The following is a 72089-nucleotide window of genomic DNA, read 5'->3' on the forward strand; positions in this document are numbered from 1 at the left end:
TATTAGGATTAGTCATATGCAGATGGAAACAATTGCTTTAAATAAGAGATAGCACTTTGAACGTATAGTTTGGTTAAAAGTGCTTTACTTTAGAACTTATAACATTAAGTACAAGGTAACCAACACCATTGGCGATAACTATTAGCAGGACTGTGAGCGATGTGAATTAGCGTGTTGGAGAGACAGATACATTTTGCGTACATAATAATAATGAGTATGAATATTTGACTTTGGCACCTAGAAGATTATGCAACCGACAAGTTATAAATGTTTTGAGGATTGCATATAATATTTACAGACAGTTTGATACGATTTTGTATTTTATTTGAAGTGTGATGAATGTTTGTTGAACTAAAAAAGGGTATTTTATTTATAGGTCTTGTTTGTAAGTTAGAAAAACAAGAAAATATTCTTGTAATGGTGTTACGACCGCCAGAAACGAAATAATAGCTAACATGTCCTTTTTACAGTTGAAATAGATTTCTGTCAATTTAAACTTTAATAAAAACTAGTCTGAATTTCGACAATTTTAAACTTTGTTGTAATTGTTACAATTGCATAAGAAAATAGTATTTTAATGTTTTAGTTGTCTGCTTATACAGCGCAGATATATTTGTGAGTGAATACATGACATACAGTTTGCAGTTTTCACTTATTGAGTTAAATTTGGTAATTTAAGACGAACTGTGGTTTTGCTTTTTACCCACTGCAGTTGTATTGGATTGAAATACTGAACTTACTATATCTGGATTTTTAGTTACTGTTTTACTGTTTTACTGGTTCTGTATGGTTGCGAAACATGGTCACTTACTCTGAGGGAATAACATAGACTGAAAGTATTTGAGAACAGGATCCTGAGAAGAATATTCGGACCCAAGAGGAACGGGAATGAGGAATTGCGGGAACTTTATAACGAGGAACTACATAGTTTATACGGTTTACCCAACATTGTTAGAGTCGTCAAGTCTAGGAGGCTTAGGGGGCAGGTCATGTAGCTAGAATGGAAGAAAGTAGAAACGCTTTCAAAGTCTTGACTGGAAGACCCATAGGAAAACGACCATTAGGAAGACGTAGGCGCAGATGGGAGGATAATATTAAGATGGATCTCGCAGAGATTTGACTACTGTTTGGATTATTTTTAATTTATGTTTTATATAACAATAAGGTTATAAAGAACAATATAACAGTAATATGGGTTTTTGAACCACAATAGGGATAACTTTAATGCAGTTGCTGTGTACATGAACTGTTATGGAACATTAATCACTTAGTATATAGCATTTTTATATTATTGTAACTGCAAGAGAACTGTATTATAAGACTACCTAACACATGTAAATAATAGTTAGAGCTAAAATACTGAGTTACTGGCAACTGAATTGTCAGTGAGAGTAATGTATTTTAAAGAAATAAACTGATATTAGAAAAAATAATCTTAGTTGTTTGTATGCTATATGAAGAAACTAGTGTTTAAGAAACATTGCATTAAAAGAAAAAATAATTGTTTTCGAAGAATATGGTAGGAAACTGAAAATATTTAATACTTTGTTTTAGATTTTAGAGACATTACCAACGTAAGTAAATGATGAACTATTGTCGATTGAACGGGAATTACTGAGGTTGATACCTTGTGTTTAGTTTATGATATGAAGACTTTAACATTCTTGTTTACAGTTACTTTTAAATGAAAACAACATATAATCTTGTATGCAGAATGGATTGAATTAAGGGCATACTTACGCGAGGGATTCATTGGATGCGGACCACATTTAAAACTTTATAACCCAACAAACATTTCAACACTTTCTTAAGAGAATTATGGTTGCAGTAGGAGAGAAATGTGTGATATACTGTAGAAAATTTGATGTTACAGTACCCTTGTACTCTTTATGTCTTATAAAAAGAAGTTAGTGTACTCTTTTGCTGAGGACAATATTGTAAAATTACGTGTCGTTTTATTGCAACTAGAATAATGTTACTTTAATAATGCTTAAACGCAGTCACTGTTAGTGCAGAATCCACCCTCCAACAATTTTCAGGATGTGCAGACCCTTACTTGGTATATGATTTTAAAAAGAATAAACATTGTACGGTAACCTCTTGAAACTTGTAGACCCACAGTGAAGTATAGTCGGATATGGGGGAGGGCACGGTGACTTAGTGGTAGAAGAGATTTTGATGTTTGTGATTTAAAAACCGAGCAAGTGAACTTTGTGGTGGACAACATTTCTTTTCTCCTGGTACTTCCCATTTCCTACATTTATTTATTGGCTTAAATAGCTTATCCGACCTTTCTCTCTTGTAATAGAATCATTGCAAGGCTATGATCATACCTTATAATTATTATTAAATATTCCTTATTGAAGGTTTAATTTACTTCATGATTTCTTTGGAACAATAAAAATTTTTTGCTTGAGATGGATTGTTTTCTCAGGGAGGAAATGTTAGAATCATGAGAACTTGCTTACATGCTGTGTGCCAAACATAATAAGCCCTTGGCGGGCTAAGATCGAACCATGGACCCATCACGCGTCAGAGGTGAACGATTTGAAGGCGATGAAGAATATTTTATAATCACACAGTAGTATTAATAATTGTTTGAGATTCTTAGTATACTATGTGATACACAGGTTACACGAATTTTATTTTGTTCTTTTTTAACTAATGTTTAAGAGGACCAGAAGGATAGATTTCAAGAACCACCTATGGTTCAAGGATTACAGTTTTAATTTTACAGCTTTATACACATGCATTCAAAATTATATGGCCATTAGATGGTTGTATAAGATTCTTGTTGGACTTGATTTGATTTGAGTTTAACGTCTCTTTTCATCAGCGAAGCTATATGGGACGTGGACCTACTGATTAACGTGGAATCCGAACCACATGAGCTCCCGCCGGGAATCGAACCTGGGTAGACTTTTGTTGGAATAAATGTTTTCGCTGGAACCTTTTTTAAAATTTAATGTAAAACTTTAAACATAATGAAGAAAATAAGAACATACTGAGGTGAAATAAACTTGAAAACTCCCACCGTGCAAAAGAATTAAGGAAAACAGCCTCTGTTTTCAAGCTGAGACTATCCATGGTTGAGATTGACCACCAAATATAACGATTATTTCTCTCAGATGATGAGTTTGTATGCTTATGCCAGTAGCTAAAACTGGAAAAGTGAACCAGGTAGTGTTTGCAAAATGTATCTCCTCACGTCCAAGTCTATCAATTCGCTGACGACACAGCATTTCTAACAACGGCTCGTACTATCCAACGTATTAACAGACTAATGCAGCCAGCCATCAACACATTTGTCCACTGGTGTGACTTAATCTCAGAACATGTGCAATTGTGATGGACAAAAATTCCATGGGTAGTGGGGCTGGTGGACAACAACTACTTCACGAAACATCTGTTGGTATTAAAATTAACGATACATGAACTTTCAAAAGACGAAATGTTTCTTTATCTGGACTGTTAATACTTTTTTGAAATTTCATCGGAACAAGCATTCAACTTAAACTATAATAAACGAACGAACTATCTAGTTGCATTATAGGAGGGCGATACAGGTGTGGATGAAAAGTTTATGTATTGATTTTTGAATACGAGTTGTGTGCGAGTAATTCAATTTTATTTAACTTTTAATATTAGAGATTATTTTATACGACCATTTAATATTTTATTATTTCTTATACATATTCGCTTTCATCATTTGTCCATTGTAATGTTAGTAGAAAAAATGTTTTATTTAACAACATGAGCACGAAAACCTACAAGAAAAATATTAGACAACATTCATAATTATCACTGTACGGAATACTTCTTTAAATGGAAACAGTTTGATCCATTGGTAGAGTGCACCCATCTGGCACGAAGACCCCTTAGTTCAATCCCAAGACCGTGACAATTTGTGATGGACAACACCCTGTGGATATTCTCGGGGTTCTCCATTTCCTATCACTTTCTTCATATTCAACATTTTTACAATCATTAACCATTCAACGTTGCCTACTTGTAAAATGTCTCGAGTAGATGAGTATATAAGACTCATGCCAGAACAAAATGTTTTCTCTTTGCTCTCAAGCCAGAAAAAACCAGAAACTCATATCTACTTGCCAGAAAAAGTGTATTCGATTTGCTCTCAAGCCAGAAAAGAAGAAACTCGTATCCACGAAGTGAAATTTCTCGAGTTGCTACTCGCCAAATTTCACAAGTTTTCGTGGATACGAGTTTCTTCTTTTCTGGCTTGAGAGCAAATCGAATACACTTTTTCTGGCAAGTAGATATGAGTTTCTGGTTTTTTCTGGCTTGAGAGCAAAGAGAAAACATTTTGTTCTGGCATGAGTCTTATATACTCATCTACTCGAGACATTTTACAAGTAGGCAACGTTGAATGGTTAATGATTGTAAAAATGTTGAATATGAAGAAAGTGGTAGGAAATGGAGAACCCCGAGAATATCCACAGGGTGTTGTCCATCACAAATTGTCACGGTCTTGGGATTGAACTAAGGGGTCTTCGTGCCAGATGGGTGCACTCTACCAATGGATCAAACTGTTTCCAATTAAAGAAGTATTCCGTACAGTGATAATTATGAATGTTGTCTAATATTTTTCTTGTAGGTTTTCGTGCTCATGTTGTTAAATAAAACATTTTTTCTACTAACATTACAATGGACAAATGATGAAAGCGAATATGTATAAGAAATAATAAAATATTAAATGGTCGTATAAAATAATCTCTAATATTAAAAGTTAAATAAAATTGAATTACTCGCACACAACTCGTATTCAAAAATCAATACATAAACTTTTCATCCACACCTGTATCGCCCTCCTATAATGCAACTAGATAGTTCGTTCGTTTATTATAGTTTAAGTTGAATGCTTGTTCCGATGAAATTTCAAAAAAGTATTAACAGTCCAGATAAAGAAACATTTCGTCTTTTGAAAGTTCATGTATCGTTAATTTTAATACCAACAGATGTTTCGTGAAGTTGTTGTTGTCCACCAGCCCCACTACCCATGGAATTTTTGTCCATCACAATTGCACATGTTCTGAGATTAAGTCACACCAGTGGACAAATGTGTTGATGGCTGGCTGCATTAGTCTGTTAATACGTTGGATAGTACGAGCCGTTGTTAGAAATGCTGTGTCGTCAGCGAATTGATAGACTTGGACGTGAGGAGATACATTTTGCAAACACTACCTGGTTCACTTTTCCAGTTTTAGCTACTGGCATAAGCATACAAACTCATCATCTGAGAGAAATAATCGTTATATTTGGTGGTCAATCTCAACCATGGATAGTCTCAGCTTGAAAACAGAGGCTGTTTTCCTTAATTCTTTTGCACGGTGGGAGTTTTCAAGTTTATTTCACCTCAGTATGTTCTTATTTTCTTCATTATGTTTAAAGTTTTACATTAAATTTTAAAAAAGGTTCCAGCGAAAACATTTATTCCAACAAAAGTCTACCCAGGTTCGATTCCCGGCGGGAGCTCATGTGGTTCGGATTCCACGTTAATCAGTAGGTCCACGTCCCATATAGCTTCGCTGATGAAAAGAGACGTTAAACTCAAATCAAATCAAGTCCAACAAGAATCTTATACAACCATCTAATGGCCATATAATTTTGAATGCATGTGTATAAAGCTGTAAAATTAAAACTGTAATCCTTGAACCATAGGTGGTTCTTGAAATCTATCCTTCTGGTCCTCTTAAACATTAGTTAAAAAAGAACAAAATAAAATTCGTGTAACCTGTGTATCACATAGTATACTAAGAATCTCAAACAATTATTAATACTACTGTGTGATTATAAAATATTCTTCATCGCCTTCAAATCGTTCACCTCTGACGCGTGATGGGTCCATGGTTCGATCTTAGCCCGCCAAGGGCTTATTATGTTTGGCACACAGCATGTAAGCAAGTTCTCATGATTCTAACATTTCCTCCCTGAGAAAACAATCCATCTCAAGCAAAAAATTTTTATTGTTCCAAAGAAATCATGAAGTAAATTAAACCTTCAATAAGGAATATTTAATAATAATTATAAGGTATGATCATAGCCTTGCAATGATTCTATTACAAGAGAGAAAGGTCGGATAAGCTATTTAAGCCAATAAATAAATGTAGGAAATGGGAAGTACCAGGAGAAAAGAAATGTTGTCCACCACAAAGTTCACTTGCTCGGTTTTTAAATCACAAACATCAAAATCTCTTCTACCACTAAGTCACCGTGCCCTCCCCCATATCCGACTATACTTCACTGTGGGTCTACAAGTTTCAAGAGGTTACCGTACAATGTTTATTCTTTTTAAAATCATATACCAAGTAAGGGTCTGCACATCCTGAAAATTGTTGGAGGGTGGATTCTGCACTAACAGTGACTGCGTTTAAGCATTATTAAAGTAACATTATTCTAGTTGCAATAAAACGACACGTAATTTTACAATATTGTCCTCAGCAAAAGAGTACACTAACTTCTTTTTATAAGACATAAAGAGTACAAGGGTACTGTAACATCAAATTTTCTACAGTATATCACACATTTCTCTCCTACTGCAACCATAATTCTCTTAAGAAAGTGTTGAAATGTTTGTTGGGTTATAAAGTTTTAAATGTGGTCCGCATCCAATGAATCCCTCGCGTAAGTATGCCCTTAATTCAATCCATTCTGCATACAAGATTATATGTTGTTTTCATTTAAAAGTAACTGTAAACAAGAATGTTAAAGTCTTCATATCATAAACTAAACACAAGGTATCAACCTCAGTAATTCCCGTTCAATCGACAATAGTTCATCATTTACTTACGTTGGTAATGTCTCTAAAATCTAAAACAAAGTATTAAATATTTTCAGTTTCCTACCATATTCTTCGAAAACAATTATTTTTTCTTTTAATGCAATGTTTCTTAAACACTAGTTTCTTCATATAGCATACAAACAACTAAGATTATTTTTTCTAATATCAGTTTATTTCTTTAAAATACATTACTCTCACTGACAATTCAGTTGCCAGTAACTCAGTATTTTAGCTCTAACTATTATTTACATGTGTTAGGTAGTCTTATAATACAGTTCTCTTGCAGTTACAATAATATAAAAATGCTATATACTAAGTGATTAATGTTCCATAACAGTTCATGTACACAGCAACTGCATTAAAGTTATCCCTATTGTGGTTCAAAAACCCATATTACTGTTATATTGTTCTTTATAACCTTATTGTTATATAAAACATAAATTAAAAATAATCCAAACAGTAGTCAAATCTCTGCGAGATCCATCTTAATATTATCCTCCCATCTGCGCCTACGTCTTCCTAATGGTCGTTTTCCTATGGGTCTTCCAGTCAAGACTTTGAAAGCGTTTCTACTTTCTTCCATTCTAGCTACATGACCTGCCCCCTAAGCCTCCTAGACTTGACGACTCTAACAATGTTGGGTAAACCGTATAAACTATGTAGTTCCTCGTTATAAAGTTCCCGCAATTCCTCATTCCCGTTCCTCTTGGGTCCGAATATTCTTCTCAGGATCCTGTTCTCAAATACTTTCAGTCTATGTTATTCCCTCAGAGTAAGTGACCATGTTTCGCAACCATACAGAACCAGTAAAACAGTAAAACAGTAACTAAAAATCCAGATATAGTAAGTTCAGTATTTCAATCCAATACAACTGCAGTGGGTAAAAAGCAAAACCACAGTTCGTCTTAAATTACCAAATTTAACTCAATAAGTGAAAACTGCAAACTGTATGTCATGTATTCACTCACAAATATATCTGCGCTGTATAAGCAGACAACTAAAACATTAAAATACTATTTTCTTATGCAATTGTAACAATTACAACAAAGTTTAAAATTGTCGAAATTCAGACTAGTTTTTATTAAAGTTTAAATTGACAGAAATCTATTTCAACTGTAAAAAGGACATGTTAGCTATTATTTCGTTTCTGGCGGTCGTAACACCATTACAAGAATATTTTCTTGTTTTTCTAACTTACAAACAAGACCTATAAATAAAATACCCTTTTTTAGTTCAACAAACATTCATCACACTTCAAATAAAATACAAAATCGTATCAAACTGTCTGTAAATATTATATGCAATCCTCAAAACATTTATAACTTGTCGGTTGCATAATCTTCTAGGTGCCAAAGTCAAATATTCATACTCATTATTATTATGTACGCAAAATGTATCTGTCTCTCCAACACGCTAATTCACATCGCTCACAGTCCTGCTAATAGTTATCGCCAATGGTGTTGGTTACCTTGTACTTAATGTTATAAGTTCTAAAGTAAAGCACTTTTAACCAAACTATACGTTCAAAGTGCTATCTCTTATTTAAAGCAATTGTTTCCATCTGCATATGACTAATCCTAATAAACCAAGCACACCATTACTATCACAATCTGCGCTGTCAAATAATTGTCCGTCTCTTGTATTGCCTTAAGAGTCGTTACCTACACTGTTTAAATAATGTCAAAATCGTCCTTAATGTACATCATATATCTTCTTTACTAGTATGTATGAAGTTATATAAACACATAATTTTGTATAAAGAGTTTCAAAGTATAATTCTCCAATAACTGCTACAGTTTCTTTCCTCGTTCATAAACATTAAATAGCGCTGATCATAAAAAAGTCACTTCTAAAACAAAATGCTTTCCCTCAATCAAAGTGTATTTTCTAGTTTAAACATTGTGTGTGAAGTTCTCCTGTTTCCACCTACATTCTCGTTCCACCAACTTATACATGCGTACTTTTATTCATCCAAATATAATACATAGAAAAAGCTATGGTGGGTACGCAATACAGTGTTCACCTCTGGTGCATGGGGTCCTTGGTTCGATCCCAGCTTGTTTCAAGTTAGCTTTTTAGTGCACAAACACTATGTGCGTGGGTTTTTGTCGTGGTTCTCCTGCTTCTTCCCACTTTCTTCATTCCACCATATTCATTCATTACTCATCATCACCGTCTCATTTAGTCTAGCCAGTATATTCGTTGGATGTAGAAACTTATAATAACTTTTATGCCGATATTTCAGTATTCAATATTCATATCACACATTATCCAATATTTTCGATATTTCATACAACTAAGATCCAACGGTTTCAGTAAATCCATATTTTAAGACCAATCTATAACTCCTTTTCACTACAAAAACTCCGCTATATTTCAACAACAAACAATTCAGGAAAATAATGTTTGTTCTCCAGTGTTTCTATTAAGATTTTTATTTCCTTCACCACCTAAAAAACAATAAAAGAATTAAAATTTAATTATTTGCTGTATTACGATTTCCAATTACAAAATATAAGTTTAAAGTTTCGCTTTTAACTTCACTACTACATTTCATCCTGGGTAATATGTTCAAACAATCTCGGGTCTCTTTTGCCTTAGCTTTCAACATGAAAAACCCTTAAGTTCAATCTACGGTAACGTTAAACGTTCTGTCGCCATATAACCTCATTGTTACACTAGCGTTTATGAAAACAAAACACAACAGTTTACAATAATAATAATAATAATTCTTACCATATACTTTCTAAATACCAGTTATACGTCTTACACAATTCATAGCTACATATAAGTAACAACATCTGCTAAGCAAAATGTTTGTCGTACGGCTTTTCACGTGGAAAAGCCTTGGTTCGATTCCCGGGGGCGCATTCTGCTAACTTTCTGTACAATATAATTTATATATACCTGTTATGTCTTACACAATTCATAGCTACATATAAGTAACAACATCTGCTAAGCAAAATGTTTGTCGTACGGCTTTTCACGTGGAAGAGTCCTGGTTCGATTCCCGGGGGCGCATTCTGCTAACTTTCTGTACAATATAATTTATATATACCTGTTATGTCTTACACAATTCATAGCTACATATAAGTAAGAACATCTGCTAAGCAAAATGTTTGTCGTACGGCTTTTCACGTGGAAGAGTCCTGGTTCGATTCCCGGAAGCGCATTCTGCTAACTTTCTGTACAATATAATTTATATATACCTGTTATGTCATACACAATTCATAGCTACATATAAGTAACAAGTTCGCACTGCAAGCATAAAATTTAGCGTACGGTTCTCCACGTGGGAGAGCTCTGGTTCGATTCCCGGGGCGCATTCCGCTAACTTTCTGTACAATATAATTTATATATACCTGTTATGTCTTACACAATTCATAGCTACATATAAGTAACAACATCTGCTAAGCAAAATGTTTAGCGTATGGTTCTCCACGTGGGAAAATACTAATTCGAGTCCCGGGGGCGCATTCTGCTAACTTCCTGTACAATATAATTTATATATACCTGTTATGTCATACACAATTCATAGCTCTATATATGTAACATGTTCGCACTGCAAGCAAAATATTTAGCGTACGGTTCTCCACATGGGAGAATACTCATTCGACTCCCGGTGCAATCATTAATGTTGATTCCCTCCATATTACACTACACTATATCTTAGTCATGTTATAATTCCATAAAAGTACACCAAGTCATATCACTTTCAATGCCGGAAAATCCGCAATCAATTCCCGATTAAAACCAAGCAGTTCCGTCCCCTTATACTTCCAACAATTACAATATGTCCCTTTCCCATATAAAAAAGTAAACAAGTATACTACAAGAAATCTTTCCAGAAGTTTCGAGTGTGTTCTTTCCCCTATTCCAACAATAATAAGCTTAGAAAAAGAACTGGAAGTTTCCAGTTCTTTCTTTCACTCATTCCGACGATCAAAATTTCTAGAATGTTCTCCAGCAGCAGCTGTCGCGTTACATGTGCTGAATATTAATGAATTACCTTGTTCTACGTGTGTGATCTGCATATTTTATTTCCGAAAGGTTTTTTCTGTATTCTGCTTGTCCCATTAACATTTCTTTTAACCGGAAACATTTATTATATGTCATGTTACCTCCGGATGCACCTGCATACATTATGTGTCATTAATATGCGGGGAAAAAGGGTGTATCCATTTTTTTAAAACGTGCATTAGGAAGTGCTAAAATGTCAGAAAAGTACACACTCATGAATATTCATGAATGTCGATAACTGTATACGAATCTACTTAAGTGTCAACTTTGATAAATAAAAAAAGGCGTAATACTTTGCATGAAAATGCACAACCACATGTTTCACTTATGACCATACAGATACCGAAAGAGTTGAAGTTTGAGGATCTGCATCATACACCATACTTTCAAGGCTTGTTTCCTACTGACTACCACCTCTCTAAATATTTGAATGCTTTTTTGGTGAACATACGCTTTGTCAATCAGGAAAGTATCGAAATAGCCTGTAAAGAATGCATTGACTCAAAGAGTAAGGCGTTCTTTGAAACTAGCGTAAAAGCACTTTGTCGTCAATGGGAGAGGGTATGATATATATGGAACATACTTTAATTAAATATTTTCAAAGATTTAAATATTTAAGGACTAGTACGTTTATAATATAATTAAAACGTATGTGCCAACACGGTCATTCCACATGGAACAACCTGATAATACAATAAGAATTCTGGCCGTAAGTGTACATTGAAACGAAATACTACATTACATAGAAATGCATAGGGTACATAAAAATACTTATTAGTAGAATGTATGAAACATATAGAAATGAAATAAAATACTACAATTTGGTCCCAGAAAACGTATAGTAGTCCTTTTGGTAGGGAAAGATATGAGTGGCTTATCTGGGGTATTCCTACTTTATTCCACCAATTCTTTCATTATTTGTATTTATCATCATTTCCTTTAGGCTATACGACATATTTGAAAGCCACCCCAACACTCTAGTGCAGTGGTTCTCAATCTTTTTAGACTAACGACACATTTTACTGAACCTTCAGGATATCGCAACATGTTTGTTTGATATTTTTATTATAAATAATATGACAATATCTATTATAAAATGAAACCTATTAGTTTTTATGACGACTCTATATAGCACTGAGCACTATTGCTACCGCTGGAGGTATTGAATGGTATAGTCTTCCTCGATTCTTAAATTCTTCATGATCTTTAAATTCTAAAATTTCGCGACACACCTTAGGAGACTGCGTGACACACGAGTGTGTTGCGACACATTGGTTGAGAACCACTAGCCTAGTGGCTAATTCAGTGGGCCAGGTTCGCATTCCACTTGGGGGTTACTGAACTCATTACGGTAGTTGGGGCTGAAAAGGGACGCCAACCCTGAACGAACAAAGTAACGATATATTTGAAGGATTTTTTTTTTTTTTTTTTTTTTTTACCAAACGAGTTCCAACAGTTCAGTAATTTTTAATTACAATTAGTTGTTGGCCTAATCCTTCGGACCAGAGACGGAGTGGGTTAGTGGTCGGGGGTCAAGATTTGTGAGTAAGTCAGTGGGTCAACACAACGTGATCCACCGATCCACTCTGCTCAGTGTATTGTAGGCAGCATCTTCTGAGCACTGGTAAATTTGTCTACGTTTTACTTTCAAGGCCTTTATTTTTCTTCCTTTTTCACTTGTTTCTAATTACTTACCTCAGATGAGTATATCTAAGTGGAAAAAAGAATAGGCACTTTTGGATATTGATATTTTTAATTGTAATAATAACAATAGGATTTACTACTTGGTTTTCGAGACACAGTTCGAATTTTACGTTTTTCTTTCTGTTTTCCTTTACCCAGACCCGTATTTAGGTAAGTGCTATTCTGTGCTCGAGCACAGGGCGTCAGAATTTAGGGGGCGGCAAAATTTTGGAATTATTTTAAGATTCAAATTAAGTAATATTTAAAACTAACAACCCGCAGTCCCGAGCAAGCGCGAGAAAATATGTTAATGTGTTTAATTCGCCCTAATTACAATTAGCTAGCTTATCTGATTACTTTTAAAAAAGTAATCTTCTCCCACCCCCACCCTAAGGAGTGAGGATGAACTTGAACATCATGAAAACTGATACCGTTAAACTCAGCGACCTCGAAAACTATGAATTCAACAATAATATCTGTCGTTTTCGATTATTTTTAAAATCTCACCCCTTTCCTGAGGAGTATCTCAGCGACCCCAAAAACTATGAATTCAACTCTAATATAGGTCGTTTTCTGTTGAGGGGAGGGGCAAATTTTGTGCGGGAGCGGCAAATTATTTAGAGCACAGGGGCGCACAATATACAAATGGGGGCCTGCCTTTATCTTGGCCTACTTTACCTTGATTTGAGGCTCTCAAATTTTATTATATGTTTTCACTGAAAATTTTCTCTATATGATAATTAAACTGAAAATCATCGTAATTTAACCCATGACAAACATTTTACTGTAAAGGTTAATCCACTGGTGGTTACACAAATATTAACGCTGAAATCTGAATGATTACGACCGTTGCCAAAACACGTTAATGCTCAGCATTATTCCAATCGATTTTCAAACAATTAAACTAAACAATACTGTTCAAGTTGCAATTAAATCATCGCAATAACATAAATATCAATGGTGAAATCAAAGTATGACGACCCTTGATCCATTTAGAAATAGGGCCTACTTAAATTCGAACGGTGCAGTCTTTAGGTTGCAATCAAATCACCAAAATCAGGAACGTACGCAGGAATTAATTTCGGGAGAAGTATAAAGATTTTTCTGTGAGGTCCAAATTCAATGTGAGAATAAATTATATTAAAATTTGTATAATCACTCCTAGAGGTAGATAATTTTACCCCAAAATTGGGATTTTGGAGGGATTCGGACCTCCAGAACCCACTTCCTGACCACAATATTTTCCCGTAGTCTAGTGGTTAGAACGTCGTTGGACTCAGTTCCGCGTAGTCCCTGGTTCGATTCCCGGCCGGCATACCCATCCAGAGTGATGAGGCAAACTAGGGAGTCACGAGAATAAAAAAACGTGATTACCATTGGTCCCAAAAAGTTCCTGATACGCCTGTTAGAGCAGAGCAGCGCAAAACTATGGCCATGCTTTTGTCGCTAGATTGGGCGCAGTTCAAACAGTCGCTAACAGATGGCACTGGAACCAACTATACCGGATTCAACCCGCTGGTAGTTTGAAACTATTTGAAAATTCCTCTCCCGAATCTTGAGGTCAAAACATTGAAAGTTGGAGGAAAAGGTTAATTCGAACACCAATAATAATAATAATAATAATAATAATAATAATAATAATAATAATAATAATAATAATAATAATAATAATAATAATAATAATAATAATAATAATAATAATAATAATAATCCCCCTTGTGAAAGCCCTGACACTAACTTACTCATTGTTGTATTACAAAGTAAATTCAAGGATTTATTTCTAGATTGTATCGTTCCTTTTATAGTTTTTTTTTTTAAATATAAACTGTTCTTATTTATTTTATTTTTAACTAGCTGAAATGCTATTCTTCGTAGAATAAGATTTGGATACCGTGGAAAATATTTGAAAGGTAAATTTGAACTCCCTTCCCACTAGTGTTGCCCACGAGTGTGAATCTCATCTCGATAACAAGACGAGAGTTGAGACGAAAAGTGTCTTTTTTCAATTCGAGACGAGATTTAAATTCGAGACACAATGGAGAACGTTTATCAACGTTTAAAGATATGCAAGTCATTATAGGCAATATCCTCCAATAGTAAATATGTGCATGGGGTCGCTGGTTCAATCCCAGCTGGCGCCAACGAAACTTGTGGTTTACAAACACCGTGTGCATGGGTTTTCTCGGGCTTCTTCCGTTTCCCCCACTTCATTTATTCCACCATTGCATTGATTTCTCATCATCATCATCTCCTTTAGCCTAGCCGGCATAAATGTGGGACGTAAAACTGGAAGATTTCATTTTTTTTTCAATAATAAACATAGTTCAAATGTTATTTCACACCCCTTGTGGACCTTGCGTGACGCAGAGTGGTTCTGGTAACCTCTAAATGAAATTAAGAAAAAAAAAAATGACAACTTTAGTACATAAATGTACAAAATGAGTTGAGACAAAACTCGAGACAAGAATAAATCAAATCTTTAAAAAGAATCTCTTGTTATGTACAAAATTTCATTCAAAAATTTATTTTAAATAGTTCAACCGATTTTCCACGATGATGTAAGAGACAAGGTTGATTCCATTTTTTATTTCTATAAATTTCAGAATTTCTATAAATTTCTAATACATCTTGGAATAGATTTTATCTAAAAATACCGTACAGTTTGTATTTCAATTACATAAAGTAACATCGTATTTATATAATATCCTTTTCCTACTTACCCTTCTGATCATTAGCGCCCGAAGAAAATTTTCTAGGGGAGTCATCTCCCTGGTTACTATATGACATTTGGTATTTTTATTTGTATTAAGAAAATCTTAAGAACTTTAAGTTGTTGTTATATACATTTTCGTGAGCAGGGTGGCGGGCCCCCCTTCGTTCTCCCATGCTTCTGGTATCATATATGTTAAATGTGCTTAATTTAAATACTTCGAGAATTGAGGCAGCTCCAAGTGCTCAAATATTCGAAATAGAAATGCTTGTGATATGAAAAGATTTATAGTAAGTATATCGCCCACGCCTCTTTTGAATTTGATTCATGTTTAGCTATTGCTGAACATGACAGTGTTTCTCTTACGCATTAACTTTTATTGCAAAATTGTTTCACAGCAAGGGTAAAATAAGAGAAGATCATGCGTAATAATTTTAGTCAGAAAAGCAATAATCTGGAGAATAAAACATGTTAAAAAGTTGAAGAAAGAAAAGAAAAAAAACTCTTCTAATATTCAAATTGTAGTCGTTAATTTATGCAGCCATTTTATTTTTCTCTTCCTATATATTAATATGAAACATTTCCATGAGATGCAAGACGACACAGATAAACGTCTCGCATTAGAAGAACAATGTAACTCGTGAAAGATCGGCTACACACAGAGTCTGTAAATCTTCACTTTTTTTGGGTTGCTCATGTTGGTTTATGTTGTTCTCCTTGCTCGATGGTCGCAAGAGTCATTACATATATATATATATATATATATATATATATATATATATATATATATATATATATATATATATATATATATATATATATATAATCTTTTTGTTTGCTCTGTGAGAAGGAGAGAAAGGGGCAAAGCGGAGTAGGGGAGTAGTCTGTCAATGGTAAAAGTGACCATCACGACCTCTACAGGAACTGTCGGCAATTCGTGGTTTTTTGGACTGAAGAGAACCGCAGCTATTTTTACGACCCCTGCACATGATAAACCACCCAGCAATCCACCTGAGACTGACACAGTAGTCACAAGGGTTGCACCATACTATGCAATACATACATATATGAGGAAACACAAAGATAACGTAAAAATAAAAATAAAAATATTTTTTGGTGTTGTTATAAAGCGAGCTGAGCCATGTATTCTGCTGCCACCCACCTGCAACCCACACATTCACATGGAGGTTCTCAATGTCACATTCCTGGACCCCTTCGGACTTTCTCTTCTATGTTCTGCTCCTTCGGAATCGGAACCCCCTTAAAACTTGTACCTACCTTTTTTTTCCCTCAAAACTTTTATTTCGAGCTGGTAAACTTTTCCTTCTCACTGGACAGCTAGAGCTCAAGCTTCGCTTTTTTTTTTCTTTCTTCAGCTCTAGCGAAAGGAAGAATGGACGGCAGTAGCCCAGCTGGATGGATGGGGTTGTACTACAATTTAGTTATCTGTGTGACCGGAAAGGAATTCTTTCCTTCTCTTTATTACCCCATCTCCATTCAGCTTTTTTTTTTTTAAAAAAATACAATAAAACTGTCTGAGCGTTATTGTCTTGTTTTGTGAATTAGTGTGGAAGACCTAAAGGAATAGTTTTTGTTGTTGTTGTTGTTAAAAGTTTTATTTTTATGATTCAATCTTACTGCATTTCGGGTTCTTGTTTACCTTTCACCCATTCGTTCTCATATCTGAAATTAAAGAAATAATTAAGAAAAAAGTTCAATATAGTGAAAGTGCTATTCCAGTATTTGCAATTGGACGCCACATAGGGTTGCCAACTGGCCGGTTTTTCACCGGCCTGGCCGAAAATGTTGCTGTTATTTTGATTAAAGCCGGTGACCGGTACAAACTTCTCATCAACACCTTTATGACTTTTTTTCAAATTTGTATCTAGCTAGAAGCAATTTCATCTAATTCGAAGTATAGATTCAAAAAGTAACTTTCATTCTGTAAATCCAAAACTGTCACCTTTCACCATCTATCAACGATTAGTATATTTTGTTCATCTGTTTAGATAATTTTTGAAGAGATGACAGGGACTGTATCAGGGAAAATTTGAATTTTACTTGTGAGGAATTTTATACATTCATTGAGAGTGAAAAAGGACTTCTTAAAGCAATTTCCTGTAGTTGAAGTATAAGTTAAAATATTAAAGTTCATTTTTCAAATCCAAAATTGTCACGTAAAGATTAATATACTTTTGTTCAACTGTTCCGATAATTTTAAAGAAGTGGCAGTTACTGGTAAATACACTAAAATGATCAATACCGATTTCAGTCTCTCACTTATAGCACAACGCATGTATTAAGCTTATTAGTGAATGTACAAAGGATATGCAGAGTACAGGTGCTAATGCACTTTTGTTCACGATAGTACATTCCTTCCCATGGATTGGTCCGAACAGAGATAATTCACACTTTGATCTACAGGTATATCATAGGGAATATAGAGGGGTGCCGGTTTTATTATTATTATTTTCCAGAGTTGGCAATCGTAACACCACAGCAACAATGGGCTATCATAAGTAGTCTGCCGTTATTACGAACTTCAATTCTTGCGAACTGATGAACTTCTACACCTTCCACTCTCTGTTCTCGAATAATCTAACGGTTGAGATTTTCAAAAATAATTGAAATGTGATTACAAGTGAACTTTTCATCCTGTGAAATGTGGCCCCGTGTTGCGTAGTTATTGCGAGTGGCGCCGGGTTCGATTCTCGGTGGGGACACTCGGTCAAAAAGACGTAACAGCTTTTTATAGGTCAGTTACCCTGAGTTAAGTTTTTCCTGGGTTTTTCTCATTCACAGCAGGCCAATGCCCGGATGGTATCTAACAAAACAGTCCCAGGTAACTTCCTTCATTCCTCATTCTCTTCTTCCTTCCTTTTTCTCGAATAGTGTGATCTCCCAGGAACGTCATCTCTCATATGTATGGTGGGCTAACATGGCCATAGATGCCAAAAGCCCAGAAATCTAATTTCTAATTCTAATCCTAATCATTCTCAGAAATATGATGAAGACAGTATATTAACGGTACCGGTACTGAATACCAGGGTCAACTTTTTAGACCCTATTTTTTATATGAAAAACTATTTTTTTTTCTGTTTTCTATGAAATGAGCTTAAATTTTAATCGTTGGTTTGACTGATTTCTTATTAAAAACTGTTTAGAGTCTTGCTTCATGAAAATTAAAATCATTACGTATAATTTAAGCATTAAAATTAAATTTATGTATAATGTAAATTGATTAAAAAGACAAAGAAATTTTAAATATATTTGAAGAAGAAACCAATAAAATCACATAATTAAAATTCTAGTTAAGATGGCGTGTATACTAAGCATTGTTGAGAAAGTGTCAAGAAGCAAATATACTCAAAATGGGGAAATATGAATAAAAGTTTTAGTTTTATTTTACGGACTAAATCTGGTGACAATATAATCAGTAAATGACGCACTTGAGAAAGGTTCTGAGACAAATGACAGTCCACTGAATAAATATTTGCGTCAATTGGAAAATAATAATTTGTTCTCTTGTATTTTAATTAGTACGTATTTTTATGTAGTAGCAATACTAAATATGTTGATAGAATTACGTACCGTACTTCACTTAGACACATTTAGATATGTCATATTTTTTTAGTTTCGTCCTTTGATTTTTTCTCTCTGAAGATCAAGGGCGGCATAAATCGTACGAGTTCACCCCATTGGGATCGAACTTGGCACGGTGCTAGACTTTGTCCTGCTATACAGGGTATTTCAAAATGAATATCGAGGTTTTAAGACTTTGTGGTATCTATTACAATTATAACAGCAACTCAAACATGGGCATGCACTGTTTCCTCTGTTTGCCGGTAGAAAGCGTTGGTGTAGAAGGCCGATGTCCTTCTCCATCATCTGCATATCGAAATGCAGATGAGGGGCACATTTGCATATGGATATGTAAATATAATGGATTTTGTGGTATAATTAATTGCTTAACATTAGCATATTCTGTGCATATTATTTCAATCTTATTGGTAATAAAGTGTAAAACACCTAGCATAGTACGTAAATATTAATACAATATTGTATTATATTGTATTTATTCCATTTTTTGTTTATCTCATTTATAGGCATTATATAGTGTATTAATGGGTTGCATATAATCACTGCGTCGTTGCATAATGTATAGCTTACAGGGGATGATGGAAGAAATGATATTAAAAGTATATATGGAGGATTAATTAACTAGGAAATGAGCAGATTCTATAAGAATCATACATGATTTTCAGAACGCTGGAAGAGAGCGAACGCTGAGAGAAGTTTTTTTTTCTTTCCCGACTTGCTGTCGCCTAGACTACATGATGTGAGGTCTCTCACGACTCACCATGGGAAGAAATCACCAGAATAGGAACTAAATAAGCATCGTTATATACAGGAAGTAGCCTACGGACTTCCTTGGTGAAACTACACTGAGTTTGATACAGTGTGTTGAAACACAGAGTTTGTATTGTTTCAAATGCCATAAACTTTTTCGCTTCTACATGCGAAATTTTAGTTTTCTTTAGGTGTGATTTCCAATGCAGTGAGCCCAAGCGTCATTTCCTCCCCCTTGCTCACCAGAGACCAGTAAACCTGGCTAGCGAGCCTTTAGTTAGTTCCCGATATGCAACACCAATTTGAAAATGTATACTCTGATTTCACTTATTTTCTGTGTATAATATTAATATTTACGTACTAAGCTAAACACGTTCTTGGAAATACCGCATAAAATTCTGATTTATTTTATCAGCGTGTTTCCCTTATCGAACAAGACACTTGGATCTTGTATTTGCGGAAAATAAATAATTTACAAAAATGTTTCCTCAATCTCTCTCCAGGCAAACATGGCTGCATTAGTAGCAGACAGTCTTGAAAGACAGCCACAGGAATTGGGTGTACTGCTGTTTCTGAGAGAGATGACAGTTCATAAATTGTATAAATATGTATTCTTTGTATATTTTCCTTTATTTTGATGTATAATAACATATGTTTCTCTATTTAATTCATGTGTAACAAGTGAAAAATAACAAAAGTTGTGTTAAAACTCTCACAGTTTCTGCTGGGAGCAAAAGTTTCCGTGTTGACCGTCCTTGAAGTAGGGGCAGCACGTGTCAGCAAAGAAAGGGTGAATTGGCTACGGATGGTAGCTGAAAATGTGTGTTGGGAGGACGGACCACCCGCAATATCGCCGCAAGGCAGAGAACCCTTTGTCATAGGATTCTTGCGGAAGCGAGTTTCTTCGTTTCCTTGTTTTTGGTAAAGACATATACTCGTTTTCATGGGAGAACGGGGTAGTTCAAGCTATAATCGAGAGGCGACAAGATATAGTTTTTCGGTTAGAAGGAAGTCACCTGACTTCTCTGACAGAGAGTTCGATACCCGGGACAAGGTGAGAACAAAGTGTTTCCGGTTCCCCTGGATGGTCCTGTGAACAACTGTATACGCGAGTGTGTAGAACTCAGTTTTCTATATGAAGTTATAATAATTTTACAGAATGTGCAAGATATACACATATCTGTAGTAAATACGTCACAGTGGTGATTATTAAATCTAGTGGAAATATAAAAGTAAACTTTTACGTTCAGTGAATCTTCACACATTCTCTGAGTGCTACGGACACTCAATTGAGACCACATTTTTAATATGGGAAAACCTAGTTCCTCCAATATGGGAGAAATACATAACTTCAGATATCTCAAGTAGAGATATTAAACATAGGCCGGTAACACCTTTAAGCCGTGCCTGTCCTTGGACATTTAGAACAAGGCTTCAAGCAAATTATTTTGCTTGTTTATAGGAGCTACTAAAAGTTCCTTCATAAAACATTTATATTCCTGTTTACCATATCTCATACCGAACATTGTATTTCGCAGTGGAATGAGAATCTAGGAGGACACTGTGACATTCCACTTAGAGCTTGTGTACGTCGAGTGAATATCTGAACAGTGAATCAGCATATTAATTTTGTTTTATTGTTTCTTCAATCTGTGTTGTTTATATTCACAGATAGTGAAATATGTTTACAGTGAAATACATCTCTCCTCTAAAAACTGTTAGAGACTAGAAACTCATGAATATGAGGAGAAAATAGAAAGTTGTATATATCTACATAATTTTTTTTATCTATTTAAAGGTCAGACAGACCTTTGTAACTTCAAGTTTTTATCCTCCCTCTACTTTTATTTATTTTTATAATGAAAAAGTGTGTTAAATATATCAAGCATATCAATATATATTAAAGTGTGTGTGTGGTAGTGCACTACGAAAAGGTGATAAGTATTTAGAGTATTGAAGTGAGGATCTCTTTACATCTACCATATCTATGTTCCTGTTTACTATGTGGGAAATAAAACTGCCAGCTCTTACCAGAACCAAAGTCTATTCAATTTGCTGTAGGGTAAGTACCTGTGCTAATGATATGTTTGTTTCAGGAGTGTGATTCAAGGAGGCATTTTCCCCTTGTTTTGGTATGTTTGACCAACTCTCTGTATGGGGCTCAGAGAGAGTATTCTGCCCAAGGAATCAAATAACAGCCATGAGATAGTGAGTTCAAATACAGGCTGCTACCTGTAAAATTTTAAATGTGTTTTTTTTCTTTTAACCTTATTTAAAATTTGAAACTGACTTACTATTGTAGCATCTTTGAGCATGGCTGTTATGCAGATGGCCCTGAGATCTGCTGTTCCACAAAATTAATTAATATTGCTCTACCGACTTTACAAGGGAGTGGCGGCCCTTACAGGAGAAAACCTTATCTCCAAGAGGGAATGATTTTTTTTCTCATTTGCATTCTATGCAAATATTGCAGTTAATCTGAATATTCCCCGTCACTCTCCTTCATCAAATTTTTTTTATTTAGTATTTTGTGTTGGTGTTCGTAGGTAACAGTTGTTTCGGCTCTGGCTACCTGGCACCTCACAAAAGAAGTGGCGCCCCAGCTATTGGGCTGGACTTTCACGTGCTGTTTTAGCCACTCACAAAAGAAGTGGCTACCCAGCTGCAGGGCATGAAGTATATTTTAGATACTCAAATGGTCAACATACAGTTTGTGTTAGAAATTTTCGGTATATGTTTTGTTTCTCTACCCGAAAAATTTCCAAGAACGTAGGTGTCTTGTGTTGTGAAATTTATTTGTGTCTTGAATATATTTGTTTTACCATCACTGTGTCTTAGAGAATTCAGTTTTTTTTTAACTTTGGGGGGAAGAAACCTTTGTAATCCCGTTTTGTATTTGTAAATGGTTGTAACGCGAGCACAGGCTCGAAGAGTAGGAAATATGGACACCGAGTTAGTATTTGAAGAGTTCGCTCAGAGAGCTGGGGAGCTCTCCGAAGAGAATAGTGTTGATAACGCGCAGAGCGCTAGCGAGCGTCCGGTCAGCGTTGTGGGAGACGCTGATGCGGTGGATACGGTTCCGCCAGTCCCTGGTAGGGAAACGGAAGTACCATTGCGGGAGGAAAGGGAGGTAAACACAGAAACTACAGAACAAAGAGTTAGCCCAGCCGTTAATGTAGGTAGCTCCTTTGAAAATATTAGTGCCATACAGTTAGCTTCCATTTTAAGTGAACTTGTTAAGAAACTTGACGAGAGTACGAGGAAACAAGAAGAAAATAGTAGAAGTATACGGGAAGATTTTAACTCCAAATTAGAGGAAAGTACGAGAAGACAAGAAGAAAATAATCGAATTTTAAAGGAAGAATTGAATTTGAAATTTGGAGAAAGCTCCAGGGGCCTAGAGAAATTAGATAGGAGACTTGAACAAGTTCATAATGAAACTAGGCATAATAGTGAACGACTTGAACAAGCTATAGAGTCAGTCAATGCTCGTCTTGAAGTTCGTTTAGATTCGATGACGTCAAGGCTTGAGCAGAGTGAGCGGGAATTGACAGAGCGACTTGAGATCACTACAGTAGAGCTGAGGGGGGAGATTGAAGGCGCTCGGGAAGATCTAAATTCTCGTGTCACTGAAACCACCAAGAGATTAGAAGAAAATTACACTGAGCTTGCTGAAAGTGTTAAACAGGTCTCGTCTCGCGTTGAACAGACCACACTTACTCTGAATAATCAGGTCAGGCGAGTGGAAGTGAATTTCGCTTCCCAACTAGCCAGGATCCGGGGGGAACTAGAGCAGGAAACGCCACTCGATGAGATCAGGTCGGAATGTAACGGTAGCATTCAACAAATGCAAGACACCGTTCAAGATGTGTGTGCACAACTTGAGAAGAAAATGGAGGAGTGGAAGAGCTCCATACAGAAGGAGACGAGCGAGGTGATTGAAGGGAGACTCGCAAGCATCTCTGTCTCCAGTGCACACGAACGCCCTACGTCACAAAACGACACCTCGAGTCGCGATCTGCCTGGTTCTCAACCTGGGAACCTCGCTACTTCCCGCGAGACAGAACCTGTGCCATCGACGTCTCGCTCATGTAATCATGAGACGAGACAAAGCTTAGCTACAGCATTAGGTCTCATTCACAGGGATGTCACTCTACCTGTGTACATGGGGACCGAATCAGAGACTGAAACCTATAACTTCCTACAAGATCTCGACCGGTACTTTGAGGTCACGGGAGTACCGGACGAGATGAGACTCAGTTTCATACCTCGAGCTATAAGAAACACTTGTTATCAATGGTTTCAAGTTAACAGGAACAAAATCCACTCATATGAAGATTTTGTGCAAAATTTCAAGCAGAGTTACCTTAGTGAAGAGCGGCTGGCAAACCTAAGGGCAACTATTCTCACCTCCCACTTTGACAATCGTGTACACAAATCCCCAGCAGAATATCTGCTGGATTTGTTACACAAGAACAGTATATTGGAGCCAAGAATGTCTGATGCAACATTGCTTAAGGTACTTCCGCGGCATTTCCCGAACTGGCTATTTAGGGCGATAGTCTCGTCTCGCCCTAAGACAATAGCAGAACTATTGAATTTAGTACAGGAACTGCAGTCGTCGATGACGAATCGCGACCAGTTTTATCAGAGCAACCAGGGGAAAGGGGTCAACATGCTCCAAGTGAGCGTGGAAAATGAGGACAATAACCCCTCTGGCCATAGTGGTAAGCACGCTGCTCGTAAGAAGAATAGAACGAGAGAAAACCAGCGTCCTTACCAGAGACAGAGACATCAAAACACGAATCAAAACAACCACCAGCGATCCCCGCCTCGTCAACAGAGCAGCGGAAGTGGGTCGTCTGGCTGGTCACGTGGGGGGAACTCCCACTCCTCTCACAACAACAACGTTCGTGGAGCCCGCGGTAGGAGGGGTGGAATGCGCAACACGGATCGTCCACAAGGAAATTCCTTCCGTCACGAGGACGAGGAAATTCAGCTGTTGGAACGTTATGACCGGGCGCCTCCTTCTACCAGCCAAAACCAAAACATTACCAGGAGTAACCAATCCTCTTCTTCTGCTCCCAGAGAATGAGGATTGTCCGCATGTGCTTGGAACAACGGTAAGATGGGTATGGAGAATACGAGTACATCTGAGTTGACAAATGTAAATTCCAAGTATGTGCGACATTTAGAAGAGAACATAGAAAATATACACTTATATGAAAATTCATGTGAAACCGCAGTTAAGGAAATTTTTGAAAATGTAGAAGAAAAAGAAGAAGAAAATTGTACAATTTGTTTAGAAATTAAGGCAAAGAAGCATTTCAGTGAAGGCATGTTAGAAAATAAGATAACCTTGTTAAGTAGGACTGGAGAACACATCGATTTAGATAGGGCTGTATATGAAGAGGCCAATGGCATTTTTAAGAATTTATTTGATTCAAGTAATGAAGAACTACCCAGTAATAACGTCATCTCACTACCAGAGATTAATGTACTTTTGTTTGGAAAGGAAGTTAATTCGTTATTAGATACAGGGGCTACTTGCTCCGCCATTTCAAAAGAAATTTGGGACTCCGTCTCAAATAGCCACCCCACACCCGCATTTTTGAGTGCTAAGAATATACGGGTTACGTCTGCTTTCGGAAGTAAATCAGCGACGATCATAGGCCAGACGCTGTTAGTCATTCAGATACATGGGAAGGAATTTCATACGCTAGGCATTATTATTTCAGGTCTGAACAGATCTTTGATTTTAGGTTCCAACTTCTTTACAGAATCTCGTGCCGTGTTAGACTATGACACCGGCCTTCTACATCTCAAATATCCTCATGATGTAGAAGTCAAGTTTAGATCAGTAGATTGCGAGACTGAGGATCTAGTAGTTCGTTGTTTAGAATTGAATGGTGAGTGCGAGAAACCTTGCAGTTTATTTGAGGAAGTAGATACTTTTGAATGTAATTTTTCCCCGTCAGATGAGAGACGGAAGGCCATACGGGTTAGCGCACAGAATGAGCATAAGACCTGCAGAGAAAAGGCTGCTCGTGCCCCGAACTTGGATGATGGTAGATTCCCAAGTGCCCAAGAAATGGCAGTTCATGTATTCCCACCAGAAAAGTGGTTGAAAGTGAACACACGTGCCTCCCATTCAGATATAGAGGAGTTTGTCGCGAACTACTCAGATCTCTCAGCCTCCCAAAGAGAGAGTTTGAAAGCTGTTCTTTTAAAGCACCAGGCGCTTTTTGATGTCAAGCCAGGTTGCATAGCTAACTACGAGCATGAGGTTGGAGTAACGGACGAACGTCCCATAAAAACTAAATTGTATCCTTACCCAAAGAAATTCAGGAATTTGGTATCGAATGAAATTTCGCGTTGGGAGGCCTGGGGTGTGATTAAGAAGATGCCTACAGCATATATAAACCCTCTGGTAGTGACTCCGAAGAGTGACGGACGCATTCGAGTTTGTATTGATGGAAGAGCTCTGGCCAAAATTTCAGGGGATCTCTCCGACAGACCTATGCCACCCCTATCTGTTCTCCAAGACATTTGCGACAACTCTTGGTTCAGTTGCGTGGATGCAACTGAGATGTTTTTACAGATTAAAGTGAAAGAAAGTGACCAGAAATATCTTGGGTTCCTACATGAAGGCATTTCGTATGTTTTTCAAAAACTACCGTTTGGGACAAAACAGAGCCTTGCTTCTTGCGTAAGAGCATTAGATATGCTGATTGGATCAGTAGCTAGAGAGTACTGTGGCGCTTATGTTGATGATTTAATTCTAGCCGACAGGAGCTTCGATGATCACTTAGTACACCTCGACAGAGTGTTGGGTTTACTCACTGCGGGCGGCCTAACTCTCAGGCTGAAAAAGTGCAATTTTGCCAGAAAATCGTTGAACATACTTGGTTTCCATCTTTCGCAATCCGGTATCGGCAAAGATCCGGCGAAAGTGAAGGCGGTGTTAGATTTTAGGACACCACGGAACGTAAAGGAACTGCGTTTCTTTATTGGCTACTGCCAGTACTATCGTTGTTTTAGCAGGAAGTACTCAGAAGTTCTCCATCCGTTGTTCCAACTTCTAAAGAAGAATGTTAGGTTCAAATGGGAACCAGTACATCAGGCAGCGATGGACAGGATCAAGCAGATCTTCCAGGAGGAAGTAGTACTGAAGACCGTCCTGCCTGACAAGCAATTGATTCTTGAATGTGATGCGTGTGATATTGCGTGTTCTTCTCTGTTGTACCAGAGTGATGACAATGATGACATTCGTGTCATTGCTTTTACATCACGTGTGTTCAATGCCGCGCAACGAAATTATTCTATAACAGAAAAGGAATTTTATGGACTAATAGATGGGGTTGTGAAGTTTAAACAGTACTTAGTTGGTACTAAATTCATAGTACGCAGTGACCACCTTGCTCTTAAGTTTATTCTCTATTGTAGACTTACAAACCAGCGTATCACCCGGTGGGCGATGTTGCTCTCAAACTTCAATTTCGAATTCCAGTTTGTCAAGTCCAATGAGAATCTGAGTGATTATCACTCTAGGTACCCTCCTCACACAGAAGAAGACCTCAGTGTTGCACGGAAGCCTATCCTCCAGGAGTCGCTGATGTCCATCCTGACGGAAATCCCATGTGAGTTGAGGAAGATGATAGCCATACTACCAGAGATGCAGTCTTCAGATCCTGTCTACGGCAAGATCAAGAAAGATGTCGAAGAGAAGACGGACTCACCAAAGATGAATGGTGCTTGTCACCGTTTCGAAGTTTTGAACGGGCGCTTATGCAAGCGTGACCGGGAAGGAGTCCGAATATGCATCCCAGAAGTGTTAGTAGTTCCACTGCTCGATTATTACCATTCAGATCGAGGGCACATGTCGGCTAGCAAACTACTTCCGCTTCTATCAGAATTTTTCGTATAGCCAAAGATGAGGGCAAGTGTGAGGCGTTTTTGTGCTTCCTGCGAATTATGCCAGAAAAGCAACCCTCCCCAATGTTATCGTCCGGGACCACTGAATCCCGTCGTAGTGGAGAAGCCAGGCTACTTGGTCTGCGCTGACTGGTTAGGGCCTCTAACCAAGGGAATTGGGGGAGTCCATTACATATTAGTATTTTATGATGCATTTTCCAAGCTAATTGGCTTGTACGCATGTAGAAAGGCAAACACTACCACTGCCATAAGGAAACTAAAGGAGTATCTGAAAGTTAACCCTAGTGTGGAACTAGTCTTAACAGACAGAGGGTCACCTTTCCAGTCTAACCGCTGGAAAACAGAGTTAGCAGATCTTGGTATCAGGCATATCACATCGACGCCATATTATCCGCAAGGTGAAATGGCAGAGGTAGCCGTCAAGGCAACAGTACGTTTGCTACGTAAATTGTGCCATGATAACCAGAGATTGTGGCCCAAATACTTAGAAAAAATAGAGAAGTGCTTAAATTCGGCCAAACACCTGACCACTGGCGTGTCAGCCTTTGAGTGTCACTTTGGGCAGTCTATGTCTAGAGACATAGCCAGGCTGTTTGAAATCCCAGAAGTGGATCAGCGCCATGACGTGCAGTACTATGTAGAAATTGCAAGAAAGAACCACAAAAGGAATGCTGCTGCACGAAAACGCAACTTCGACAAGTCACACCGTACTGTAGAGTACAAAGTGGGTGATCTTGTTCTATCTAGAGTATTTCCCAAGTCGGATGCTCTAGCAGGTGTGTCGAAGAAGCTCTTACTCTTGTACTCGGGACCATGGCAGATTGTCGCCGCCACTGGTCGTAACATGTACACACTAGGGGATCCAGCGACTAAAGAAGTCAAGATGACAAGAAATGCTTTTCTATTGAAACCATATGTTTCTAGAGAAGAGAAGGATCACAGTGGTACTGGTCAATAGAGATGAAACAGATCACACATATAAGCATCACTTAACCGGATTTGACAACCTGTGTATATAGTGTCAGTGTTAGTGCATATTTCAGTGAACTAGTGTATTAGTGTATGTTTGGGGACTTATGTCATTTATGTTTATGTAACTCAGGGAACACTGAATTCTCTATATTTAGCTTTTGTGTATTGATTTCATTTATTATGGTTATTGTGTTGCTTAACTTTGATTTTTTTTTAACCTTGGATGTATTGTGTTATAATATTTCAGGAACGGAAATGTGCCCTCCATATGATCTACGTCCTGTACTAGAAAGTACAGCACCTAGAATCATAGGGGGAAAATTACTGTAGAAGGCCGATGTCCTTCTCCATCATCTGCATATCGAAATGCAGATGAGGGGCACATTTGCATATGGATATGTAAATATAATGGATTTTGTGGTATAATTAATTGCTTAACATTAGCATATTCTGTGCATATTATTTCAATCTTATTGGTAATAAAGTGTAAAACACCTAGCATAGTACGTAAATATTAATACAATATTGTATTATATTGTATTTATTCCATTTTTTGTTTATCTCATTTATAGGCATTATATAGTGTATTAATGGGTTGCATATAATCACTGCGTCGTTGCATAATGTATAGCTTACAGGGGATGATGGAAGAAATGATATTAAAAGTATATATGGAGGATTAATTAACTAGGAAATGAGCAGATTCTATAAGAATCATACATGATTTTCAGAACGCTGGAAGAGAGCGAACGCTGAGAGAAGTTTTTTTTTCTTTCCCGACTTGCTGTCGCCTAGACTACATGATGTGAGGTCTCTCACGACTCACCATGGGAAGAAATCACCAGAATAGGAACTAAATAAGCATCGTTATATACAGGAAGTAGCCTACGGACTTCCTTGGTGAAACTACACTGAGTTTGATACAGTGTGTTGAAACACAGAGTTTGTATTGTTTCAAATGCCATAAACTTTTTCGCTTCTACATGCGAAATTTTAGTTTTCTTTAGGTGTGATTTCCAATGCAGTGAGCCCAAGCGTCATTTCCTCCCCCTTGCTCACCAGAGACCAGTAAACCTGGCTAGCGAGCCTTTAGTTAGTTCCCGATATGCAACACCAATTTGAAAATGTATACTCTGATTTCACTTATTTTCTGTGTATAATATTAATATTTACGTACTAAGCTAAACACGTTCTTGGAAATACCGCATAAAATTCTGATTTATTTTATCAGCGTGTTTCCCTTATCGAACAAGACACTTGGATCTTGTATTTGCGGAAAATAAATAATTTACAAAAATGTTTCCTCAATCTCTCTCCAGGCAAACATGGCTGCATTAGTAGCAGACAGTCTTGAAAGACAGCCACAGGAATTGGGTGTACTGCTGTTTCTGAGAGAGATGACAGTTCATAAATTGTATAAATATGTATTCTTTGTATATTTTCCTTTATTTTGATGTATAATAACATATGTTTCTCTATTTAATTCATGTGTAACAAGTGAAAAATAACAAAAGTTGTGTTAAAACTCTCACAGTTTCTGCTGGGAGCAAAAGTTTCCGTGTTGACCGTCCTTGAAGTAGGGGCAGCACGTGTCAGCAAAGAAAGGGTGAATTGGCTACGGATGGTAGCTGAAAATGTGTGTTGGGAGGACGGACCACCCGCAATATCGCCGCAAGGCAGAGAACCCTTTGTCATAGGATTCTTGCGGAAGCGAGTTTCTTCGTTTCCTTGTTTTTGGTAAAGACATATACTCGTTTTCATGGGAGAACGGGGTAGTTCAAGCTATAATCGAGAGGCGACAAGATATAGTTTTTCGGTTAGAAGGAAGTCACCTGACTTCTCTGACAGAGAGTTCGATACCCGGGACAAGGTGAGAACAAAGTGTTTCCGGTTCCCCTGGATGGTCCTGTGAACAACTGTATACGCGAGTGTGTAGAACTCAGTTTTCTATATGAAGTTATAATAATTTTACAGAATGTGTAAGATATACACATATCTGTAGTAAATACGTCACAGTGGTGATTATTAAATCTAGTGGAAATATGAAAGTAAACTTTTACGTTCAGTGAATCTTCACACATTCTCTGAGTGCTACGGACACTCAATTGAGACCACATTTTTAATATGGGAAAACCTAGTTCCTCCAATATGGGAGAAATACATAACTTCAGATATCTCAAGTAGAGATATTAAACATAGGCCGGTAACACCTTTAAGCCGTACCTGTCCTTGGACATTTAGAACAAGGCTTCAAGCAAATTATTTTGCTTGTTTATAGGAGCTACTAAAAGTTCCTTCATAAAACATTTATATTCCTGTTTACCATATCTCATACCGAACATTGTATTTCGCAGTGGAATGAGAATCTAGGAGGACACTGTGACATTCCACTTAGAGCTTGTGTACGTCGAGTGAATATCTGAACAGTGAATCAGCATATTAATTTTGTTTTATTGTTTCTTCAATCTGTGTTGTTTATATTCACAGATAGTGAAATATGTTTACAGTGAAATACATCTCTCCTCTAAAAACTGTTAGAGACTAGAAACTCATGAATATGAGGAGAAAATAGAAAGTTGTATATATCTACATAATTTTTTTATCTATTTAAAGGTCAGACAGACCTTTGTAACTTCAAGTTTTTATCCTCCCTCTACTTTTATTTATTTTTATAATGAAATAGTGTGTTAAATATATCAAGCATATCAATATATATTAAAGTGTGTGTGTGGTAGTGCACTACGAAAAGGTGATAAGTATTTAGAGTATTGAAGTGAGGATCTCTTTACATCTACCATATCTATGTTCCTGTTTACTATGTGGGAAATAAAACTGCCAGCTCTTACCAGAACCAAAGTCTATTCAATTTGCTGTAGGGTAAGTACCTGTGCTAATGATATGTTTGTTTCAGGAGTGTGATTCAAGGAGGCATTTTCCCCTTGTTTTGGTATGTTTGACCAACTCTCTGTATGGGGCTCAGAGAGAGTATTCTGCCCAAGGAATCAAATAACAGCCATGAGATAGTGAGTTCAAATACAGGCTGCTACCTGTAAAATTTTAAATGTGTTTTTTTTTCTTTTAACCTTATTTAAAATTTGAAACTGACTTACTATTGTAGCATCTTTGAGCATGGCTGTTATGCAGATGGCCCTGAGATCTGCTGTTCCACAAAATTAATTAATATTGCTCTACCGACTTTACAAGGGAGTGGCGGCCCTTACAGGAGAAAACCTTATCTCCAAGAGGGAATGATTTTTTTTCTCATTTGCATTCTATGCAAATATTGCAGTTAATCTGAATATTCCCCGTCTCTCTCCTTCATCAATTTTTTTTTATTTAGTATTTTGTGTTGGTGTTCGTAGGTAACAGTTGTTTCGGCTCTGGCTACCTGGCACCTCACATTGGGAGTAAAGATTACGACTAGTGAGCAGAAAGCTTTATGTGTTTTACATTTTACAAAGACAATCTGTGATTATAGCGCAACCATCTGTATGGAGAATTTTAAAGAAGACGCTTACAAGTTAATCCTTATCGTTTGTAGTTGTTACAAGCCTACAGACTAGGGTTTGCAAATGAAATGTTGCTGCATGACGATGAAGATTTTCTGGATCGTGTCGTCTTCAGTGATGAATCGACATTTTACCTAAGGAAGTGGCTATGTGAACACTCATGATGTTCCAATTTGGCGGTCAACAAATCCCCACGAGTGGTACAGTTGCAATGAGAAGCCTTAAATTAAATGTGTTTTGCCCCATATTCCGGAGGGAAGTTTATGGCCCTTTCTCGCCTATCGACTCGATGTATGCCGTGTGACGAATGGTACTCACATTGAACACTTGTAGCAAAAACTGTTTGAGTTGCTCTTTCGTTTGATGTATTATTTATAATTGTATGTTAAATGTATTAAATACTACAAAACCTCGATATTAATTTTGAAATATCCTATAGATCTATAAGGGTAATGAAATATTAGATTGTGGAAGTTTTCAATTTCCGAGTCTTGAGCGGTCAAATTTTGAATAATATTTTCGTTTAAAAAAAAGCCATTCATGACCTTATTCTATCTGAATCAAACTTGGTATGGTGTTAGACCTTGAACTACTTTGTAAGTGTGTGAAATATTATAGTGTGAAGGGTTCTGGTTTCTAAGTTATGCACAATTAAATTTCTAAATCAATTCATTAGTCACAACGACAACAACCACAGTCTAAATAGAATTAAAGGTTAGCCTTGGACAATAAAAAAATGAAGGATGATTTTTACGACTATGATTAATTTACTTGTATGTATATCATATCATTAGTTTTTTTTTGAACGTACTGTATAACGTCATGATTATCGGTACCATATATATGGCAGGATGGTTGGCCTAAAAATGTCACTGCTTTTCGATCGAGTGTTGCCACTGGGAATAGAACCCGGGACTACTTACACCAAAGGCGAGAGCATCAGCAACTACGTTACGCGGGGCCACATGCAGTAACTTCAGAATTTGAAGAGTTCTTAGGATCATCAAGTTGAAAAGATGGACGCAGCTTCTGTAGTAGTCCCTAAGACAATTGACAATTACTTTATTTTGTTATGTAATGTTAAGTTGTTATTACATCATTCTGTTTCTTTATTTCTTTCTCTTTAATAATAATAATAATAATAATAATAATAATAATAATAATAATAATAATAATAATAATAATAATAATAATAATAATAATAATAATAATAATAAATTAACTGTCTTTTCACTCACACGCTTTTCAGTCTGAGTCCAAGTCCAAAAGACGCAAGTACACACTCCTAACAAGCTTATTTCTGGAACTGAAGTCATCTCGTGGACTTCGTAAAGTCCAAGTTCTTAAGTCTGCGAGTGCATAGTGCGTAGTGTGCGAAGATGTACTTTACTCTTTGGGTGTAATTAACACAATAGTAGCTACTGTCAATACTTTGTATTAAGGTGATTCTTTTTTTTTAAATTTTTATAATTTAATTTGATAATTTTGTTGATAAATGTGAGAATGAGCTTTCCTATAATTTTTACTCGTAATACGAAAATGTTACAGATATGAGAGATGTGAAATTGAAACTTAAAACATTCTCTGAATATCCTATATAACGACATTTATAATAATACTAGTGTCAATTACTGGGTTAAAATAAGAAAAAAAATTAGTAATAAGTTCCGTTAGTCATATAATTATATGTGATAATTAAATTGAAATTCATCGTAATATGGCCCATAACAAACATTGTACCATTTTATATCAGGAGCGTCATTTCAGATTTTGCTTGGGGGGGGGCAAGACCCCTTGATATAAGTAAAATTTCACGCGTTTCACTGATTTACTACTATTCTATTGATAAAATCTATATACATCTCAAACTCAGGGGGGGGCAAATGCCCCTCCCTGCCCCCCCTAAATGACGCCCCTGTTTTATATCCATCTGTATTGAAACAAAGCGGTGGTTGAGCGATTGACTGTAGAAATTCAAATTCCGATTAGTGATAATTTCACGGCCTTCTTTTATTGCAAGTGTAAACTTTTTAGTCAGTAGAGAAGAAGGCATGGATCATGGGTCAAAATTGATGACGATGGGTAGGGGCATGAGTTTTTCGCACTAAGAATTTACGAATTTCGCGTTTCGTTTATCATATTTCGCGTTTTGTCACACTTTCCAAATAAGTTTCGCAATTTGTAGCTCTTATGGAAAAGATGTTCCCTGACATTTTTTACAATTGTTACTTTTATTCATAGATCACTGCAGAAATAAACCATTAATTATCTAAAAACAAAATACACTGATATTTTACTTGACATTGTAAGTATCGTTTATAGAAAATTATGTATTTAAAAAAATCAAATTGAAGGAAAAATCAACAACTAAACTTACTATCAGTAGGAAAGTTTTGCTGTCTTCTGAAAACACGTAAGCACGTTACATGTTTCCACATTTTCCTTTTTCATTGTTGTACGTTTGTCACTTATCATCCAGTTCATGCCATTGGCAAGCTAACTAAAATGGCTCCTCCCCATCCACCTGCGATGGTGAAAACTAACGTGCAATATGTTCTCTATAGCCGTGTCCGAATAACCCAAAATGTACCGTTCATGCCACGTTCTACCGTTCCGTCAGCGGAAAACTGGCGTTTTTAAATTAATGAAAACGTATTTTTAAAATTTCGCGCTACTTCGCGTATTGTTAGAAATTTCGCGCAAAGCAGTAAATTTCGCGTTTTGTTGCGCAACGGAAACCAATGAAAATGCACATAGAATATCATAAAACGTCAAGAAACTGAAAATTACTTAATTCTGACGCACGCATTTCGTTTTATCGCGCAATGCGAAAAACTCGTGCTTCTAACGATTGATTTCGGTGGGTAGTGGGTCAGAGTGGATGATGGTGGATTGTGAGTCAGAGTGGGCCACAGTGGGTAGTGGGTCAAGTTTTCATTAACCCACACCATCTCTGACTGGTGGATCATGTGTTTGATTGCCTCTGGGTCTTCCGAGGCATGAGCCATTTATAAACTTTCATCACTGCTTCGTACACTTAATCAATATCTATCAAACAGGAGCGTCATTTGAGCAGGGCAGGAGGGCAATTACCTCTGAGTTTGAGGAATACATGATGTTTAATAAATTAATAAAAGACGTGAAACTCCTATGTTGGTGGAAAGTCTTGCCCTCCCCTTAGCAAAACAAGAAATGGCGCTACTCATATCAAGGAGCCTCTTCTTGCCACCTCTGACCGTGTTTGCTCTGATACCTGTTAACCGAGAAATAGACATAGCCATTCTATACTTATGTATACCCCACTTTGGAACTGTGAAATATCGTAGGACATTCATTGATCATGCTTGAAGAAACGTCATAGGTTCGCGCAAATGTGTTTTATATAACACACAATTAATTAGCTCGTTGGAAATTGAAATTGTGGTCGCTATAATTGCTTTAAAACATGCAATGTAAAAAAGAGAGCTTTTGGGGTGCTAAAACACGTCTAATTCTGTGACCAAAATAACACCATGATGTTTATGAAGCCGAGCCGTGATACATCATTCATTATCAGATAAAACATCTACTTACATAATTATGAAGATGCAACAATAATACATGTAAATCACATATCTAGATGTGGAAATGTGTTTCATATATTTCACAATTTCACTTCCCGAATTTTATTGAAACACCCTACAATAATTAAAATCTAAATTCCGGATGAAACAAAAGCTATCGTTTCCAATCTACAATAACTTGTTTCGGAATGCTTATTAATTATTCAACAACCAAGCACTTGAAGTTAATTGGGATTGTCTTTTTATTTTGTACATCCTAGCACATTATAAAATAAACACTTCATTTTCGTCATTTTTATCCATTTAGTTTGTTTAGAAAAAGGGAAACAAGAAATTTCATAAAAAGAAACAAAGAATAAGTAAATATTTTACTGTATTGTATTAGTGCACATAAATCTTCCTTTTACGGTGATAGTTTACGCACAGTAGCATCCCCATAATTATGACATCAAAATTACCTTTTTGTACGAATGGCTTCTGAGTCTTAACTGTGCTCTCGCGTGAAGAAATGGCATTAATTTCACTGAAAATTGTTTTCTTCTTATCTCGTGAGATAGCTAAACAGAAATATTTGTTTAGATAATATTTTGTCTGGTGGGAAGAAGCTTGCATTGCACGCTTAGTTGGCGAAATATCTCTTACTGTTAAAATGTTAGATGATTTATTTTTGTTTAAAATAATCAAATGCATCCGTTTTCTTTCATTTAATTCGTACTATAAGATAAAAAAAAGATCATTAGAGGGGAAGAAACGGTTATTGTAACTTCTTTAAAAAAAAAAAAAAAAAAAAAAAAAAAAACTTGCCTTTAAACGGGTATCATGGTCTGTATCGTACGAAAAATCTTTTTTTTCTTCTTTTTAAATGTTAATTATAAGTCTTTGTCTGGCCGTGAGAGTCCTTAAAAAACTTCAAATTGCTGTGATTTGATAAAGAAAAAAAAGCTTGCTTTGCTCGATGGGAAAGCATGCGTAATAAATCGAGAATAGTGCATTGTTTGGTTACTGTTCACTTAGTTCCGTTAGACGCTAAGAGATGGCAGTACAGTACAATTCACCGCCACGCGAGAGGTAAGCACTTTACTCCAGTGACGTATAATGTAATTGCTGCATAAAGTACACGAGCTTTCATCGGGGGTGTAACTCAGTGGTAGAGTGTCTGCTTCGCATGCAGCAAGTCCTGGGTTCGAACCCCAGCACCTCCATCTACAATTTTTATTACATGTGATTTTCTCTAGCAACGTGCTTGCTGAATCGTAATGAAAATACCTATATGGAATATATGTGAACAAATAGAAAGTAATTTTTCATAAATACTCGTATTTCTATTAATCTACTACTGATTCTTTTCTGTTTAAACATTATTATTACTGTACTGTACTACTACTGTGAATTTGATTATACAAAAGCAGTAATAACAACATCTAGAAATGAAACGTGATTAATAAGGGACATGTTGGAAGGCTTGTGGGCTGATCAGGGCCGATTTAAGATATCAGGAGCCCGGTGCCTATTAGGGCTCTATTCTTTATTATATTTATTTAGTAGGGAAACCAAACAAAATTTCAGTCCTCGATACATAAAAATGTATTTAATGAAAATACTATAAAGAAAGGACTTAGAATTGAAGGGATTAGGGCAGTGATTCGAAACCGCTTTTGACCGGCGAGACACTTCGGTAAACGCCCAGAATAACTCGACATTTGTTCGATTTTTATTATTAATAATAAGCCTATCAGTTTTAACAGTGTAAGCCTATAAGTATCTATGTAGCATTGACTCTATGAAGTATTTGGCATTGTTGTTGCAGCTGGAGGCGTTGAGTGGTGCAGTCTGTCTCAAAATTAACTTTAACAAACTATTAAATGCTTCATGATGTTTTAAATTTTAAAATTTCCGCGACTTACCCATATGGGATTGCCTGACACACCGGTTGAGAACCATTGGATTAGAGGATGAAGGTGTACAACAAATTGTATACATTTCAAGAAAATTCAAGTCAAAAGTTTTCCTGTGTAACATATTCCCTTCTTATTTTTTAATTTCTTCATCCACACGAGGAATCACTTAAATTTAAATGTTGTATAGCAACAATGACACAAAACACTTTTATTCACCACCAGAACTCATTTGTTTTATATATACAGTGTTTTGAACATCACTTAAAAAAAATTATGGGAACGGTCTTACTCACCCCCCCCCCCCAATGTTGAAGACAGATTTGCGCCGCTGGGCGGATCTGGAAGGCAAAACTGGGAGGCTAGCCAGAACCCAGACTAGGATAGTTATATCATGAGTTTACAATTTTTCATAGAGTCCTGCAGAAGCTCCCAACTTAACTCTCTCCCGTTGGATATTATAGCTACATTGAACGTTGACATTGTGGACCTCAAGTATTGATTTACACATTGCATAACAGATAAACTGCAACTGAAACTATATCCAATGTTTCAAAAATTTTCCAACAAACAATAAAAGCCAACGGTTACTATAAACTTCCAAAAATATATAAATAACAGTTTTAATTATTTTTGTCACTCAAAAAACTGAGGAGACCAAGGCTTACCTGTGCTAGATCCGCCATTGGACATGATCACGAAGAAATCACATAAGTTTAATAAGAATTAGACACGGGATATTACAAAATATGAGCTTTGATAACCCCAAAACATTATTTTTCCACATCAAAATGCAGAAAAGTGACTTTATAATGTTAGTTTTGCTATCGAGAAGTGGGTAGGTAAGGAAGAGTTAATTTTGTTTTAAATATCACCTTCACATCCATCAGTAAAATTCTTTGAAACTTCAAAATCGGTGAATATATTCTTTGTTATTAATGATCATTCTGAAACATGATAGTGATCTCATTTTTCTCTTCGTCGCACGGTGGTCCCAATTTCCGAAACCGTAACCAAAAGTCGAAAACGTAATTTAGTCTTTCTAAAACTCACTGGATAGGGTTTTAAGATTCCTAGTGTCGAATTTAATATTATATATATATATATATATATATATATATATATATATATATATATATATATATATATATATATATATATATATATATATATATATATATATATATATAAACTAAAAATAAAAACGAAATGGTGGACTTATAATGAAAAATAATTTGATTTCAACAACAACAATGGTTATTGGAGGGTTTCCGAGGTCATTGATTTCGAATTTCATATTACTTTTTGAAAACATAAAATGATGGCCTTAAAATAAAAATAATTCGATTTCAGTAAAAAATCAATATTGAAAGTTTTCCCAGGTCATTGATTTTGAATTTTAGATAAATTAAATGATAAAATAAATTCCTTACTACTTTCTACTGAATATTTTTATTCATTTTGTATCAAACAAAATGAAAGCTTGCAATGCGCGCCTAAAATCAAATTCATATCGAAGCAGCATCAGCGAAAACCTCTCTTCAGCTTTGGGGGTGACGGGTAATATCGTTCCCATATTTTTTCTTAAGCGATGTTCAAAATATTAACAAACTTGAAAAACAGTGCTGCGGAGGATCAGGGGAAGCAGAGTTGTCTTCAACATTGGGAGGCGGGAAGATTTGAGGCTTATTCTGGGGGGACATCAATTCAAAATGGCAATCGGACACAAATCTTAACATTTCTCTCCAAAAAACACATTTCAAATCGGATTATTGGGGGGGGGGGACAGTCATCTCCAGTTCCAAGATTGGAGGGGACATGTTCCCCTCATTCCCGCTTTGATTTGCGCCAGTGCGAAGCAGACAAACTCAAATAAAACAAAATAGGGCAAGCCAAGGCAGTTACTTTTATTTTATATAAAAGATGAACAATTTAAAATACGTTGAGACTGAGATCAAATTTACTTACTTTCAATCGTTGACTAAATTTAGAAAACAATTAAATAGCTACAAACACATGGAAATGGAGAATGACTGAAAATTGTGTTTACTTGCGTTCAGAAAGATCGCAAAATGGAAATAGACTTCGACAACCAGTTAATGTTGTCGACTATGTGCAGTTAATTTTTTTTTTTTTTTTTTTTTTATTATTAAGAAAATGGTAGTTTGTAACAGTAAAGATACCAATCGACTATTTAGGTCTTAAAAGTCTCCAAATCGAGTTTCGATTTAGAGGGTTTGATCACGTTTCTGTTAATCGGAACCACATCAGGTACAGGCAGGCCCGTATTTATGGGAAATTTCTACAGGTCCCTTAAAATTTTCACTGTACACTTGCAAATGAACTATAATATGGTGATGAACTGTGATATGGTTGGATCGGGTCCCCCTAACTCATATGCCCCAGCCCCCTACATTTTTGGGTTGACTACCGGCCAGGGTAGAGGGTCCGAGAAAATGTTGATTCAGGCCAGATTCTGCCTGTTGCTTTATGAGAAAAGGAAATGAAATCTTTTAGGTTATATATATATTAGTGAACTTGAGGAAGGAACACGTGGCCACAAATCAAGAAGTGAAGTACAAGTTTTTAGTACATATACGTATTTTAACAGGGTTTGCATTATTTTTGATTGTATTCTGAAATTCAACTGAGATTGGGGTTAGCAGATTTATAAAATCAAAAAGGAGAACACATGATCGCCTTCTGACCTCTAAAATATTCCCTATTGCCTATATTTAAATTTATTTACAGTAGTCCTATTACATTACGTAAGAAACTGTTTTCTTTTTATATATAAGAAAAAATTATCAAAGATAAATTTGTATATAAAGATGCATGTATGCATTGGTGGCTTACCAAAAGAAAGCAGGTTTAGTGGTACATTTTGCCACGTTGAGCAGTGGTTCTGAACCTCTTCGAGGACCTAGTGCCCCTTAGGTGAATGTGATGTCCTAATCGCCCCCCAGCCTTATCTTAACCCAATTCACCCACGCACAAGGCTGAATATAATATTTAGACGAAGCAGACTAAGGAACCAGAAAAATACTTCAATATTTCATATCAGCTTAATAGACATTATTATTTGTTAAAAAAAAAAAAAAAAAAAAAAAAAAAACTATTCATAATTTCTAAACTGCATAATGGCTTTCGTCCAATAATAAGAAAAAAAAAGTCCAATAGATCATGAAATCTCAAACGGCCTCTAAACAGTTTAATACCCTCCAATCACCCTGTTTTGTTTCAGCGCCCCCTTTGGAATTAAGAACACCTCCTGGGGGCGTTAACGCCCACATTGAAAACCACTGGAATAGAACAATGTCACTTGCAAACTTGCTATCATCACCATGTCCATCAAACTTGCTTTGTCCATGATTTATAATTCAAATTTAAAGTTCTGCTTTCAGTGTATAAACATTGACTCTATTTTAGTATCTGTCCACAAAGACTTCATTTCGAAAAATATCCTCATTGCAGTTGAATATGAAAAGAAAAGGAAGGGGGGGGGGAGATACTGTTATTTTTGTAGTTTTGAAGTTTGTAGAACACTGCTTAGAAATGAGTCTATAGTTTTCTTAGTCTGGTGTAACTTGTGAGTTTTAACATTTAAAAAGATGTCAACATAAAAATAAGACGTCATAGATATCCGTCTTACATTGTTAGTTACAACATATAGAATCTGTGCAACAGGTGACTGCAAAATTGGCTAAAACGGTGAACGGGGGTGTAACTCAGTGGTAGAGTGTCTGCTTCGCATGCAGAAAGTCCTGGGTTCGAACCCCAGCACCTCCACATGTAATTTTTGTTACACGTGGATTTCTTTACCAACTTTTACTAACCCTTCATGAAAAGTTCATATCGAGTAATACTAGTGTTACATAGATTCTATACAACTAGGTCTTAAAGTTTTGGCGCTCCATCAAGTCATAGTACTTGGATGGAGTTCTGGAAACATTGTTTTTAAGTTAACACATTACTTTTGGGGTCCTAAACTTCAAAATTTATATCCACCAAATTCCATATTTACTGGACCAAGGAATTCTCACCAAATAAGCACCGAAGTTTGAGTTTTCATTCGTTATTCATACATTCTAGTACCAATGTAGATCTCAATTCTTTCTCGTTCTCCGCTATTTGATTTATTGCGTCCTTACATTATCTACAACAAAGCACACCATTTTGTTTTAATAAGTAAGAACATAGCAGAAAAGTTATTGAAGCATAAACCCAGGAAGCAGTGGGGTATTTAGGATTTTGTTTCGAGGCGGGCTATGTACCGGTACAACTCTTCAATAAGCACTTATATTTTTCCTTTTCAGCCTTTAAAACCCAAACACACAAAGGCGTCATTGAGGAAGCAGAGGGGGGGGGGGGCAATTGCCCACCTGAGTTTGAGAATTAAGTATATTTTAATCGATTGTCTAGTAATATACTAGAGAAATAATCGTTTTTACATGACAGAAAGTGTTGAGACAAGTTGAAGCTGAAATATACTAATTGTAGTTTTAGTAGCAAAGGATGTTATATGATATAATACACACAAAAATTTAGAAGTGAATCTAACCTTTTATTCTATTCATAGAAGAAAAAATCGTCCTCTTGGCCTACCTAATTTCCTGGGCTACTTATTCCTCTCTCTTGATTTTCTTTAATTCAAACATTTAGGTCTACCTTTCTTTATAACTAAACGATGTAAATATTCCTGTTATGTTGGTATCCCTGCAAGTTGGTGTGGAACATCAGTTTCGCTTATTAGCTGCTCTTAGTTTTGGTGTTACTAACAACCAGTGTTGGGAAGTAACGTAACGCAAGTAACGCGTTACTTGTAACACGTTACTTTTTAAGTAACGTTTCCTAGTAACGCGTTACATTTTTCCAAAGTAACTGTAACGGTAACGCGTTACAAATTTTTAAATAACGTACCTAGTTTGCGTTACTTTTTTCGCGTTACATTTCGGATGAGTAACTACAATATATGTATATCTTTTTCGGAAACAAATGTTACTTTCCTGTAAGTGAATTTCTCAGAATGAAACAATCGAGCATGAACGTATGTCAGTGACAGACAGTCACAGACACACAGAGAAACAGATAAATTTGTAGTGCCACTTGCTGTTTTTTGAAGATGACAGCCTTTGGGAAATCACGTGTAATGATTGCAAGCACCTGGAAGATTTTGTCGTAGATTTTAACAGCTCCAAATCAATGCATTCAGTGAGTGAACTAGGAGTGCAATGATACCGGTAGTCTATTTTACTTTAATTGGTGTTGTTTTTAAAAAGATGGAGAACGAAAATATTTTACTGTTCGAACATTTGAAAGAATACTTTTTTGTTAAGAGCTGAGAATGATAGTGAACAGAATTTAAAAGTAAAGTGTCTGAAGTACCCCGGCGGAAAATATTTATCAACAACTAGGGTGCCATAATTAACGATTAACAGTAAGAGGTTAATATGAATAAACTGTTTTGATGAGCAGACCTACTTTATTACTAGATAATAGTTTTGCTGATGATATGTAATATTGGAGTTCTTTGAGATCAGTTTGCTTATCCTAGAGTCCCGTTGATTATAGAGTAGTGTAATGTTTCTCTATACTCTTTATTTTTAATTTTACACAACAACATTGTTATTATTATATAATTAATTTAGCAGAATAATTATAAGCAACCATTTTTTCTAACGCATAGGGATGAGCACGAGTCAAGCTAAAATTCGACTCGACTCGAATTCAAGTCGAGTTTCGAGTCAAGTCAAGGGTAATATCCTCGAGTCGAATTCCGAGCCGATTCAGTTTTTTTGCGTCGAGTTTCGAGTCTAGTCGAGTTTGATGAATGGCTCGTTCGTTTTAAGTCGTCTTGAAATCATGGCCTGATTACACTGGAAAACGAAAGCCATGAGAAATGTAAGCTAAACAGTAATATGGAATACTTTTAGTATTGCTCACGAGATGGGACACTACTTGCATCTCGTCTCGTTTCGATAATGAGACCACAAAAGATTTTTTTATAACAAGCTCAGCTCGGCTCGGCTCAACTGAGAAGATGGCTCGAGCTGGCTCGGCTTGGTAAGGATGAGCTATTTGCTCGGTTCGGCTCAATGAGCCGAGGGCTCTAGCCGAGTCGGTTGGGTGAGCTGTTGGCTCGGCTTACTTCTCGGTTCTGGTCGATAGTGAATGAGCTGTGAGCCGAGCTGCTCGAGTCGTTGACAATTCTGAAGCCGGGCCGAGCAGTTTTGAAGATATTTGGCCAGTTCCCTATAACTTTTAACAGTATTCGGCTCGAGCCCAAATACTCAACCTAGACCCTCAACCCAAATTCAGAAGCTCGTGAACAATGTCCTTGACTCCTAGACTTCACGACTACCGAGGTTGGGAATCAACTATCTTTTTAGTATTCAAATACAAACCGCCTACCTTGCTTCTTATATACAATGTTGTTATAATAATAATAATAATAATAATAATAATAATAATAATAATAATAATAATAATAATAATAATAATAATAATAATAATAATAATAATAATAGCGGTAGTAATAGTAGTACGGAAAATTGAAATCATAATTTGTTTCACATTTTTAAAGTTTCGGACCTAAAATTAACGCGTTAGTAACGCGTTACTTTCGAAGTAAAGTAACAGCTACTTTTTTGGAGCAAGTAACGCGTTACTAACGCGTTACATTTTAAGAGAAAGTAAAGTAACTTGTAACGCGTTACATTTTTACAAGTAAATTACCAACACTGCTAACAACAGCCGTCTTGAATCACAATAACAACGGTCGAAAGTATGATAGGAAAAACGAAAGAAAGTAACAATTAAGAAAAAGAAACAGAAGAGTAGAATGAACAAAAGAAAGAAAAAAGAACTCAGTTCTTACATAAGAAGCATAAGAAAATGGAAAGCCAATGAAATTCTTAGAAATGGTAAGAAGGATTATTGTTGTAGGCGGAATGGGAAAAACTAACAAATTTATTTCCGGAGGGAGGGGGTTGAGCCCGATAGCCCCCTAAGTACGCCACTGCCAAGAAAGCTTGAAATGGAGAAATGAAAGAGTCCCCGTCCTTTCTTAGATTGCGGAGAATGTAAATACTAACGCGACAACTTAAAACCACGCTGAAACTATGAAATTTTGTTACTCTCGACTAAAGAAAGAAAAAAAATACATATAAGTGCTTGAGTCTATGTTAGAAAATTACATATAAGTGCTTGAGTCTATGTTAGAAAAACAATCTCATGTCTCTTTTCGCAATATAAAATATTCCTGGTAAGCCAATAACGTATGATATTTTCCAACATCGAGATGATGATGAATATTGTCAAATTCAAAACACTTCTGGGGGCGCGGTGGCTCAGTAATAGAGCGTTCACCTCCGGTGCTTGGGGTCTCTGGTTCGACCCCAGCTCGCGCCGTGTGGACTTTGTGGTGGACAAACACTGTGCTCGTGGGTTTTCTCCGGGTTCTCCCGTTTCCTCCCACCTTCTTCATTCTACCATTTCACTCATCTCTCATCATCACCGTCTCCTTTAGCCTAACCGGCATAATCGTGGGACGTAAAACTTAAATATTTATTTCATTTCAAAACACTTCTATTTCACCTTTCCAGGCCTTGAAATGTCAACAAATCGAAGGTCAGATTGTGATATTCATTACTTTCTTTCGATGATCAATTAAATACATATTTTTCAAGTAGCCAAATATTTAGACGTTCGGAATTTCAAACAAAAATATTAAAATTATGTTTTTGGTGTAGTGTAATTATTTTTGGTGTACTTTCCACCAAATTTCCACCAAAAATGGTATGTTTTCCACCTTCCACCCAGCAATTCGAGTACTTTTTTCACCAAAATTTAAACCCTAGTTATAAACACACACACACACACACACACACACACACACACACACACACACACACACACACACACACACACACGATAATATTACGTTCATGTGAGCAATTTCAAATATCTGAAATCTCATTTTAGATGTTTATCTTGAGTGATATTCTCCCTCTAAAACATACAAGATCAAAAATTATGGGCGTTTCCTTATAATGGAATTTTGTAGTGTGCTGGTTCCTACGCCACTGCAACTATGGGTGGATGACAGGCTGCTTGCTTATTCGTCAAACTATTTAAGATGCAAAATTCTGGATCAATCAAGTATAAGTATAATGAATCTAAGGAATCATATGAGAAAAAAAATAACATTGATTCTAGCATGCCGCATAACCTTTTCATTATGGTTTAGTAAATGTGTTGGTAAAGAAATCCACGAGCAACAAAAAATACAGATGGAGGTACTGGGATTCGAACCCAGGACTTTCTGCATGCGAAGCAGACACTCTACCACTGAGTTATACCCCCGACATGGCTCCCATGCCCCTTTTTCAGTAATTTCTTGCACATATTCTATATGTTATAAATAAGGCTCGGATATCTGTGACGTCTTATTTTTATCTTGGCATTTTTTTAAATGTTAAAATTCGCAACTTACACCAGACTAAGAAACCTATAGGCACATTTTTAAACAGTGTTCTACAAGCTTTAAAACTACAAAATAGTAGTCTTCCTTTTTTTTCTAATATATTCAACTGCAATGCTGAATGTAAGAGGATATTTTTGAAAATGAAATCTCTGTGGACAGATTAGACAGTCTGATTAGAGATGGGAAAGCTTTATTATTATGGTATTTCACAGTGGCGGCGGTTGGACGTTAAAAGTGAGGGGGCAAGACATGGTCTGAATATTTGTATATAAATGTTAGTTTTCCTGGTTGTTTCTAACATTTTGTTTGACGAAAGGTTGTATAACTAATAGGATACTATATTTTCAGTTAAAATACCGTATATCGTATATAATAGTTTATTAAGTAAATTGAGAAGAACAACGCAAGTAGATACTACCCCTTTGTACTCTTAAACAACGAAAGTGTAAGAAGAGATTTGATTCCTTGCTCATGAAAATCTTAAAATTCTGTCTGGAAAATTGTGTGATCAGATTATTTAATAAATTTGCAAAACAAATAAATAGAAAGGATAATATTAATCATAGTAATGAATAATGGTGCTCGTTTTGCAAAAGTTATATTGAAACTGAGGATTAATGAAAAACTTAATATTTAATTCCACACATGCTATTAAATGTATGTTATTACTCTTAGAAAATGAAAGGCAGTAAATACTACAAGCATATGCTACGACATTTAAAGAAATATTTGCTTTTGCAACTTCTTGAAATATGTTCGTTGCCATTAGGTGCAGTTTTCACTTTCTTGGAACGCATCAAAACACAACAATACTTAGAATCAATCCACACTTCAGTTATACAAAATAAACTTAAAACCTAGAATTATGTTGAATTTACTAAATTTTATTGTATATACACTCGTACATCCTTAAACACAACACTTCACTCGTATATTACACTACAAAACAATGGAAAAGATAGAAGTTGTTTCTTATCACGCTCTTTTTAATCGATATTCCTTACTTTAGAAAGAAGAAAAGACATTTTAGGAACTGTCAATTTTCGTGCAATTAAAGAATAACTTGTGAAGTAGGCCCTACTTTTTTGCATAATGTTCTTTCGATTAGCTTCAAAGCGGCTCACTAACATATCGAGCTCTTGTAAGAAGAAATGAAAGTATGCTGAAATTGTGCTCCAATAGGTTATTTTTTGGGGTTATTTTCTGTGGCGATTAAAACGCAATTACTGTAGCTTTCTTTACTCCACGGGAAGACAACCAATACGTATTCACGCAACAGCAAATATTATATGGCAGCATTTTTTCCTATTAATCAGTAACACATACAAAATCGTTACATTTCCAAATGAAACTATATACATTAATTGGTTACTTAAAAAAAGTGCGGGGGCAACTGCCCCCCTTTGCCCCCCCTAATCGCCGCCCATGGTATTTCAAATAAAAGAAAATTAAATCTGTTAGACATTGTGTGTTTTCAATAGAATGGACCTGGCTACAATAGTGAACCAATAACATTCACATACCCAGGTCCTCTAGCACAAATTTACAGAGCAGCACACAAGCTGAGGGATTCATTGTACTAGCTGCCAAATATAAGTTCTGTAAGTTCAGTATGCAGTACACACTGCATAAATAAATTATGAATTTGTTCCAATAGAATGAGGAAAACTTCAGGATAATATTGGCAACTAGTGACATGCTTTTTAGTGCCAAAAATTGAGTTTTCCTTCAATTGAGTTTATTGATGCCAAAAATTGAGTTTACGCATGAGAATTCACTCTCAAACAGGCCAATTTGTTTAATTTGATGTGATCTATCGATTCCTACATACCTTATTTTTGCACATTATAGATAATAAGTTTAAAAGTAAATCATTATCACTGGTTACAGCTCATTAACAATACTCTGCACTCTTGCTTTGCTACTGTCATAATCAAGACTCATACTTCAGTATCACTTTCACCTTAGCCTGGTTCTCTTGCAGTATCAGTGTTTAGGATTATCAATAAATCCATTGATGATTTCAGGAGCAGTCCGGGGGATTTACGCAGTATTTAGAAAATCCTGCTAATGCTCTACATGAGTTACTAGTGAATTTACAGTACTATTTTCAGCATTCGTGTATTTGAAAGAAATGATTGAGGTAAAAAATTTTCCGGCTCTACTATTATTTTTCCGGAAAGTTTTCCCTTCTAAACAAATACCCACAAACAAGTATTGCTAATAGTTTTATTTTTGTGTGTGTGTGTGTGTGTCTGGAATACCATAATACAACTCCTTTCTCTCTAATCAGACCGTCTAGTCGGGCATGTTAAAATTAATGTGATTTTTTTTTCTGATTTCTTATACGTACTCATCATCATACGTTTAAATGATTGATTCAGAATTTTGCAGCTTAAATAGTTTGACAAAGAATCAACCAGCCTATTAGCGACCCTTACTTTCACTGGTGTTAACACCAACACACTCTGAAATTTCATTAAAAGAAAACGCAAGTAATTTTCCATCCTACATATATTGTAAAGGGCGAAAATCGCATAAGAAACAGTTCCAGGTATATAAAACTACTTACATATAAAAGTACAACTTTCATGTGTGTTTGTGTGTGTTATAACTAGGCTAGGATTTTTTTCCGAAAAAATTGGTGGGTTAAAAGGTGGAAAAAAGCAGTTTATGGTGCAAAATTTGGTAAAAGATAAAATATCCTAATATATAATTACACTACATTGCCAACACAATGTTAATATTTTTGTTCGATGTCCTGTACTTCTGAATACTTGGCCATTTGAAAACTACATCTTTAATTGATTATCGAAACAATGTAAATGAATATCACAATTTTACCTTCGATTTGCTGATATTTAAGAGATGGAAAAGCGAAATAGATGTATTTTGAATTCGAGAACATTCATCATCTTAATGTTAGAAAATACCAGGCGTTCTGGCTTTGCCAGGAGTAAGTACTTTGTAATGCAAGAATCAAAATAAGATTAGTTTTTCTAACATTGCCTCAAGCTCTTTTCTTTTACCAAAGACAATTTGTAATTTTACTCTCTTAAATCGAGAGTAGTAAAGTTTTATAGTTTCATCATGTTCTTAAAATATCACGTTAGTGTTTACGTTCTCCGCAATCTAAGATAAGGCGGGTGACACTTTTATTTCTGTCTCATGCCTCCCTGAGTTTACGTTTCGATAACTTTTCTACTATGTTATTACTTATTTAAACACAACTGTATACACGTCATAGACATTCAAGTCTTACATTGTCAGTTACAACATATAAAATCTCTGCAGCAACTAGCGGAAAACGAAAGAATTGAGACCTAAATTGATGCAATATGTATGAATAACGAATGAAAACTTTAGTGCTTATTTGGTGATAATTTTTTGATTGAGAGGAGAAAATTCTTTCTGTGGAATTTGGTTATCATAAATTTCGAGTTTGGAATCGTAAAAATCATGTGGTAACTAAAAAATAATGTTTCCGATGATTTGGTGGAGCACCAAAAATTGAAGGTGTAGTTGTAATGTATATAACCTATGAATCACTGAATATAAACCTTTTGATTATGGTTCAGTAAATGCGTTGGTAAAGAAATCCATGTATAACAAAAATTACATGTGGAGGTGCTGTGGTTCGAACCCAGGACTTTCTGCATGCGAAGCAGACACTCTACCACTGAGTTACACCCCCGTTGATAACTTTAGCCAATTTCGCAGTCATCTGTTGCACAGATTTTATATGTTATAACAAGTAACAATGTAAGACTTGGTTATCTATGACGTCTCATTTTACATCTTTTTATTTGTTTGTTTTTTCGGTATACAAACCCAGCTTCTAAGTTACATCGGGAAGACAATAGGCTATTTAGAATGTTTGATGTGTATCCTAAGGGAGCAGGACATGCATTCAAGGAGATATTTTAAAATTTATACTCCGAAAGTACTATCTTACGAGTTACTCATATTAAGAAGATTAAACTGGGTATCGTATATGAACTCATCACTAAGATCAAGTAGGCATGTGTCCCATTGTATTTCAAACTGCTGCTTTCAAGGGGAAGAAAGATTATTTTTTACATGATTTATACAAATTCGTCCTGGATTTTACAGAGGAAAATTTAGATGTCACCATTTTTTTTTAATAAGTCGGTCGCGGTTTGTACTACACGTTTATAACTTAAAAACATTATTTATCGTTACAAATTCAGGATCTCAAAATAAAAATTCAGGATAAAGTTTGTAAAGAATATTGTTTGAGAAGGAAAGAGTTTATTATTATTATTATTATTACTAAATAATAATAATAATAATAATTATCTGAGAAAGTAAACCAAGCTACACCAGGCTAAAAAAATTATAGGCTCATTCTACAAAGTTCAAAGCTACAAAATAAAAGCCTCTCACTTTTTTAAAATCACATTCAACTGCAATGCTGACTGTAAGAAGATACAGAGGTTTTTCAGCCTACGTTTGACCGATTTCGTTCCTTCTCCCTCCCGGGCAGAATAGACTCACCCGACCTGCCTCGTGGCATCCTAGAGTGTTGTGCAGTGGGTTTCTGGGAACGGAGTTGTTTTTCCGCGCGGACGTCAATAACGCACAAAACAGGGCCATTATTGTGAGTGTTGTGTTAAATTTGTTTCCAAGTGTGTGGGTTTCTGCTCTGTTACCGAAATGCCGCCCAAACTAAACCGGCTTTGGGAAGGTTATGTTGCGGTTCTTTATGACGTCCACTTTAGTGTTTCTGTCATTAGAAAACAGTGCAAAAAGATTGGTTGCAACATCAGTTTAAGTGGAATAAAAATGTTATTAAAAAGTACAAGGGCAACGAAGCTCCACTATTTGGATCACCAACGAAGTTGCCTAGAAAGCGGGAATGCACCAAGGCCACCTCCACCATGCAGAGGAAACTTCGCAAAATGGCAATGGTAGGAAATTCGCCAACACAAAATTGTATGGGAAATCGTCTTGACGTGTCTTTGGGAATTGTGACCCGGACGTTACACCATCAACTCAAACTGGAAAGAGTCATGAAAGATCGCGGCCATCTTCTCATGGATGCCCACCAAAAGAAACGAAAGTGCAACGCCCGGAAGCTGTACGAACAGTATCTGGCAAAACAAAGGTGGATGTATGTCGTAACGCTCGATGAAGCACGGATTGACCTTTCTGATTGCGGCAAACCGAGAGCCATCATGTACCGAGAGAAAGGCGCCAAGAACTTCAGAAGGTGGGTCCGTGTCTGCAAAGAATCCTTCCCAAAAGGGTTCATGGTCGTTACTGGCTACTGTTACCGAGGTAAACTGAAGATTCGTAGGGTGGCGAAGAACTGCAAAATAAATTAGCACTATTTTCAGGAGCAGATCATGTGGCCGATATACGAATATGAGATTCCAACAATGTACGGAAATGACGCCAATCTGGTGCGCATTCATATGGACAAGGGCTCATCACATATCTCATCGCATTCTACAGGGAGATGGAGGAGGCAAGTAGTATACAGGTGATAGCTTTCAATGAGGTACCTGTTAAATCTCCTGATGCAAGTCCTATGGACTATTGTGGATTTGGATTGCTGAGGCGGGCTTTGGGAAAACGACGTGTTACAACTGTGGACGAAGAATCAATCAGCCTACTATCGACCCATACTTGCATTGGTGTTGATACCAACACACACTGAAATTTCATTAAAAGAAAACGCAAGTAATTTTCCATCCTACATATATTGTAAAAGGCGAAAATCGCATAAGAAACAGTTCCAGGTATATAAAACTACTTACTTATAAAAGTACAACTTTCATGTGTGTTTGTGTGTGTTATAACTAGGCTAGGATTTTTTTCCGAAAAAATTGGTGGGTTAAAAGGTGGAAAAAAGCAGTTTATGGTGTAAAATTTGGTAAAAGATAAAATATCCTAATATATAATTACACTACATTGCCAACACAATGTTAATATTTTTGTTCGATGTCCTGTACTTCTGAATACTTGGCCATTTGAAAACTACATCTTTAATTGATTATCGAAACAATGTAAATGAATATCACAATTTTACCTTCGATTTGCTGATATTTAAGAGATGGAAAAGCGAAATAGATGTATTTTGAATTCGAGAACATTCATCATCTTAATGTTAGAAAATACCAGGCGTTCTGGCTTTGCCAGGAGTAAGTACTTTGTAATGTAAGAATCAGAATAAGATTAGTTTTTCTAACATTGCCTCAAGCTCTTTTCTTTTACCAAAGACAATTTGTAATTTTACTCTCTTTAATCGAGAGTAGTAAAGTTTTATAGTTTCAGCATATTCTTAAATTATGACGTTAGTGTTTACGTTCCCCGCACTCTAAGATAAGGCGGGTGACACTTTTATTTCTGTCTCATGCCTCCCTGAGTTTACGTTTCGATAACTTTTCTACTATGTTATTACTTATTTAAACACAGCTTTATACACGTCATAGACATTCAAGTCTTACATTGTCAGTTACAACATATAAAATCTCTGCAGCAACTAGCGGAAAACGAAAGAATTGAGACCTACATTGATGCAGTATGTATGGATAACGAATGAAAACTTTAGTGCTTATTTGGTGATAATTTTTTGATTGAGAGGAGAAAATTCTTTCTGTGGAATTTGGTTATCATAAATTTCGAGTTTGGAATCGTAAAAATCATGTGGTAACTAAAAAATAATGTTTCCGATGATTTGGTGGAGCACCAAAAATTGAAGGTGTAGTTGTAATGTATATAACCTATGAATCACTGAATATAAACCTTTTGATTATGGTTCAGTAAATGCGTTGGTAAAGAAATCCATGTATAACAAAAATTACATGTGGAGGTGCTGTGGTTCGAACCCAGGACTTTCTGCATGCGAAGCAGACACTCTACCACTGAGTTACACCCCCGTTGATAACTTTAGCCAATTTCGCAGTCATCTGTTGCACAGATTTTATATGTTATAACAAGTAACAATGTAAGACTTGGTTATCTATGACGTCTCATTTTACATCTTTTTATTTGTTTGTTTTTTCGGTATACAAACCCAGCTTCTAAGTTACATCGGGAAGACAATAGGCTATTTAGAATGTTTGATGTGTATCCTAAGGGAGCAGGACATGCATTCAAGGAGATATTTTAAAATTTATACTCCGAAAGTACTATCTTACGAGTTACTCATATTAAGAAGATTAAACTGGGTATCGTATATGAACTCATCACTAAGATCAAGTAGGCATGTGTCCCATTGTATTTCAAACTGCTGCTTTCAAGGGGAAGAAAGATTATTTTTTACATGATTTATACAAATTCGTCCTGGATTTTACAGAGGAAAATTTAGATGTCACCATTTTTTTTTAATAAGTCGGTCGCGGTTTGTACTACACGTTTATAACTTAAAAACATTATTTATCGTTACAAATTCAGGATCTCAAAATAAAAATTCAGGATAAAGTTTGTAAAGAATATTGTTTGAGAAGGAAAGAGTTTATTATTATTATTATTATTACTAAATAATAATAATAATAATAATTATCTGAGAAAGTAAACCAAGCTACACCAGGCTAAAAAAATTATAGGCTCATTCTACAAAGTTCAAAGCTACAAAATAAAAGCCTCTCACTTTTTTAAAATCACATTCAACTGCAATGCTGACTGTAAGAAGATACAGAGGTTTTTCAGCCTACGTTTGACCGATTTCGTTCCTTCTCCCTCCCGGGCAGAATAGACTCACCCGACCTGCCTCGTGGCATCCTAGAGTGTTGTGCAGTGGGTTTCTGGGAACGGAGTTGTTTTTCCGCGCGGACGTCAATAACGCACAAAACAGGGCCATTATTGTGAGTGTTGTGTTAAATTTGTTTCCAAGTGTGTGGGTTTCTGCTCTGTTACCGAAATGCCGCCCAAACTAAACCGGCTTTGGGAAGGTTATGTTGCGGTTCTTTATGACGTCCACTTTAGTGTTTCTGTCATTAGAAAACAGTGCAAAAAGATTGGTTGCAACATCAGTTTAAGTGGAATAAAAATGTTATTAAAAAGTACAAGGGCAACGAAGCTCCACTATTTGGATCACCAACGAAGTTGCCTAGAAAGCGGGAATGCACCAAGGCCACCTCCACCATGCAGAGGAAACTTCGCAAAATGGCAATGGTAGGAAATTCGCCAACACAAAATTGTATGGGAAATCGTCTTGACGTGTCTTTGGGAATTGTGACCCGGACGTTACACCATCAACTCAAACTGGAAAGAGTCATGAAAGATCGCGGCCACCTTCTCATGGATGCCCACCAAAAGAAACGAAAGTGCAACGCCCGGAAGCTGTACGAACAGTATCTGGCAAAACAAAGGTGGATGTATGTCGTAACGCTCGATGAAGCACGGATTGACCTTTCTGATTGCGGCAAACCGAGAGCCATCATGTACCGAGAGAAAGGCGCCAAGAACTTCAGAAGGTGGGTCCGTGTCTGCAAAGAATCCTTCCCAAAAGGGTTCATGGTCGTTACTGGCTACTGTTACCGAGGTAAACTGAAGATTCGTAGGGCGGCGAAGAACTGCAAAATAAATTAGCACTATTTTCAGGAGCAGATCATGTGGCCGATATACGAATATGAGATTCCAACAATGTACGGAAATGACGCCAATCTGGTGCGCATTCATATGGACAAGGGCTCATCACATATCTCATCGCATTCTACAGGGAGATGGAGGAGGCAAGTAGTATACAGGTGATAGCTTTCAATGAGGTACACCTTGTCTCAAAAAGGTTGAGCGCATTCTTTATTGGTGTTTTGAGGCAAAAATTTTCTAAGTCCAGCTTCGGGTATCTTCGGGAAAATGTAAGCCAGGTTCGAACCTCCAAGCCAGCCTTTGCAATCGGGAAAAATTTTGCAGATGTGTTTTTCTTCTTTTAAATATAATAAGACTTGTTACCAAGTGTTTAAAAAAGCAACATTGATTAAAATACTTAATGATATAATATTTCGAAACCTTTTATTAATGTGAGCACATGCTTGTTTGTCATTTAGTTTTCTGTACGTAATGGAACATTTAAATACGTTAAAGAATCTTTCCATATGTAAAAGAATGCTCAAAGTTAAGAAATAGAACATAATTATCGCCTGAGTACTAAAATAAAAGTCAAAGTAGAACAGAAACAGCGTTTGTCATGGATATGAATGTCATAATTATCTTGAGATCCGTTATACATCGCTAGAAGCCTAGTTCTAGAAGTCCTTGTGTTAGCTCATTGGTAAGCTGTCGGATTTCAAATCATAAGGTTGTGAGTTCGAATCTAATCTGGGTCAATACTTTTTTTAAAATTATATTTTCCGCAATGCATGAAAAATTATATAAAATAATTACATTAATATACATAAGTTGTTTATATATAACATAATAATTGCAGAACATAGTAACTATTATGTTTAAAATATAACATCTGAGATAATTTTCACAGTAGGTCGTTATTATATATGAGAATGTTAAATACAAGTTAGGAAAATCGTTTAATAGCAATAAATAAGTTATGTAGTGTATTTACTTGCAGCTATTTGTCATACAGATTTAACTTCTCAATATTCTCATTACAGTATGTTATTTATATTCGTGAAATACAGTATATTCCTACGGATATAGAAAGTGTATAAACAGAGTATCCAAAGTCGTATCCTGCTTCAAGACACATAGCTTTTCCCGATCCCCTTAACGTCACGGGAAGAAACACAAATTCTCTTTAGAACGGAATGTCGTTACTTAGAGTCTCATTCGAATACGTTGAATATGCTTTTGTGTATTCATCTCTCTCTCTCTCACACACACACACTCTCTCTCTCTCTCTCTCTCTCTTTCGCTTTGTTTATGTGTGTGTGTGTGTTGCGGAATATCCCAAGTTGAATACAACATTTGCAAAGTATATGAGCATCATTGTCATCGAATACCAGAAATTGAAAGTCGTGTTTCTTCAGGTTAGGTTTGCGTGTTCATGTTAGCTCACTGGTAGAGTACGGACTTGCCACTGAAGAGGTCTTGAGTTCAAAGCCTACAGCTAATTATCATTCTTTTGTTAGTAGGATTGCACAGAAATCGGATACAAGGAGTGGTTTACTTCTAGAAATATTTTCAGAAGCGTTTAGGTAGCCCTGAAAAGGGCTGTTTTCGGGAGTTAAGGCGGGGATATTAATATTGTGTCCAAGACCCTTCTGAATTTATTACACGCTCCATTCTTCTGGGCATGGAATCTATTACATGGGTGACAAATCTATCTCCTTCCCCTACCTCCAGCCATGCTTCGGAAACAAGATGCCACAGGTCATCCTGAGTTCTTGGTGGATCTGCCTCAGGCCAACTTTCCCTTAGAGTACGCTTCACTTCTGCTCACATATTTTCCATGAGATTGAGGTCTGCTCCACGAGGCGGCCAGTCGATTAAATCAATCTCAGGGTGCCCTGCGAACCATTCCTGAACCACACGGGAATTATGTATTGGCGACTGGTATTGCTGGAACTGAATTACACCATCAGGCTGAAACAGATGGCACCATGATATTACTGATAATGTCTAAGTACTGAGCATTGTCCAGATGTCCTTCAATTCTATGAAGCTGTCCTGCTCCGCGACTGGAAATCCAACCCCAACATAAAATAGATACATGGCCACTGCGATTGCAAGCAGCCATATATCCATGGTCATATCGGGTGCCTCTCGGACGATACACAAAACGGCGTCCCTCCTTTGATGTTGTGAATATGGATTCATCTGAGAAAACTACGTTTTCCCAATTGAGACACACATTCGCCTGTGCAAACGCGAGACGGTAAATTTTGTGGTCGTCTGAGAGTTTTTCCTTCACGGCAGCAACACGGCCACGTAACCCAGCATGACGAAGCCTTCGCAGAGCTGTATGCTTACTACCAGGAAAGAGAGAAGCTTCCCTTATCTGTCTAGACGTCCTTAGTGGGTCTAACCGGGCTTCGTTTACTAATCTCGCATCTTGGGCTTCGGTTGACACATGCGGACGACCAAGAGATCGTAAATTACCAGTCTGACCTGTAGCACCATATTTCCGAATCCATTGCCTTCCTGTAGAGGCCGGGACACCTACTCGCCTGCTAGCTGCAGTTGCAGAATAACCTTCCAACTCCCATAAAGTAATTACTGCTGTACGTCTATCCATAGTTACCAATGTTCTGAGCTGTGAGAAGAAAGCAATAGGTAAAAGCTAGTACCTGACGTGTGATTGGTTACTTGCACGACACGCCTATTGTGGGGAACAGCGTTGCCAGATCTAGCATAATGATGCTAGATCTAGCATAATTTGCATGTCTCTAGCACGTAGCATCTTGCTTTTAGCATCCTGCCCAAATCTAGCACAATTTCAGCAAGTTATCAAAAAGCCGTAAAACCTGGAGAAGTTGGTCGTGGGAAGAAAAAGAACGGCAGAAATGTATCCTCTTCCATTGATTCATACACTCGGTAAACCATACAGGCAGTCTTATTTTCCTAAGTAAGTTCGGAATGGCTTTGGGCTTTTTTTTATGTGGCTCCACCCAGGGTTTTCTAATCCTTTAACTCCGAGGCATGGGCGGAGCTATGGGGGCCATTCTCCCCCCCAACTTTTTGACAACTTCACCATCTTTACTTCTGACTTCATGATCATATTTATTCCTGAAATGACAGCTCCGAGACCGACCAAAAATCTGCCCCCTCCCCCAGCAGACGATTCCCAACTCCGCTTATTCTGCGAAGTAATTTTCTTTCAAAATATGTAAACAAAAACTTTGCATTCGTTTATACGATATATACGCCATTGAGTTTGGCAACGACTGCAGTTTTAGTTGAGTTAAAATTTTGGTGCGTGAAGTATTGAGTTCTATCCATGCATTCTTGCTCTCTGTGTATTTTAAGTTACGTTATCGTATCTCAACTTTGTTAAACTCCTGAATTAGTAATTATGAGGATCTAGCATAATTTGACCGAATCTAGCATAAGTTCGATCAGGTTTTGGAATAATTCCGAGCTGTGAGTCTGGCAACGCTGGTGGCGAACGACTTGGTCAACGACTCGCGAAAGAAATCTGAAAATGGTGCGCCGTAATAATAATAATAAAAACAGTTTTTATAAAGGAATATTAATACATACGAAAAGCTGTTTAAAGAATGAATTGTTATACTGACTTTACACGTATAAAAACATATACCATATACCAAACAGATTGAGCGATATGATTATAGCTGTTTTGAGACGAACACTTTCGAAGTCCAACTTCGGGTGTCTTCGGAAAACAGTAAACTAAAGCTGCTGGTTCGAACCTCCAAAGCCAACCTTAGTAATCGGGAAAAGATGTACAGATATGTTTTTCCTTCTGTTAAATAGCCTATAATAAGACATGTTGAAATGGTAATAAGTGTAGAAAAAAGTAACATTGATTGAAATACTTAATGATACAATATTTCGAGACTATGTATTCACACTCTCGTTTCGTCATTGTGATTTCCATACGGAAAAGAGAATTTACGTATGAGCTCAGTTATATTTCAGAAGCAGCTTCCGAAAAGCGGTCATGTTAGCTCAGTGGTACACCACCGAGCGTTTAAATCGTGAGTTCGATACCCGTTCAGGTGAGATTCCTTTATGATATTCTACTTTCCTCAATGCATGAAAATTATGTAAAATAGTTACATTACAATTCATCAGTTGTATATATATATTCATATCATCAGTTGTATATATCAGTTGAATATATATATTCATATCATTTCACGACATAAGTAATTCTTATCTTTAAAATATAACATCTGAGGTATTCACAGAACGTCGGTGCGTTATGTGTGAATATTGAATACAAATTTAAAAAATCGTGTAATAGCAATAAATAAGTTATGTAATAGATTTATTTGCAGCTACTTTCATCGCAGATAACTTCTCAATATTCGCATTACAGCATTTAGGTAGAGCATATCGAAAATCGGATCGTGGTTCAAGACAAAAAACTAGCAAGCCCCAAACTGTCACGTAAGAAATTCACGAATCGCAAAAGTAAAGTGAAGAGATTGAGAGCGGTAATTCCTTAATCGCTCTCTCTCAACTCTCTCTTATCTGCATTTATACATATAAAAGTGTATGTATGTATGTTCCATCATAACTCATGTATGCCTAGAGCAGGGTTTCTCAACCTGGGAGTCGCGGCCCCTAGTGGATCGCGAAGATAGGCGGAAGAGATAAATATAGTTAGAATCTAATACCAGAAATTATTTTTAAATATTATTTTTAATTTTGTTCTGATAGGCATACTTTTATTTTTTATACACACTGTAAAGAACAATAAAAAATAAGTCTACTGAACATTTTCAAAGGGTGTAGAATTCATGTTACTATTCGGTTCAAACTCTCTTGTCGTCGCGAATTCTGTCGAGAAATTTGAAGCTTAAAATATACAAAACGATAATCATGCCTGTTGTTCTGTATGGTTGCGAAACATGGTCGCTTACTCTGAGGGAAGAACATTGACTGAAAGTATTTGAGAACAAGATCCTTAGACGAATATTCGGACCCAAGAGGAACGGGAATGGGGAATGGCGGAAACTTCATAACGAGGAACTACATAATTTATACGGTTACCCACGGTTACCCAACATTGTTAGGGTCGTCAAGTCTAGGAGGCCAGGTCAGGTAGCTAGAATGGAAGAAAGTAGAAACGCTTTTAAAGTCTTGACTGGAAGACCAAACGGAAAACGACCATTAGGAAGACCTAGGGGCAGATGGGAGGACAATATTAAGATGGATCTCGCTGAGATAAGAATACAAAGTAAAACCGGATCCAATTGGCTAAGGATAGAAGTCAGTGTAGAGCTTTTGTGAACGCGGCATTGAACCTCCGGGTTCCATAGGCCATAGAGTTAGTTAGTTAGTAGAGTTGTTTAAAAATGAATTTAAATCAAAGAGGTATGATATAAAACTAATGAGAACTGTATATAGAAATACTAGAAAAATACACATGAAACAAAACCTGCACATTGAAATACAATTAAAATTAAAACCTAATGAGATACCTAAGCATGGTGTAATTTCACTAGTGCAGCAATGCCCGGTTCAATCTTCATGACGAATATTATCAAGCCATTTTCAACTGATAAGCGATTTCTTATCTTCGTTTTAATGTCTACCATAAAAAAAAAAACACTTTCGCACAAGTACGATATAGCAAATGGAATTATTACTTTTAAAGCAGCAATCACCAGACCAGGATATTCTTCTCTCCTCATCAGGCAGAACTTGTCCAAGTCTTCGTTACAGAAAACCAGTTGCAAAGACTTGTCGCATGATCATTCTATTATTTGGTCAAGAAGTTGTGGGCTTAGATCGGATACGTTAATGGCCTCTTAAATGAAGGAGTTTAACATCCATCTTGAACCAGCACCTTCGTCGTTGGGAATATAGATATTACAGTTACTGTATCCACTGTCAGTGCCGGGCGCCGAAAAGAGGGGCCACACATTTCGGAGGAAGTGTGTTACTCAAGTTAGGAAAGTGCATGTGCACATGTGTAAAATAGAAGGAAAAACGTAATAAAATGTGCTCAAAATTAAGGAAAGGTAGGGTTTATTTTGAAAATGTTATTGAGCTTCGTGCCAACCATGGTGGCGCTTCGTAGCTAGTCTGTCGACGTCACTCATATATACGGTGACATCGTACTATACTCTCGCCCCGGGCAATGATTTTCCATGGCACTGTTCACTATAAACAAAAAAAATGGATTCTACTATTATAGAAATAGGTATGTTAAAAATCCCACACAAGCTTATTATAAAACAAATTATAAAAGGGTCGCTGGCAAGAGCGTGTGATAAAAGGGGATCGTGATAGGAATTAGATTGAGAACCACTGGCCTAGAGTAATTTTAACCACATTTCTTATAGTTTCAAAAAGAGTGCTGTCGGGTTACCTATGGTGAATGGGAAGGGGATACATATAAAAGATTGCTAGAAAATGATCGATATTAGATTCATAGTTTTCGGGGTCGCTTAGATAAATAGTGAGACTTTCAATTTCGCTTAACTCCGATTAAGCTCTCATTAGTAGGGATGGGCACGAACGACTTTTCTTTGAAACTCGACTCGACTCGAAACAGACATCTTTGAGGTCTACTCTTGGACTCGGCGCGAAAAATATCTTCCAACTCGACTCGGATTAGAGTCAAGTCGAACCAAAACGAGCCAAATCCTGTGTGTAGTCCTACCTAGACAATACATAGACAATAATTATTCTATCATCAATTATACTACTGTTACTACAAATAATAATAATAATAATAATAATAATAATAATAATAATAATAATAATAATAATAATAATAATAATTATAATTATTATAATTATTATTATTATTATTATTATTATTATTATTATTATTATTATTATTATTATTATTATTATTATTATTATGACAACACCGTGTACAAACATGAACAATAGATGTTTAGTAAAGGAATACTAAAAGCTAGTTGACTGCCGACGTCGGTAGTCATGAAGTCTACAAGGCAAGGACATCGTTCATTACCCTAAGCTGTAAGCGTCGGTGGAATACAGATGGTCAACTATTAACCTCTCGCCATAAATTGGTGGCCCCGCAGCGACGATCCGTGATGGCCCAAGTTCCATTTTGAAAACTTTACTACCAGCGGCAGAGACGCGATGAAACGCCAACGAACCACAAAATTACTCTCCCAAAATATGTTAAAATGCCTATATGTGTGATTTGTTTATATTTAGGTGAAACAAAAAAACACAAAACAAATACCCCGGGGTGGACGCGAACTATCAATATTACGATTACTAGGCACGTGTTCTTCTGACTTCCCCACGGAAACGATCATAAAAAGCTTGGTTGTTGAAGGATAAATCATTGACGTCTTAATTTAGCCAATCAGACAAACCCCTACATCTCGAGTTCTAGGAGGTCATACCGTGAACCGTTTCAGATTTATTGCTTTCTGGTGGAGTACTATCCATGCGCAAAATTTGAGCATAATAGCCGACATGCATCTTCGGTGCCTCTTATCTTTAGTACAATTTTAACCAGAGATGGTGTGGGTCAATGAAAATTTGATCCACGACCCACCATGACCCACTATGACCCACCACCCAAATGACCCATTGGCCCACTCTGACCCATCAACCATCGTGATCCACTCTGACCCACCACCAACTATGAACCACTCTGAACCATTGCGACCAACTCCGACCCACCAAAACCCATCGACATCAACTCTGACCGATGACCCACGTCCTCCTCTCCATTGACTAAAGAGATTACACTTGTAATAAAACAAGACTGTGAAATTATCACTTATCGGAGTTTGAATTTCTACCGTCATTGGCTCAAGTACCTCTTTGTTACAATACTGGTGGGTCTGACCTTTACGATATATAATGGCAAAGTGTTTCTCATCTTCCGAATTAAAATGAATTTAAATTTATCATATGTAATTATTTCTTTGTTGCCTTACAGACACATTTCAGTAGAAAATAAGGTGAAATTTAAAAGTTTCGAATCAAGGAAAAGTAGACCAACGTAAAAAAAAAAAAAAAAAAAAAAAAAAAGAGAGAGAGAGAGAGAGAAACTAATTTTCTATATAATTAAGCATGCCGTACTAATTGAAAATGCCCATGTAATTAAGTTTAGAATACAAATTTTATGGCCACTTTTCTCTAACTTTATGGCTTGATTGCCTTATGCTCGGAACGCTCCATATATTAAACACCAGCTTCAGCAATTATAAATAGAAAGCAGTGGGTATAAAATTCAAAAAGAACTTTAGTTTGCATTACTCAATTTTTTTCTCAACTAATATCAATCGTTTTCGATTATTTTTACAAATCAACCCACTACCAATTTCCAATATATAGAAAATGCACCCCCCGCTCATAAAAGACAATTTAAAAAAATGCCAGGGCATATTCTCTTTATTTTTAATAAAGAGTTATATGCTGAATTTCAGCTCTCAGTTGAACGGCTTGTGAGATACTAAATTTTTCGCAAAAATTCGGACTTCTACTCCCCCTAAGGATATGTATTATAATGAAAGTGACACGCGTATGATAACTTCCCAGTTGGGATTGGAGCCTGATTATATACCAAACGTTAATTCATTTGACTTTGCAATTTGACCGTGATGATTACGCAGACATAGTTACTTTCAATTTTTTATGATACATATCCTTATTTCATATGTTACAGATGATTCAAAAATATTTTTTCAAGCAGTTAGCTCCTCTAGAATCTCACAGGCTGCATCCCAAAATCCAACTCCTACTATTCTATGACAATCCAAAAGTGACTGAACTTTTTTTTTATTAGGAACAAATGACAAAAGAAAAATGGAGATCTTGAAAGTATAATGTAGAAAAGCTCGGTGCCCCCAATAACTCCATATTTCTCCGCTTCTTCATTCCGAACTTAAAAATAAAACTTAATTCGAATATGGTTAATTAGTGAATTTATTACAGTTAAATTCCACTCACTACATGCTACAGCTACAACTATGTAAGAAAAAATAACAACTGTGAAACATGTTATGAATTACTATTACATTTCTTACGCTATTATTAAACATATTAGAATAGTAAAAGAGGATTGTTCGTGAAATAGTGTATTTGCTCATGATTTTTAACTTTTTCATACGGAAAAATTAAAATATTATTCAAGTTTTAAAATTTGCACTCTGCAAATATGTTGCCCTCTAGGCAATGGGACTAATGTGGACTAATTGGAAATGCTGCACTGTTAGCGGCGCTGAAAACTTACGATTCGATTCTAATATCGGGGGCGCAGTGGCTCAGTGGTAGAGCGTTCACCTCTGGTGCTTGGGGTCCCTGGTTCGATCCCAGCTCGCACCGTGTGGACTTTGTGGTGGACAAACACCGTGCTCGTAGGTTTTCTCGGGGTTCTCCCGTTTCCTCCCACCTTCTTCATTCCACCATTTCACTCATCTCTCATTATCACCGTCTCCTTTAGCCTAACCGGCATAACCGTGGGACGTAAAACTTAAAGACTTCAAAAGACTTCGATTCTAATATCGGTTGATTTCGATATCTTTATGTCGCTACGTAACCACCCTGGGTGCTAATGGGAGCTTAATTGGACTTGAATTGAAAGTAGAGCTATTCACCTAAGCGACCACGAAACTATGGATTCAATAATAATATCGACCCGTTTCTAGCATTTTTGATATGTATCCCGACACTACTCTTTTTCCAAACTGTAAGAAATATAGTTAAAATTGCTCTAGATATATCAGAATTATGTTGAAAGACACACATAAATCCACTTTTATATTCTGTATAAATAGAGAGAGAGTGAGCGAGCGAGCGAGCGAGAGAGGGCGACTCAAGGCATCACCACTTCTACATTGCAAAAGCATATATCAGGAATTGAATTGAAAATCTATGTAAAGACTTTCTGCTGTGGCATGCTTCATAAGGACAATTCCAGTCTGCTCACGTGACCTTTGGGGTTCATGAATTTTTTTTTTTTTTGCGAGCGTTCCGACTTTGGATTCTCTGTTTATACCCTCTGTTTATGCATCGAATAACTTTTCAAGAACATAAATGACATTCTATATTATGAATGTTGAGAATTACTCTCTATATGACAAATAGCTGCAAATAAATACACTACATGATTTATTTATTGCTATTGAACGAGTTTCTTAACTTGTATTTACATCCTCATATATAATACCGACCTACTGTGAAAATTATCTCAGATGTTATATTTTAAACATAATAATTGCTATGTTCTGCAATTATTATGTTATATATAAACAACTTATGTATTTTAATGTAATTATTTTATATAATTTTTCATGCATTGCGGAAAATATAATTTTAAAAAAACTATTGACTCAGATGGGATTCGAACTCACGACCTTATGATTTGAAATCCGACAGCTTACCAATGAGCTAACACAAGGACTTCTACAATTAAGCTTCTACCGATGTATAACGGATCTCAAGATAATTATGACATTTATATCCATTACAAACGCTGTTTCTGTTCTACTTTGACTTTTATTTTAGTACTCAGGCGATAATTATGTTCTATGTCTTAACTTTGAGCATTCTTTTACATATGGAAAGATTCTTTAACGTATTTAAATGTTCCATCACGTATAGAAAGCTAAATGACAAACAAGCATGTGCTCAGATTAATGAAAGGTTTCGAAATATTGTATCATTAAGTATTTCAATCAATGTTGCTTTTTTAAACACTTGGTAACAAGTCTTATTATATTTAAAAGAAGAAAAACACATCTGCAAACTTTTTCCCGATTGCAAAGGCTGGCTTGGAGGTTCGAACCTGGCTTACTTTTTCCCGAAGATACCCGAAGCTAGACTTAGAAAATTTTTGCCTCAAAACACCAATAAAGAATGCGCTCAACCTTTTTGAGACAAGGTGTACCTGTTAAATCTCCTGATGCAAGTCCTATGGACTATTGTGGATTTGGATTGCTGAGGCGGGCTTTGAAAAAACGACGTGTTACAACTGTGGACGAAGAATCAATCAGCCTACTATCGACCCATACTTGCATTGGTGTTGATACCAACACACACTGAAATTTCATTAAAAGAAAACGCAAGTAATTTTCCATCCTACATATATTGTAAAAGGCGAAAATCGCATAAGAAACAGTTCCAGGTATATAAAACTACTTACTTATAAAAGTACAACTTTCATGTGTGTTTGTGTGTGTTATAACTAGGCTAGGATTTTTTTCCGAAAAAATTGGTGGGTTAAAAGGTGGAAAAAAGCAGTTTATGGTGTAAAATTTGGTAAAAGATAAAATATCCTAATATATAATTACACTACATTGCCAACACAATGTTAATATTTTTGTTCGATGTCCTGTACTTCTGAATACTTGGCCATTTGAAAACTACATCTTTAATTGATTATCGAAACAATGTAAATGAATATCACAATTTTACCTTCGATTTGCTGATATTTAAGAGATGGAAAAGCGAAATAGATGTATTTTGAATTCGAGAACATTCATCATCTTAATGTTAGAAAATACCAGGCGTTCTGGCTTTGCCAGGAGTAAGTACTTTGTAATGTAAGAATCAGAATAAGATTAGTTTTTCTAACATTGCCTCAAGCTCTTTTCTTTTACCAAAGACAATTTGTAATTTTACTCTCTTTAATCGAGAGTAGTAAAGTTTTATAGTTTCAGCATGTTCTTAAATTATGACGTTAGTGTTTACGTTCCCCGCACTCTAAGATAAGGCGGGTGACACTTTTATTTCTGTCTCATGCCTCCCTGAGTTTACGTTTCGATAACTTTTCTACTATGTTATTACTTATTTAAACACAACTTTATACACGTCATAGACATTCAAGTCTTACATTGTCAGTTACAACATATAAAATCTCTGCAGCAACTAGCGGAAAACGAAAGAATTGAGACCTACATTGATGCAGTATGTATGGATAACGATTGAAAACTTTAGTGCTTATTTGGTGATAATTTTTTGGTTGAGAGGAGAAAATTCTTTCTGTGGAATTTGGTTATCATAAATTTCGAGCTTGAAATCGTAAAAATCATGTGGTAACTAGAAAATGATGTTTCCTATGATTTGCTGGGGCACCAAAAGTCGAAGGTGTAGTTGTAATGTATATAACCTATGAATCACTGAATATAAACCTTTTGATTATGGTTCAGTAAATGCGTTGGTAAAGAAATCCATGTATAACAAAAATTACATGTGGAGGTGCTGGGGTTCGAACCCAGGACTTTCTGCATGCGAAGCAGACACTCTACCACTGAGTTACACCCCCGTTGATAACTTTAGCCAATTTTGCAGTCATCTGTTGCACAGATTTTATATGTTATAACAAGTAACAATGTAAGACTTGGTTATCTATGACGTCTCATTTTACATCTTTTTATTTGTTTGTTTTTTCGGTATACAAACCCAGCTTCTAAGTTACATCGGGAAGACAATAGGCTATTTAGAATGTTTGATGTGTATCCTAAGGGAGCAGGACATGCATTCAAGGAGATATTTTAAAATTTATACTCCGAAAGTACTATCTTACGAGCTACTCATATTAAGATGATTAAACTGGGTATCGTATATGAACTCATTACTAAGATCACGTAGGCATGTGTCCCATTGTATTTCAAACTGCTGCTTTCAAGGGGAAGAAAGATTATTTTGTACATGATTTATACATATTCGTCCTGGATTTTACAGAGGAAAATTTAGATGTCACCATTTTTTTTAATAAGTCGGTCGCGGTTTGCACTACACGTTTATTACTTAAAAACATTATTTATCATTACAAATTCAGGATCTCAAAATAAAAATTCAGGATAAAGTTTGTAAAGAATATTGTTTGAGAAGGAAAGAGTTTATTATTATTATTACTAAATAATAATAATAATAATAATAATAATAATAATAATAATAATAATAATAATAATAATAATAATAATAATAATCTGAGAAAGTAAAGCAAGCTACACCAGGCTAAAAAAATTATAGGCTCATTCTACAAAGTTCAAAGCTACAAAATAAAAGCCTCTCACTTTTTTAAAATCACATTCAACTGCAATGCTGACTGTAAGAAGATACAGAGGTTTTTCAGCCTACGTTTGACCGATTTCGTTCCTTCCCCCTCCCGGGCAGAATGGGCTCACCCGACCTGCCTCGTGGCATCCTAGAGTGTTGTGCAGTGGGTTTCTGGGAACGGAGTTGTTTTTCCGCGCGGACGTCAATAACGCACAAAACAGGGCCATTATTGTGAGTGTTGTGTTAAATTTGTTTCCAAGTGTGTGGGTTTCTGCTCTGTTACCGAAATGCCGCCCAAACTAAACCGGTTTTGGGAAGGTTATGTTGCGGTTCTTTATGACGTCCACTTTAGTGTTTCTGTCATTAGAAAACAGTGCAAAAAGATTGGTTGCAACATCAGTTTAAGTGGAATAAAAATGTTATTAAAAAGTACAAGGGCAACGAAGCTCCACTATTTGGATCACCAACGAAGTTGCCTAGAAAGCGGGAATGCACCAAGGCCACCTCCACCATGCAGAGGAAACTTCGCAAAATGGCAATGGTAGGAAATTCGCCAACACAAAATTGTATGGGAAATCGTCTTGACGTGTCTTTGGGAATTGTGACCCGGACGTTACACCATCAACTCAAACTGGAAAGAGTCATGAAAGATCGCGGCCATCTTCTCATGGATGCCCACCAAAAGAAACGAAAGTGCAACCCCCGGAAGCTGTACGAACAGTATCTGGCAAAACAAAGGTGGATGTACGTCGTAACGCTCGATGAAGCATGGATTGACTTTTCTGATTGCGGCAAACCGAGAGCCATCATGTACCGAGAGAAAGGCGCCAAGAACGTCAGAAGGTGGGTCCGTGTCTGCAAAGAATCCTTCCCAAAAGGGTTCATGGTCGTTACTGGCTACTGTTACCGAGGTAAACTGAAGATTCGTAGGGTGGCGAAGAACTGCAAAATAAATTAGCACTATTTTCAGGAGCAGATCATGCGGCCGATATACGAATATGAGATTCCAACAATGTACGGAAATGACGCCAATCTGGTGCGCATTCATATGGACAAGGGCTCATCACATATCTCATCGCATTCTACAGGGAGATGGAGGAGGCAAGTAGTATACAGGTGATAGCTTTCAATGAGGTACCTGTTAAATCTCCTGATGCAAGTCCTATGGACTATTGTGGATTTGGATTGCTGAGGCGGGCTTTGGGAAAACGACGTGTTACAACTGTGGACGAAGAATCAATCAGCCTACTATCGACCCATACTTGCATTGGTGTTGATACCAACACACACTGAAATTTCATTAAAAGAAAACGCAAGTAATTTTCCATCCTACATATATTGTAAAGGGCGAAAATCGCATAAGAAACAGTTCCAGGTATATAAAACTACTTACATATAAAAGTACAACTTTCATGTGTGTTTGTGTGTGTTATAACTAGGCTAGGATTTTTTTCCGAAAAAATTGGTGGGTTAAAAGGTGGAAAAAAGCAGTTTATGGTGGAAAATTTGGTAAAAGATAAAATATCCTAATATATAATTACACTACATTGCCAACACAATGTTAATGTTTTTATTCGAAGTCCTGTACTTCTGAATACTTGGCCATTTGAAAACTACATCTTTAATTGATTATCGAAACAATGTAAATGAATATCACAATTTTACCTTCGATTTGCTGATATTTAAGAGATGGAAAAGCGAAATAGATGTATTTTGAATTCGAGAACATTCATCATCTTAATGTTAGAAAATACCAGGCGTTCTGGCTTTGCCAGGAGTAAGTACTTTGTAATGTAAGAATCAGAATAAGATTAGTTTTTCTAACATTGCCTCAAGCTCTTTTCTTTTACCAAAGACAATTTGTAATTTTACTCTCTTTAATCGAGAGTAGTAAAGTTTTATAGTTTCAGCATGTTCTTAAATTATGACCTTAGTGTTTACGTTCTCCGCAATCTAAGATAAGGCGGGTGACACTTTTATTTCTGTCTCATGCCTCCCTGAGTTTACGTTTCGATAACTTTTCTACTATGTTATTACTTATTTAAACACAACTGTATACACGTCATAGACATTCAAGTCTTACATTGTCAGTTACAACATATAAAATCTCTGCAGCAACTAGCGGAAAACGAAAGAATTGAGACCTACATTGATGCAGTATGTATGGATAACGATTGAAAACTTTAGTGCTTATTTGGTGATAATTTTTTGGTTGAGAGGAGAAAATTCTTTCTGTGGAATTTGGTTATCATAAATTTCGAGCTTGAAATCGTAAAAATCATGTGGTAACTAGAAAATGATGTTTCCTATGATTTGCTGGGGCACCAAAAGTCGAAGGTGTAGTTGTAATGTATATAACCTATGAATCACTGAATATAAACCTTTTGATTATGGTTCAGTAAATGCGTTGGTAAAGAAATCCATGTATAACAAAAATTACATGTGGAGGTGCTGTGGTTCGAACCCAGGACTTTCTGCATGCGAAGCAGACACTCTACCACTGAGTTACACCCCCGTTGATAACTTTAGCCAATTTCGCAGTCATCTGTTGCACAGATTTTATATGTTATAACAAGTAACAATGTAAGACTTGGTTATCTATGACGTCTCATTTTACATCTTTTTATTTGTTTGTTTTTTCGGTATACAAACCCAGCTTCTAAGTTACATCGGGAAGACAATAGGCTATTTAGAATGTTTGATGTGTATCCTAAGGGAGCAGGACATGCATTCAAGGAGATATTTTAAAATTTATACTCCGAAAGTACTATCTTACGAGTTACTCATATTAAGAAGATTAAACTGGGTATCGTATATGAACTCATTACTAAGATCAAGTAGGCATGTGTCCCATTGTATTTCAAATTGCTGCTTTCAAGGGGAAGAAAGATTATTTTTTACATGATTTATACAAATTCGTCCTGGATTTTACAGAGGAAAATTTAGATGTCACCATTTTTTTTAATAAGTCGGTCGCGGTTTGTACTACACGTTTATAACTTAAAAACATTATTTATCATTACAAATTCAGGATCTCAAAATAAAAATTCAGGATAAAGTTTGTAAAGAATATTGTTTGAGAAGGAAAGAGTTTATTATTATTATTATTATTACTAAATAATAATAATAATAATAATAATTATCTGAGAAAGTAAACCAAGCTACACCAGGCTAAGAAAATTATAGGCTCATTCTACAAAGTTCAGAGCTACAAAATAAAAGCCTCTCACTTTTTTTAAATCACATTCAACTGCAATGCTGACTGTAAGAGGATACAGAGGTTTTTCAGCCTACGTTTGACCGATTTCGTTCCTTCTCCCTCCCGGGCAGAATGGGCTCACCCGACCTGCCTCGTGGCATCCTAGAGTGTTGTGCAGTGGGTTTCTGGGAACGGAGTTGTTTTTCCGCGCGGACGTCAATAACGCACAAAACAGGGCCATTATTGTGAGTGTTGTGTTAAATTTGTTTCCAAGTGTGTGGGTTTCTGCTCTGTTACCGAAACGCCGCCCAAACTAAACCGGTTTTGGGAAGGTTATGTTGCGGTTCTTTATGACGTCCACTTTTGTGTTTCTGTCATTAGAAAACAGTGCAAAAAGATTGGTTGCAACATCAGTTTAAGAGGAATAAAAATGTTATTAAAAAGTACAAGGGCAACGAAGCTCCACTATTTGGATCACCAACGAAGTTGCCTAGAAAGCGGGAATGCACCAAGGCCACCTCCACCATGCAGAGGAAACTTCGCAAAATGGCAATGGTAGGAAATCCGCCAACACAAAATTGTATGGGAAATCGTCTTGACGTGTCTTTGGGAATTGTGACCCGGACGTTATACCATCAACTCAAACTGGAAAGAGTCATGAAAGATCGCGGACATCTTCTCATGGATGCCCACCAAAAGAAACGAAAGTGCAACCCCCGGAAGCTGTACGAACAGTATCTGGCAAAACAAAGGTGGATGTACCAAATTTCACAAAATTAAATCCCCACGTTAAGCGGGTCTGCATATCCAGGCTCCTAACTATGAAAACATTTACGCACAGTCCAACCTCAATCATTTCACGAATTCAACCTGTTTTACGTATGTTATTAGGACATAATATCGATTGTGATTTATTCTAAAAACACTTTTATACATTGCAAGAGCTATAACGTCCAAATATTTACTGAGAACTCATAGTCGTATCGGAATAAACAAAAGCGAGTATGGAACAGTAAACTGCTTTCACAAAAGACAAAAGAAGATATGCAAAAGCATACAAAACGGTCGAGTGGTTTGGGTCGATACACTATCAATCACATGTTTGTGTGTTCAAACCCGGGAGCAAATTGTTTCTTTTTTTAAGTGTCTTCCTATTTTTATCCGGGGGCTGAAAAATATTTCTTTGAGTAACTCATTGAAAACTTCTTTTGTTTCAAATTCGATTAGAACGGAACATTATATGAATTGCGAATCTTAAATCCATAGCTAAAAAAAAAAAAAAAAAGAATACTCACTACTCCATTATCCTCTGATTTGTAACGAAAAACTATTTGTAAACAGTGGTGACTTCAGAAAATTATTCTCGGGGGGAATTTCAATATGCGGGTGGAGGACAAACATT

At 36.3% G+C, this 72089-nt stretch overlaps 7 non-coding genes across 7 annotated transcripts; 2 read left to right on the forward strand and 5 right to left on the reverse strand.

The window, feature by feature from the left end:
• Nucleotides 1-36674: 36674 nt before the first annotated feature.
• On the forward strand, nucleotides 36675-36746 carry TRNAA-CGC (transfer RNA alanine (anticodon CGC)). Its single transcript has one exon. It is a non-coding gene; the product is annotated as a tRNA-Ala (tRNA).
• A 4410-nt stretch (nucleotides 36747-41156) lies between these two features.
• TRNAA-CGC (transfer RNA alanine (anticodon CGC)) lies at nucleotides 41157-41228 on the forward strand. Its single transcript has one exon. It is a non-coding gene; the product is annotated as a tRNA-Ala (tRNA).
• Nucleotides 41229-45731: 4503 nt separating this feature from the next.
• Nucleotides 45732-45803, reverse strand: TRNAA-CGC (transfer RNA alanine (anticodon CGC)). Its single transcript has one exon. It is a non-coding gene; the product is annotated as a tRNA-Ala (tRNA).
• Nucleotides 45804-49546: 3743 nt separating this feature from the next.
• On the reverse strand, nucleotides 49547-49618 carry TRNAA-CGC (transfer RNA alanine (anticodon CGC)). The gene has a single exon. It is a non-coding gene; the product is annotated as a tRNA-Ala (tRNA).
• Nucleotides 49619-52757: 3139 nt separating this feature from the next.
• TRNAA-CGC (transfer RNA alanine (anticodon CGC)) lies at nucleotides 52758-52829 on the reverse strand. Its single transcript has one exon. It is a non-coding gene; the product is annotated as a tRNA-Ala (tRNA).
• A 13850-nt stretch (nucleotides 52830-66679) lies between these two features.
• Nucleotides 66680-66751, reverse strand: TRNAA-CGC (transfer RNA alanine (anticodon CGC)). Its single transcript has one exon. It is a non-coding gene; the product is annotated as a tRNA-Ala (tRNA).
• A 3180-nt stretch (nucleotides 66752-69931) lies between these two features.
• TRNAA-CGC (transfer RNA alanine (anticodon CGC)) lies at nucleotides 69932-70003 on the reverse strand. Its single transcript has one exon. It is a non-coding gene; the product is annotated as a tRNA-Ala (tRNA).
• Nucleotides 70004-72089: the final 2086 nt, after the last annotated feature.

Source organism: Thermobia domestica, chromosome 10, assembly GCF_964235325.1.
Source record: "Thermobia domestica chromosome 10, izTheDome1.hap1.1, whole genome shotgun sequence".
Lineage (NCBI taxonomy): Eukaryota > Metazoa > Arthropoda > Insecta > Zygentoma > Lepismatidae > Thermobia > Thermobia domestica.